This window comes from Rhopalosiphum padi, chromosome 3, assembly GCF_020882245.1.
Source record: "Rhopalosiphum padi isolate XX-2018 chromosome 3, ASM2088224v1, whole genome shotgun sequence".
NCBI lineage: Eukaryota > Metazoa > Arthropoda > Insecta > Hemiptera > Aphididae > Rhopalosiphum > Rhopalosiphum padi.
In genome coordinates this window covers 78,802,897-78,874,985 of record NC_083599.1, presented here as the reverse complement: position 1 = coordinate 78,874,985, position 72,089 = coordinate 78,802,897, and the positions used below count along the sequence as shown (strand labels likewise).

At 28.7% G+C, this 72,089-nt stretch overlaps 9 protein-coding genes across 9 annotated transcripts; 4 read left to right on the top strand and 5 right to left on the bottom strand.

The window, feature by feature from the left end:
* Positions 1-11,739: 11,739 nt before the first annotated feature.
* LOC132925922 (SCAN domain-containing protein 3-like) lies at positions 11,740-12,707 on the top strand. Its single transcript, XM_060990279.1, has 2 exons — positions 11,740-12,343; positions 12,421-12,707. The coding sequence occupies exons 1-2, from the start codon at positions 11,740-11,742 to the stop codon at positions 12,705-12,707; spliced, it is 891 nt and encodes a 296-aa protein (XP_060846262.1).
* Positions 12,708-22,654: 9,947 nt separating this feature from the next.
* Positions 22,655-24,385, top strand: LOC132925921 (uncharacterized). Its single transcript, XM_060990278.1, has one exon. The coding sequence runs from the start codon at positions 22,655-22,657 to the stop codon at positions 24,383-24,385; it is 1,731 nt and encodes a 576-aa protein (XP_060846261.1).
* Positions 24,386-31,659: 7,274 nt separating this feature from the next.
* Positions 31,660-36,096, bottom strand: LOC132925920 (52 kDa repressor of the inhibitor of the protein kinase-like). The gene is made up of 4 exons (XM_060990277.1): positions 36,071-36,096; positions 33,728-34,789; positions 32,448-33,665; positions 31,660-31,834 (listed from the first exon to the last, which is right to left on the bottom strand). Exons 1-4 carry the CDS (start codon positions 36,094-36,096, stop codon positions 31,660-31,662), a joined length of 2,481 nt encoding a protein of 826 aa, XP_060846260.1.
* Positions 36,097-37,978: 1,882 nt separating this feature from the next.
* On the top strand, positions 37,979-41,232 carry LOC132925919 (zinc finger MYM-type protein 1-like). The gene is made up of 2 exons (XM_060990276.1): positions 37,979-40,162; positions 41,086-41,232. The coding sequence occupies exons 1-2, from the start codon at positions 38,165-38,167 to the stop codon at positions 41,230-41,232; spliced, it is 2,145 nt and encodes a 714-aa protein (XP_060846259.1). The 5' UTR covers positions 37,979-38,164.
* A 1,173-nt stretch (positions 41,233-42,405) lies between these two features.
* LOC132925918 (uncharacterized) lies at positions 42,406-42,969 on the bottom strand. Its single transcript, XM_060990275.1, has one exon. The coding sequence runs from the start codon at positions 42,967-42,969 to the stop codon at positions 42,406-42,408; it is 564 nt and encodes a 187-aa protein (XP_060846258.1).
* Positions 42,970-46,168: 3,199 nt separating this feature from the next.
* On the bottom strand, positions 46,169-50,631 carry LOC132925917 (uncharacterized). Its single transcript, XM_060990274.1, has 5 exons — positions 50,525-50,631; positions 50,109-50,154; positions 46,780-47,037; positions 46,490-46,714; positions 46,169-46,408 (listed from the first exon to the last, which is right to left on the bottom strand). The coding sequence occupies exons 1-5, from the start codon at positions 50,629-50,631 to the stop codon at positions 46,169-46,171; spliced, it is 876 nt and encodes a 291-aa protein (XP_060846257.1).
* Positions 50,632-58,671: 8,040 nt separating this feature from the next.
* Positions 58,672-59,724, bottom strand: LOC132925916 (zinc finger MYM-type protein 1-like). The gene is made up of 3 exons (XM_060990272.1): positions 59,393-59,724; positions 59,086-59,268; positions 58,672-58,956 (listed from the first exon to the last, which is right to left on the bottom strand). Exons 1-3 carry the CDS (start codon positions 59,627-59,629, stop codon positions 58,672-58,674), a joined length of 705 nt encoding a protein of 234 aa, XP_060846255.1. The 5' UTR covers positions 59,630-59,724.
* Positions 59,725-60,815: 1,091 nt separating this feature from the next.
* Positions 60,816-62,105, top strand: LOC132925915 (uncharacterized). Its single transcript, XM_060990271.1, has one exon. It carries the CDS (start codon positions 60,816-60,818, stop codon positions 62,103-62,105), a length of 1,290 nt encoding a protein of 429 aa, XP_060846254.1.
* A 6,996-nt stretch (positions 62,106-69,101) lies between these two features.
* LOC132925914 (uncharacterized) lies at positions 69,102-70,583 on the bottom strand. Its single transcript, XM_060990270.1, is given in 6 exon segments — positions 69,102-69,232; positions 69,510-69,649; positions 69,733-70,074; positions 70,183-70,279; positions 70,282-70,359; positions 70,421-70,583. Coding segments are annotated over 6 exon segments (951 nt in total).
* Between the last annotated feature and the right edge of the window lie 1,506 nt (positions 70,584-72,089).

Sequence of the window (72,089 nt, the reverse complement as noted above, 5' to 3'; positions counted from 1 at the left end):
AATGACAAATACATATATTCTTATTAAAATGACTTATATTTTATACTTGACAAGTATATACATACAATAATTAAATAAAAATATTAGTACATTATTTTTAACAAATTTTTTTATTTTTGTGCTAAATTAAATTAGCTTACACTGTATAAGATAATGCACATAGATTATACATATAGTATTAATTACATAATAAAATGTTTAAACGAGATCATTTGTAAAAAACAAAATTATATAATTATTATTTCTATTATTATTGTATATATCATAATAAACAATAATTAATACATTAATAAGTTGTACATATTATATGTATAGTGATAATATTATTTAAAATGTTTAACTTAAAAAAGAGAATTGACTAACTGTGTAATATATTTTATACATAAAAATAGGTAAAACATACAATGTTTATTTAAGGAATATTACCAATTGAATGAATGAGTGGTATAGCAATTAATACATTATTTGAAGGTATAAGAAACATTTTATTTTTTATTTCATTTAAAGGGTATTGAAAATATAGTGGTGATAATTTATTGTTAAATGTATAAATATTTAAAATAGAAGAACTAATTGGTTTATTATACAATGGATTAACATTTAAAATTTTTTTACAAATTAATATTATACCATCATGATTTTCGTTATCAATTTTAAGTATATTAAAAACTTTAATAATATGATTGTCTTTAGTCAACAAATAAGAATCTGCATCAATATGGGTTTTAATGATGAATGTAGTTAATTTCAATGTTGTAAATTGATGCAACTTCACATTAATATTGTCTAAAAGTGGACCTTTACTATGAGACCCAGAACAAAAAATATTTTCTTTTTTTGAATGATTATTTAAATGTAATAAATGTACTTCATTTAATCTTTTAACAACCTGCTCTAGTGGCTTATGTGGTTTTCCAAGTGTTTTTTAAGGGTTGACATATAGTTTTCAAATGGATATGCAGAACATTTATCCAATGGACCAAATTACTTATAATCATCAGTTATATGTAACAAACCATGAATATTATGAGACATGAAATGACGTCCATACAATATTTCAAATTGTTTGACAAAATTGTCCAATAATTTTTGTGCAATGCCAATCAAATGAGAACAATTAGGACTCAATAATATTAAGAAAGATATACTTTAATTTAAAAAATGCTTCCATTGTTCATTGGATAAAATTGGTTTAAGAACTATAGGTCCAATATATAAAAGAAATGTCCGAAACTCTGTTGCCTTCCACCTACTAATCTGGTCAAATCCTCTAGGCTTTCTTGCAATTTCACTAGGAGTATTAACTTTAAACCTTTCCAATAAAACGGATATTTCCTTAACTTTCCATGAAGGATACTTACTCTAATAGGACCTTTAATCCATAATAATATTAATTTTTTTACAGTGCCTAAGCATACCAAATGCATGTAGTCTAAAGGAAATGATGTAATAATATTTAAATCAGGTATAGTACTAGCATTGAAATATTACCCACATGATGTTCCTCATTAATACGATTAACATAATTATCATGTGTTCGATTAGGTGGATGTTTTGAGGGAGTTATATATGGAAAACAAACACGATTTAACCTATATTCCCCATCTTGTTCAAACCTTGTACAAGAATAAAATCCTGAGTGACCCTTAATGTTAAGAACAAAGGACTTGGCCGGAGCATCACATACAATTGTATTAAAAGAAACTTTGTACAATTTATTGTCTACATTTAAACCATTTTCAGTCAATGTCTTAGCTTCTTCAATAAACTTATTTAAAAAAATGTTACTATTTGCAGGTTTTTCTAGGCCACATTAAATTCCAATAGGAAAAACATTGTCACTATTAGGGCGTAAATAAGCCATTATCGGCCAAAATTGTTTAGGACTACTTTTAAATAATGGCAACCTATCAACACCTATCACAATATTAATATGGCTACAGTCAATTAGAGATTTTGGAATATTTTGTAATATACCATTTGTAATCCCAAAGTGATAATATGTGCCTGGTTCAACAATATGTAAATAAGAATGATTTATAGCTGGTATAGTATGCATTAATGTTCTTGAATCTTTTGATAGTGAATTGAAGCATTTATGACTTTTAAGTATATATAATAAACCATTTAGTGCAATTAAAGGAATGTTAAACTCAACTGCCCATTTCCTAATTAATAATTTAAAATTTGATAATTCATCAAAATCAGTACATTCATTTGAGGAACTATCCCAGTTTGACTCCAAATTACTAGATGAACTTAAATTAAAATTTAAGTATAAATTATAATTACTATTACTATTTAGGGGTTCTACATTATTTACATTTAAATTATCAGCTAATAATTCAGGCGAAGGATCACCGTTTTGAGAAGTATTTAAATTGGAACTAAGTTCTGGAATTATATCAAACAATGAAGAAGTATCAGAACTAATAATAAAATTATTTTCAACTTCTTCATGAATTCGTCTTCTTGTAGTTCTACTACTCAAATTCGATGTTTTTTCAAATGACATTCTTCTGAAATTTAAAATTTAATAAGGAAATTAAGTAGATAGGGAGTTACTTGTTAAATAAATTAAATATTTATATTACAAGAGATGTTATCTTATATAGGTATATTGTAGAAAAAAAATGTATACCTCTAAATATTAAAATATACTTAATTTACTGTAATAATGATTATCAAATGTCCTTTAAATATAAATTATATTTAAGAAGAATGCCATTAGAATATTGGAATCACTTAACATTAAAATAATATATAAAATGTACGTCCAATATTAAATTATTTTGTCACTTACCAAATATGAGAGAATGTCACGAGTATAATATAAGATATATTATATTATATTGACAAAAAACAAAGTAAGGTAGTCGAATAGACAATTTCACAAGTAGAATAATACTACTATAGAACTGCGAAGAACGTTGTACGGTGTCTAGACCGTAGACGTCGTCGAAATAGAAATGACAAATGAAATGAATCTAAAATTCTGTAATACCAATTGTCAAAAGCTAAACAGTACACACGGATTTGCGGATAATTACCATTATTACCAATACACCAAAATTGAAAATAATAATATAATTTTCAATACCTGAAATAACCATAGACTTTGGAATAACCACACTTTAATAATAAGCGACAATAAACCACGAACTAATTAACTAAGATATATCTTAGTTCGTGCAATAAACCAATAACAACGATAAGAAGTGCGTGGCATTATAGCATTTGTTACATAATAATATAATATAAGTAATATCGTAATATCATAATAATAATATTATTATCTTAGCTATTTTAATCGAGCGCTGGCTGTCCGAACTCGTCCGTCGGTCCATCTACATACTAAACGTTGGTATTTATTATACGGCTATATCTAATAAAATATAATATAACAGTGACATTACCATGAAAAATTAAAAAAAACTCAGAAAAGTGTTGTACATTCAATTTTCTTATGTCGGGGCGGGGGGTTCAAATGCGAATAATAATACTTTTATAATAAAAGCACAGTTTTATTCAAAAATTGAAAACTAGTAACTACTAATAAATAGGTACATGCATAGAGGATTAGAAACTAAAAAAATGAACAAATTTAATATTTATGAAACTATGAATTTATACGACGTACCTATTATAACAATTCAAAACGCTGATTTTTATGTAAAAGTTCAATAAGAACTATATAACTAATTAGGTACCTCCATTTTGCACTTTCTGCAGTTCCTACTATATAAATGGAAACTTGTTTTATTTGTGAACTATAAGTTCAATATTACAAATATCTAATAGACTTAATAATAAGTATTCATTATTTACAATTAATCAACTTTTAAATAAATAAATTAATATTATAATATAATAGGAATAATTTTAAATAACTTTTTGACTGAAATTTTGAATCTTTCTATAATTATTTAGATTTTAATAATTATATTATGATCATATTTTCTGAATATTATTGTACTATTTCATTAATGATGTTATATGATTAGCATATTCAAAAAATAATTAAAACAATTCATCTTTAATTACATAATGATAATATATTAAGAATATTATTATATTATTTAATTAATGATTTCATATCTATAATATAAAAATTATAAAAATAATGTATTAAAATAAACATCAATAAATTATCAAATAATTATTTTGTGAAATAATATTATGAAAGAATTATTAATATGACATCAAAAACGAAATAATAAAATAATATTCGGAATATATTATCATTATGTTATTAAACATGAATTGTGTAAATTATATTTTGAATATATTAATAATATGACATCAAAAACGAAATAAGATAAGATATTAATAAAATATTATCATTACGAAAATGCTATCTGGGTGATGATTTGTTAAGCCATGCGAATAAATAAGGGGAGTTCTTACGGGATGTAATTGATTTAGCAGTTTCCTTAAGCTGCTTATGTTTTGATTCAAAACGCATAGACCAAAGTGATGACAATGGTCCACATTGTTCCATTATAAAAGGATAGTGTACCATATGATGGAATTTGGGTTTGAGATGGGTGTTAAATAATTTAATATATAACTCATGGTGCTCTTTTATCAAAACTTTACAAAGTTTAATGTCTTCGACTTTGAGGCATTTTCCTAAGAGAATATCTATGATTTGTTTTAAAGTAACATATAAACACCAATATTCTGAATGTAAGGGAACTAGTTCACCAATAATTAAAGCTAAATTTTTAGTGAAACATAACATTTCCGAAGCAGACATCTTTATTATACCGCGTTTTAATGATTCATTTGACAAAAGTGGAGGTTTGTTACGAATATTTATAGGTCCATAGTTAAATGATTCAATCCTATCATTAAGGGGCCGTTACAGTAAAAGTAAAACGTATACAACGCTCCAGAGATGGCGTTGTTTTCCATATCGCCGCCGTCTCGGCAGGTCGGAACCACGCCCATTGTCTACTCGACGGAGTCCACGCGCAGTAGTCGCGGAGAGGTCATTATTTCACGGACGGTCGTAATGAGTTTTTCTCGTCAATGCAGTTGACCGTAACGGCGTAGCGTATTTGATATTTTTATGTCGCTCAAATATTTCTAAATTGCTCGTAAACTAAATAATTGATTCAACATGATGTTTACCTAAATATGTGTATTAGCACATCGAGCATAACAATATTATGAAACAAAATAATGTGATTTATACTTATCAAGTTATTGAGAGGCTGTCAGCGCACTATTTGTTTTGTGTTTCTGGCCTACTCGCAACACAGACTAAACGCATTTACATAGGTATAATCATTTTTCCTATGTTTTTAAGTAATCTTAGAGTAAAATCACCCATTCCAAAAAATATAGAGAATAATATTTTCGAGGGAATTACATATTGATTTTATGTTTTATTGTTATTTACTTTGTATTCGACTTTCAAAATAAACAAAAATATGTTGTACATTTAAATTATGTTTAAATTGTATTGAGACAATACTTAGACAAATCGATATGTCAGTCCCTCAAAAATATTATAATATTTTTTATCTTTTTTGTAATGGTTGATTTTACTCTAAGATTACTTAAAACATAGAAAAAATTATTATGCGTAAATGCGTTTTGTCTATGTTGCGCGTGGGCCAGAGAGAAAACAAATATAGTGCGCTGACATCCTCTTAAAAAGTTAAAAATATTATTATAATACATAGGTAGTTAGGACAGTTTTTATAATAGGTTTAAATGTATTTATTTTACACGTTTTAATTAACATACGGATTAATATAATATATATGCATTATGCATAGGTACTCGTAATTATGTAGGTATCTATAAACACTTATAAGGAATAAACAAAAGTTAGGTATATTATATTATTTCAGTTAGTAGATACATCTTGTTCATAATTTATTTTGTTCTTAAAGTTTTCCTAAATAAACAAAGAAAATATTTTATTATTATTTTATTTGTTTGTTTCGGGGCTTGAAATCGATTTTAAATATCGATAAAAATCGTTAAATTTGTTTTGAAAAATCAAAAGTAATATCGAAATCGTTAATGCTTGTTAATGATTTTCAAAATTTATATTAAAATTGAAAAAAGTTTAAATCGATAATTTATATAAAAATCAAAATCATAATCACAATCAAATCGATTTTAAATTTTAAAATTCAAAAGTGTTCAGGCATACAGCAGCCATCTATATATTTTGTTTTTTTAGAAATTAGAATGATAAAATATTTACAATATAGTATTATACTAATATAGTAATATAGTCAATATACTATATAGTATACATAAACGTAAACTAAAATCGAAAAAAAGAAAATTGTATATAAAATCGAAATCATAATATAATTAAATCGATATTCTGCATAAATAAAAAAATCATAAAAACACAAAATCTATGTATTATTTTAAAATTGAAATCAGAAAAAACTAATATCGATAAGCAAAATTGAAATTGAAATCAAAAATTTGTATTTCGATTTCAAGCCCTGGTCTGTTTTATTGTTAAAAATATGAAAATTAATTTTACCTTTCTTTTCAATTTTTTTTCTTGTGCATCTATTATTTCTTTTGGATTCCTTATCGGCATTGACCTTAAAAATCGACTGTCGGCTAGTTCTGGCAGTATACAGTTGAGATAAAAATATTTTAATTTTTCTACCATCATACTTTTCCACAACACTTCATCACGTTCGATTTTTTCAATTTTAATGCCTTTAGGAGTCCAAACTGCAAACTGGCAAAAGCTTTTTTGACACACATTTAGTTGGCCTTGCACTTGAAAATACCAGTTATGTTTTTTATTAATTCCGCTAATTTCTCCAGATTTGTTTAACATCCAAAATGTTATTTTTTTTTGTATGATACCTTCTTCTGGCGTTAAATGTTCTGCCGATGAAGGACATTTTACCTCAACTATTCCGTCGTTACCAATTAGACCATCTGGAGTAGCTCCTAAGAATGGATTTTCACTGTCCACAAAAATACCACATTTAGTAATTTGTACATTTAAAATACGTTCTAGTACTCTCAGTGCTGTTTCTTCATTCGATTTTCCATACTCCATGGCAGTTGTAGTCACTCCACCAAACAAATGATTTTGAACAAAACTCTTGACAGGTTGTGGTTTGTCTCATTTTGATAATTTTACCAAAATTAGAGGCGGTGAGCATTTTCCTTCTTCGGTCTACCCACTTGTTTGATAGACTCTGATCTACAGTTTCACGTTCTAAAATTGTCCTTTCTTCTTCGTTCAGAAGTAACGAAGAAAGGATTTTTTCTTTTTCAGCTTTAAAGTCATTCTCTGCCATATCTGGTTTTTCAGAATTATCCCCATAAGAAGGATCTGAACGTCCTACTGTCTTATTTGCTGGAAATAACTGTCTACGTATTAAACCACGTCTTCTTGAAGACGTCGCCTGCGCTGCTAATATTATCCTTTCTTCTTTTCTTTTAGTGAAAATTCCAGGACTCTTATTGTGGATAAGTTTGTGGTAAGCATAAACTGGTTTTTTTGCATTGTATGTCACTGTGGCAACATTACACCGTCCCGTGTATGATTGCCTCAACGAGTAATTTAATCTTTTACCTATAAAAAGTAATGTTGACATATTATAATAAAATAGTGCTAAAATAGCAAATATGTATTATTTTATTACTGCTTTATTATAAATTAAAGCTGAAATATAGATATATACAGATTAAAAGTGTCATAACAATTACACACACAAAAAAATCATTTTAGTTCAAAAATATTATAAAATTATTAAAAAATCTAAAATACGATAAATACCCAAATTTTACTTAATCAACATTTATGAGATATGTATGATGCATCACACTATATAAAAAATAATTATTTTAATATACAAAGTGACAGGAAGACCTAACCAACCCGACATTTTATTTTTATTTTTATTCTGAGCGGTTTTACGCAAAATCGATTTTGGTTTTTGGTGTTACTCTACAAGAAATTACTGTAGGTATTAGAAAATTCAAAATACGAGGGCTTACCTGAAATACATTTAGCTACGATTGCATTATAACTTTCAACAATATTACTGTCCAAGTCCTGAATGAGTGATTTAGATTGTACTAATAAGTATCTTCTTATTGTTGTCATTATCTCTCCAAATATACCATTTTTTTCCATTTCTGGAGCCTTATTTATCTCATTTTCTTTTGGCCCTTGACAATAATATGAATCACATTTATTATGGTTTCCAAAAACATGATAAGAAGCATTTTCAATATCTCTTCTTAGACCAGCAATGTCATTAGATATTTTTCTAAATTTTACGGCTTTAGCAACAGCATTTCTAAGTCGAAATACATTTCCATTTAAGGCATTTCGAAATTCACCAAAGAATCTTCTGTTTTTTGCAATATCCCTTAATTTATTACAAAAATTTCTGTATAAATGGTTTCTACATTCTACCTTTTGTACCGTAAGATCTTTATAGGGTCTTTGCTCTAAAATTTTTTTATATACATTACTGTCCCCATCTCCTATAAATTTAGCATATCGAACACCGTACATGGCTTCACTAGTTTTAAAACCTTCAACAATAATAGAAGCTTCCATAGCTGAAGAACTTTGGCCATCGTCCCAGTTTTTAAAACAGACATGCTCTGATGGTTCTTTATTGGAATTTGATGCTCTGGCGCAAACAAGACAGTATTTGTTTCGAACGCCCATAAACAATACTTTCTTGGTTTGTTGACCAATTATAGCAGCCTAAAAACCATTAAATGTTTTTATTATTATTATTATTATTATTCGAGAATATTTATTAAAGTAGATGCCGCTTATAAGACTCACGGATATAAGGTTCAGTCGCTTATTAGACTCAAAATCAATTTTTTTGGTTATAATTTAGAAATAAATTGGTATTAAAAAATATTCGTGTTGATTATTTCTAGTTTCTGTTGGTACCTTATAACGTATAATAATTTTTATCGCAGGTATACAATACGAAAACGAACAGTATATTTTCGGAATATTAGAACAAAATAAAATAACAAATTTTTTTCAAAATAAATAATAAAGAACATTATATGTACATTGTACATTTGTACATATAAATATTTATTATTTATTAATGTATAATTTTTATAATATTTTTATATGTAATATTTACCTATTATAATTTTAGTTTTTTTTATGAGGATTATTAAATTTATTTCAATAATAAAGTATGTAATATGTAATATGTGTTAAAGTATTAAAACCAAAGTAAAATATGTAATAAAATAAAATTTACAAATTCGTAATTCATTTTTTTTTCCACTTCACCTATAAGATTCATTCGGTTATAACACTCACTTTGTGCTGGTCCCGAAGTGAGTCTTATAAGCGGCGTCTACTGTATTTATAATCTGTACATAAGTACATTGCATAATAAGTAATTTTGATCGTACACTATGTAGGTAATATAATAATCAGGGCTCAGAAGTTTTTACATTTGCACATTTTTTTTTTGGGCTATTAGATTTATTGCAAAGTAATCTTGAAATTAATTTCATGACACAATACTTATAATAACTATAAGTGTATGCATACTTTCTACATGCATTCAATTCTGAGGCCTAAACTAATAATATTTATAGGTATTTAATTATTTCAATTTAACTTACTGTTCCAGAAGATGAATTATACATAGTTCTATAAGATCTCTTTCCCCAACTGCCATCGCATATAACTGTTAATAAAGGAACACCATCTTTATCAACATCGCCATTTTGTATAGCTAAAGCTTTTTCCTCCATCGCTGCACTTAGCATGATCTCAGAAGCAACTTTTTCAAAATTGCCCGTCACTTTATTTTCATAGACTCTGTAGGTACTAAAATTCATAACTGGAATGTTTATAGCTGAAAATATTTGTGAAAGGTGACTATAACCTCCCCCAGCTGATAGAGTACCCACAATCGCACCCTCATTGACATTTAGTGCTCCTGAACTTTCATAATTATCTGTCTTAATAGACTTATGAAGTCCACACATCTTACATTTAAAGCTGATCGTACTTTGTAATCCAGTTCTTTTTTCAATATTATATCCATATCTTTGAATGAACATCCAAATAATGATCCATGATCACAAAGGTCATTTTGTATATCACGGATAAAAGTAAAAATGTCCACTACTCTCCGTCCTGACATTTCATGTAATTTCTTTGTCGACTTTGGCGTTAATATCAGTTCAGTATCCATCTCGACAAAAAGTTCAGAATTATTTACTGTTTCAAATGAATCTTCATTTGATGACATTGCGGATTGGATATTTTCATTCATTAAACGACTCGGAGGAGTTTCAGTAATTGATATAAAATTATTATTACTGTTATTTAAACTCGAACACGGTGAATTTACTATGGAGTCTTCCAGCATAGTTGTGGGTCTATCATTATCAGGTGGAGATAACGTTTCGACTACATTACTTTGACCGGAAATTGTGTATAATTGATCAGGAGTGTAATAGACGAATAAAAAAAAAATGCATAGAATACAACTAGATAGTTTTGAGTAGGGTCGCAATACTAATATTGTAGTATGTATATGTTACGGTCCAGGTGGATAAATCAGTCATTGTAATACAATGTCCGGACATTGTATACAATGTCTAAGACATTTGGGCAAAGTAAATAATACATATTTAATTCCTGTATAGACTAAGTCATTGTAATACAATGTCCAGTCATTGTATACAATGCTAAAACTGGTGTGGTCAATGTGAATATTAGAGTTATTTTAGAGTTTAATATTTTTGTTATTTCTTTCAGGCACTACGTCTTACGGGTTACGATAACTTTTATCGGTAGTGTCATTAGTAGATAATTAGGAATCGGTGGGCACTTTCAACATACGCCGCTTGGATATTCGTCGTCCATCAATAACAACAATTTATATCGCAATTTATTATTATTATCATGGAACTCTATGTAGGCATATAGCCATATCTATCATAGACGACAGTACGCGTACTGCTGTTTACCTGTGCCGTTTAGTGCTGTGTTATAATTGTGTAGTATTTGTGCGTGTTGTTTTTAAAATGGAAAATACATTTAATAATCGTTTAAATAATATTTTAGATCTTAAAAAACCTAACAGTACATATTTAAGTAAACTTAAATATGATGAACTTATAGTACATTTAAAAGAATTAAAATTGAAAAAAACCAAAATTCCAAATGATTATAAATTGATTAAGAAGTATGATACAATGCGAGTGTGTAATGTGGAAAAACTTGTTGTACCAATAAATGAAGGTAACCAAATTAAATATTACGTGCATAACGAAGAACTTTTTAATATCCTCCATGAAACTCATTTATCAATCGGGCACGGAGGGCGTAGTAGAATGGAACACGAGTTAAATATTAAATATAAAAATATAACAAGGGAGGCAATTATGTTATACTTGAACTTATGCGAATCATGCCAAAAAAAAGGAAGTACAATTAAAAAAGGCTTAGTAGTCAAACCTATTATATCAAAAGAAATGAATTCAAGGTGTCAAATAGATTTAATTGATATGCAGGCCCAGCCTGATGGTAATTATAAGTTTATTTTAGTCTATCAAGACCATTTAACTAAATTTGTAAACTTGCGTCCTTTATCTAATAAACGTGCTGAGGAAGTTGCTTATGTTTTACTGGATATATTTACAACTTTTGGTGCTCCAGCTATATTGCAAAGCGATAATGGTAGAGAATTTTCAAACAAGATAGTAGAAGAATTATGTAGTATGTGGAAAGATTTAAAAATAGTACATGGTAAGCCTCGCCATTCTCAAAGTCAAGGTTCAGTAGAACGTGCCAACCAAGACATAGAGAATATGTTGGGAACGTGGTTGGAAGACAATAAGACCAAAAAATGGAGCGAAGGCATAAAATTCGTACAATTCATGAAAAATCGATCTTTTCATCATGGCATTAAATCTTCACCGTACGAAGCTATGTTTGGCTCTAGGGCTAAAATTGGATTAAATAATTGTGTACTCCCAATGCATGTAGTAGAAAAATTAAAAACAGAAGAAGATTTAGAAAAAGCCTTAAACACTATTGAAGAGAAAGAAAGTAAAGAAAAAAACAAGGAAGGCAATGAAGTGATTGTAGAAGAAAATGAAGAAAATTACAATTCTGAGGATGCTTTAAGCTCTAGAAAACTTTCTATTCAGATAAAAAGAAATGAATCTGTGCAGAATTTAGAAAAGCAAGCAAATAAAATGAAATCTCTTTCTGAAAGAAGATTTTGTGAAGGAAACATTGGAGATTCAGTAAAAATAAAAATACCAGACGTAGATAGAGCTCGAAGCGACTTACGATCAATTTTGGCAGTAATTATATCAAGTATTATAAACAATAACATTTTAATTATTATTTGTTGTTTAATATGTTTATTTATAATTACAATTTTTTTTTTATAGTGGAAGACGGAAATTATAAATTGGGCACAACCAAAGGTAAACTGCAACATTATTATAGTAGAAATCAATTTACTATTTGCAAGGAGAAGTTTGTGAGTGTTGATGAAGTCCCCGATATTCAGTTGTCTCTAAGAGAAGCAGCTAGGCTATTTTCAAATCTAGGAGGCCAAGGCTATGACCGCTGCACTTGTGTTCAAAAATGCGAAACAAGGAGATGCAAATGTAAAGCTGCTGGAATTTTATGCAACTCTAAATGCCATAGTGGTAATACTTGTAAAAATAAATAATTTCAATATTCAATAAAAATTAATATAAATAAAATATTCTCAATTTTATTTGCTAATCAAATCTCTTAAAAAAATATTAAATAAAATTATATAAGTCATTAATTATTAATATATGTATTTTATTCACTTGGCACCTGCAGTTCTGGTCATTGTATACATTGTCTGGTTTATGTGAATAATTATCTACATGGCTTGAATAATTCGGACATTGTAAACTTTGTCCGGTCAGTGTTTACAATGACCATTTATCCACTTGGACCGTAACATATATAATATTTAAGTATAATCAGTCTCTTAATTAAATCAAAGTATCGTCAAATATTAAAACTGCAATAAAAAAAAAATCGGGAAATCGCTCTGCTGAACAGTAGTGGTGAAGTGGACCTCAGTCATAGAGTAGGTCACTATAATGGATGTATTCAATTTGAATGCAATGATATAGGTATCAATGTATCATTGTATAAAAAAAAACAATTCTGAACGGAGGTGATTTGTCAATCTAGGATATTTTATTAATTTATTTTGTATCTAAAACCGTTTGATAGTAAATCGTTATTTTATGCGTGATTTTTTAAATTTTTAAATTTTTATTATACTTAGTAAAAATATAAAATTTAGACGCTCGTAAAATTGTTTAATTTACTTACGCTCGATTTTTTTTTAAAATTATTGTAAGCAAAACTTATGGACATCCTTATATTAAATTTTCAATTATTAGCCATGAAAATTTTATCGACATTTAAATAAAAACAAAAAAAATCGAATATTTCAAACACCTATAAATAGCTGAAAATTTAACGAAATATTTTGAAAAATAAACCATGTGAAGAAAATGTCACTATAAACAACTGGTAGAAGTTTTGAGTTTCAACGACTTATAATTTTTTTATAAAAACCAATATCAAAAATCGTTTGACGCTAAGTCGTTATTTTACGTGATTTCGTAAAAGTATAAATTTCAAACGCCTATAAAATTTTTTTGTTTTAGTTAGTCAGAAGAGTTTTTTTACAGTTATTTGAAGAAAGACGCATGGGAAATATTGTATCAAATTTTAAAACCTTAGGTATAAATACTTAAAATTTTCAACTACAAAATAACTTCAAATTTTCGTCAAAATATGAACTTTCTATGCCTATAAAAAAAATAGTGACTAAAGATTTTTGATTATTTTTTAATGGCAATAAGAACAATGCTTATGATAACCACCCCTCAGCCGTATTTATATCAAAAATATAATGTTTATAATGTAGGAATTTGGTCGTTTGATAATGGTAAACTGTATATTGTTATTTCGTATTCACACACTACCACGGTTAGGATAAACTTAAATTGAGTGACTATTTTTTCTGATTTTCCGTAGTACATATTTTTAAATTTGAATTTATAATTCCTTATAGTTTTGGGGGAAATGGTGTATTTACAATTCATTTTCTCATAATACAGTATGATCACAATTTAAGGTAACACAAAATATCTAAGGTGGATGACTTTGTATTGAAATGGGTTTTTAGGAGGTGATAAGAAGTACTTTAATATACATTTTTAGATACATTTTAAATTTTGTACAAAAAGTTTTTTTCTATTTACAAAATTGACCAAGTTTGGGTAAGTCAAAATTTGGATTTATGCATAATGCGTGTTTAGTGAAATTTTCATTTATAAACACCGGAAACAATAAAATAAGCGCCAAATAAATATTTATTTTACTCTCTCTGTTTACAAATTATAATTTAGTAGTACTGTTGGTCATTAGAATGAATATCTAGAGTATGTGATAATTTTTGTTTAGTAAACTGCTATAATACGATTACAATTTTAACTATTTTTAAAGTGAAATTGTATTTTATTGAAATGGTCGGGACACACAGGTGCACATTTTTATTTTTCGTAGTGCACAAAGTTTGTCGTAAGATTGTCATAAGAAGTTATATGTGTTGAAATTCCTAAATTCATTATTTAAATATATATATTTTAGGCCCTGGTGTACACAAAAATTAAAAAAAAATAAAAATTAAAACACATCATTGTAAATTCAATACATTCGTCACTCTTCACTCCGTTCAGAATCTAAAAAAAACTACTATACTTTATTTACTTATTATAAACAAAAATAAAACAAAACATGTTAGTCATGTTACACACATCAATTTTTATAATTTGAAAATTGTGTACATAACATAAAATATGTACCTAACAATAATTCAGTAGACTTACGACTTACCTTTTGGTTTTATTATATCGTTTTAAAATCAGAGAACGAGTTAATTTTCTCCGACTCACATGTTTAATTTTTTTTGATTTGTTTGCCATATTTATAATTTAAGCAACTTGAATAAAAAAACAAAGGTATAACTGGTATACGAATTAAAGTTCGTAAGTCGTAACCGTACTTCATATGTTAGCAATGTCAAAAACAGGAGCTGAGACTAAATTAATTATAATTTGTTGAGCAACTCGCTATAATAATGTGTTCCATAATAAATTGATAATATTGAGGAAGTGGCAATAATAATTTCATGATTAAAAATAGTTCTCGTAATTATACAATATTATGCGGCTGCGATAAGAAAACCGGGTTTGTCACAGCAATCACGCAAGGACGTGAGGTGGGGTTATAAGCAATGTTCTTGAACACTGCCGCACAGAATAGAATAATCAGAAAGGACACTGATAAGAAATAACACAGTAACCATAGGCTGGTGTGAAAATCAGTCCACCATGTTTTTGGAGGAAAACTCAGTGTGACCAGAAGGAAAAAATAAATTATGCTACTTCATATATGTTCAATTTTAACTGTATTTCAAGTTAGATAATTAATAGTTTTTAAAAGTTCATAATACAAACACAGAATAGTCAATAGAATAATAGATACAAATTTCAAAGTGACATGATTAATAATAATCTTATATTTATAATAATACCACAGAATAGGATAATTCTAATATAAAATTAATACTATGATATAATACATAATAGATAATACTAATATCAAAATATAATAATAATTGTCAAATATAATTTTTACAAAATACTAATATCAAAATATAATAATAATTGTCAAATATAATTTTTACAAAATACTAATATCAAAATATAATAATAATTGTCAAATATAATTTTTACATAATACTAATATGAAAATATAATAATAATTGTCAAATATAATTTTTACAAAATACTAATATCAAAATATAATAATAATTGTCAAATATAATTTTTACATAATTCTAATATGAAAATATAATAATAATTGTCAAATATAATTTTTACATAATACTAATATGAAAATAAAATAATAATTACAATAACAAATGCCAATGTAACGTCCCCTTATATAAAGTTAATAGGTTTTTGATTATAAATGAGAAAGAATGTCCAATTTTCTGTATTTTCTAGGAGCTGATAGTAAATTTTTATTTAATTTTTTAATAGCATGATAGATTCTCAATCGTACAAAAAGGCTTTTAAGAAATTCTATATCAAAATTTGGACATGGATGTGTAAATGGTATATTATCTATTAAATTTTTTATTTTCCATCCTACTTTATCCTCTATAGCAAGTGTAGAAAAGTTTTCTGTAAAAATGTTATCTAATTCATTAATATAATTAAGAAAAGTGTGTGGCGGTACATTTAACTGTCCATAATCTGTTATTATTTCATTTTGATAAGCCTTGAAATGTGTAAATAAAAATGACTCATCAATGTTATTTTGACTTTTGGCAAAATTCAAGCAAGTATAACAAGAATGTTTATCTAGACATTTTTTTATAAAATAACCACTTACATACGAAAGAGCATTTCTATTAGTAAACTCTAGCTCTCTATAATCTGAAGTTCCAACTCTCAAATTATTACAAGAATCCTCATTATTCTCCGGAAATAATAAATTTGAATCGAGTGAAGGTGTTGTTGTATCTCCAATGCTGGCAAATATTTCATCCAAATCTTCCAAACAATTTGCTCCATCAGAGTGTTTAAAATAATTTAAGAAAAAAATTTTCTTAAATGCCCAGTAAAATTGAATTGGGGTTGGATTTACGTTGTTACCGTTTTGATTTCTAAAATTTCCAAAAAGATTTTCCAAGTCATCTTGATTTACTCTGTATGTGCATAATGTATATCCAGGTGTTTGAATATCATCCCATAGCTGCAGCAATGAGTTGATTGTAATTTTCCATCCACTTATAAACTTCATGCGTTTAGAAACATCAATATATGTAATATTTCCATCAACAATTTTTGTACCAAGAACACGCATATTATTAAAAATATCTAACATCATGATTAAATGGTCTCTCTGGTCAGTAGTATTTTTGAATGGTAGGTTTAATTTTTTACTTGCTGCTTTTGTTTTGGAGTTAAGTATATCAAATAGTTTGTCCATATACTCTATGAAATTTACAGTAGTCTCAGCAGCACGAGGTAACGTACCATACTCCACACAGCTACGCATACCTGCTGCAACTGTTGCACTGAAAACTTGAGATGCATAGGATACTTTCATCTTTTGAAAGGGACCTGGATTAATATGTGCATCAGTAAGCTTAGGTGCACAGCGATTAATACCTTGGTCAGCATGGTAAAAATCATTCAAGTATTTTTTATCTGTCAAATTATTTAAAACTTCAAGATTGTATTTAAAAAAATTGTTTCTTGTCGACTTCAATAAATGCGGTGGATCAAACACATAGTAAATTTTATAACCATTCACAAAGAAATATGGTCGTTCACTAGTAACATACACTTTATTAGCAAAACTATAAAAATTTGCTCCCTGGTCAGTAGTAAAAACTCTAATATTAACAGAAATACTTTGTAGACGTGAAATTACAGCAAAAATTGTATTCTGTAAAGGAAGTCCTGTACAACTGTTATTAATGAAATAATATGCCACTGGTTGTTTCCACTTATAATTTAAGCTTTTGACCATAAAACAAAGAACATGTTTTGCTGGTTCGTAAGTTTTTGTTTCATTTGATTGATTGAATCCAATAATAGTGTCCTTTGATAAATTATAAAAAAGATTGGTTTTGATGGACATTTCGTCTACACATAGAACGCAGTCTCTTGCATCTTCTTTTAAATTTTTGAATTTAAGTTCCATAGAATTAAATAAAACATCATTTAATCCTGTCCCAATTTCAATTTTCTGTGTGATTCTTCGCAATGTTCTAGGGGTAGGTAGTTGTAAAATGTTTTTTAAAAATCTGTATGCGATGGGTCCAAAAAAATAAATTGTAAGAGCTAACTGTTTTAGTTTGCTATTATAACGATAACCTTGAGGTTTTCTGTTGGCTAGTTTCACATAATTCTTCATCAACATTCCCAAGTTGGGTGGCAAATGTGTATCAACAACTTCATTGAAATGATCTACAGATGTAATCATTTCTGAAATACGTTTTGTATTTGCATTCAAATTTTCTTCTAACTGCTTGCATTTTATCTCCAATTCACGAACGTGGGTCCTTAAATTTTTCTTCCTTGGAGTATTCACTGATAGCAGCTGAGTTGTTTGGGTGCACATTGAAGTAGAAGAAGAAGTTTGACTACTTTCTGAAATTGTTCTGTTGGACGACGTAACGCCTGTAAAAAACAATTTATTTTACATTTAATGGGTTTCAATAAATACTTCATAATAATATAAACAAAAAATAATAAATAGAACATAGTATTGTATTAAAATATAATATCTAATAGTAATTAATAACCTAGATACTTACAAGTTTCTGATATTGTAGAGTTTGATTTCAATGGTGTGCTTGAACTAACAGGTTTTTCAAGAATAACATAATTTTGACTAGTATTAATTAATTCAGTACTTTGATCCAATTCATTGGCTTCATTATTTGTAGCTGGCTCAAAATGAACAACGGTTGATTCTAAATAAATATTATCAAAGTATGAATAATTGAAAAATAAACAATTCTGACAATAATTATTTGTTTACTAACCAAACTTGGTAGGAACAGCGGTTGGCAATAAAACAGTTTCTTGAGGATTAGCATACATTTTGGAAATAAAATGTTTGCTACAGACACGATAGTTACTAAAAGTTTTTTTCAGAAGATCTAATCGATTACAGTTTGCTAACCATTCTTTACAACTAAAAATATAAATATAACAACCATTTAATTATGATTGATCGACAAGTGAAAACGAAGCAAATTTACTTACAGATATATATCCTTAGGGAACCGGTGCATTTTGTTGCATTTTTCTTTGGTCTTACTTTTGCTATTCACACACGATTTAACGATACACACGAGTACCATGATTACGTACACTAACTATATTCTTATATTAGAAAATAAACGATTAAATTAAACTGAATCAACTGTGAATCAACAAAGCGAAAACACGTGAAAAGATGTGTAATCTGTTAGAAATGTTTGAATATTATTATCACTAAATTGTAAACAAATTTACAAATATGATAACAGTTTCCTCCAAAAACATGGCCGCCTTAATTCGACAATATTATCAAAGTGTCCGACCCCTGACTGCCGCTATAGCCATCGAAGCAGCACACGTCGGTACCTAAATTCGAACGTAAGACATTAAAACACGTCTACGGAAAATAGTAAAAATTTGTGTTTAAAGTGATTTTAGAGAAAAAACACCTTTTATAAAATCGAAAGAGGACAATATTTTAGAGACAATGACATATCCATTTTAAAATACATTAAATATTTAGCTAATACTCAAACGTTTAAAACATAACATTTTTCACATTTTTAATGTGTCATAACTTTTTTAAAAAACATTATTTTAAAAAACGGATATGTCATTGTCTCCAAAATATTGTCCTCTTTCGATTTTATAATAGGTGTTTTTTCTCTAAAATCACTTAAAACACAAATTATTACCATTTTGCGTGGTCATGTATTCGTGCTCGAAAATTGTGTGTGTAACGTCCCCTTAAGGATATCAATAGTAAAATAATTCAAGTCATATATCATAGTTTTTAATCATACCAATATCATACTTGCAAACCCCCTCTAAGATATCATGTATAATATAATATCAACAGCATAATTTTTTGTGACATGAAATGAGTTAATTTTGTTATAAATGCAAAGCTGTTTTATTCCAGTGAGGGTTAGGTCATTAACTGCAACATTATCAGAATAGTTAACTTCATTTCTTAATTATTATTGATTTGTTCTACCTCATGTTGGCATTCAGTTTTATTAGACTTACAAAATCTACATGGAAAGTTAGCTATAAAACTCTCTGAAAATCTTAGCATAGAATGCAAACCTAAATGGTCACCCAAAATCAAACCCACGGAGAAAAAACTTTGTTAATTTCACCATTATAAAGAATATCGATTCCAGTAGTCTCTAAAAATTTGAGCTCGGAAATAAGTTCTGAAAAAACAGCACGGTTCCCGTATTCTTGCCTATCCTGAGATTTAAATAACGATCCTAAAAATATATTTTCTAACGAGGAAGAATATTCAGGAGGTAGACACGCTAATGAGGCATAGACAGCGCCTAACTTATTATTACCTGCATGGGATCCCATGACGGCAAAATAAGTTTATGGGAATTGTCTTTTAGTTTACTTTGCCACAGTTTAGACTGAACAAAATTACTAATACACTTTTTTGAACTACATTCTAATTGTTTCATATATTTAATTACTATTTCAAACAAATTACAATCTTGTAAAATTATTTTTTAAACACATCTCAGAGGAATAAAAGACATTTGAACAACTCTTGGCTCAAATAAAACATGTCCTCCCATCATTCTATCGTTTAATCCACACCCAATATCTACCATTCTAGGTCTTGAAAGAACACCCATTTCATCTAAAGCTATAAAACGCAAATGTTCAGAATTTATATTAGAAAAAGGGTTTTCAAGGGAATCAAACATGAGTAACATATCTTGAAATAAATTAATATAAAAATTATTTAGACTTATGATTTCTAGAAGTTTTTTTTTTTAAAGGGATAAAAATGAATAATTAAATTGTTGTATATCGTCAAACAAAACTTGAATTATTTTCCTGGGAATAGTGCCGGATCAAGGGGGGGGGGGGCAAGTGGGTATTCTTGCCCCGGTCGCTGTTGGTATCTGGGTGCTCTTAAGATTATAAAAAATAAAAAAATAAGCTAAAAATATCTCATAAAATATGTATAAATTATAATACTGTATATTTAAACAGAATAAATAATATTAGATATTCGAATACGTTTATCTTTTGTTTATATTTTGGTCCGGTGTTGACATATTTTATATTTATAGTCGCCTAGTTATTAACAGTCAGTTTCGGAGAAAACCCAAACTGGCGATCGATGATAAATGCATAGGTTTTATAATAGGTATTTACAATGTTGGAATGTACGATAATATTTATTATTGCTCATTAATTCATGTCGAATAGTCGAAGGTTGTTGTCAGATTCATTTCAACTCTACAATTTTTTTTATTTTAACATTTCTTCACCAAAAAAAAAATATGATGAATTCAAAAAAAAAGCTCAGTGGGGCTGAAAATAGAAAAAGAAAACTGGAACTTGAAAAAAATGTACAAAAACTACCTAAGATCGTAAATTTTTTCAAAAACAGAAACCAACGGTAAGCAATTTTTATAGCTGTCAAAATAAATTATATATTTATAGTTAAATACTTAAATGTAATAAGTTTAATCAATGTTGAGAATGTTGAGATATTTAAAACATGTTTTAAATATCTAAATAAAATTAAAATAAACAAAATTAATTAACATAACGTTATTTCTATAGAGATTGTACATAATAAATTATTTGAAACAAAAACGTTATCAACTAATGATGTGGACCACGATTCAGATACGGATGGGAATATTACAGAAACAGAAACCAACGGTAAGCAATTTTTAAATCTGTTAAAATAAATTATATATTTACCTTTAGTTAATTTATATAATGAATTTAATCAAGGTTGAGATATTTAAAACATCTTAATAAAATTGAATTTTTATTTTGTTGCAACAATAAATAAATAAATTTATGTTGTTTAGTAAAGAAATTTATACAATTTAGTATAGAATATTAAATAATTATTTGTTTTATTTTTAAATTTCATATAAATCATTCATATTTTAGATTTAAGTAGGTATTTTTGATTTTACTAATTTTAATTATAAAATGTATAGTTAAGTTATATCAGCTAATATAAGCTTAAAGCGTAAAAACTAATCTAAGGCCATCACAAAATACCTTTCTTAATTTACCTTTAATTTATAGAAGTGGTTCCTTCAAATTCTGATACAAATTCATCAATATCACATACAATTATCATACCCGAAGAAAAAAATAAACATAAAGTTATTTCTACAGAGATTGCACATAATAAATTATTTGAAACAAAAACGGTATCGACTAGTGATGAGGACTATTATTCAGCTATGGAAGGGAACAGAACTAATTGCAATAAAGTAGACACCATAAACATACATTTTACTGATCTTGGTACATGGCCTTTAAATATTACAGATACACAAAGAACATATTTAGTGAAAATGAGGTACAATTATTCTGAAATTCATGATTTTAGAAATTCGGAAAGAGACGGTAGAAATGTTAAGTCTGACTGGTTTTTTAAGATACTTATGAATGGAAAAAAATTAAAGAGAACATGGCTCAGCTATTCTTTATATAAAAATGCACTTTTTTGTGTACCTTGTAAATTGTTTACTAAAATAGAAAACTCATCCAAAATATCAAAATTAGCATATACTGGCTTAACAAATTGGAAAAAAGCTACGGAAAAAATTCCATTACATGAAAATTCACCAATACATAAAAAAATGTGTGTTCTTGGACTTCATTGGAAATAGCATTGAATCACTGCGAGGGTATTGACACAGAATTGCAAAATTCTATAAGAAAAGAAGAAGGTCGCTGGAAATCCGTTTTATTGGCAATTATAGACATTATAATGCATCTAGCAATGGACGGAAGTGCGTTTCGAGGATCTAATGAAATTATTTCTAGTGTGGGAACATCAAACCGAAGTGGAAAGTTTTTAAATTTAGTTAATCTAGTGTCACATTATCATGAACCATTATCAAAACATATTGAAAGACATAAAAAAGGTGGTCTTTCTTATTTTTCTCATGGTATTCAAGATGAGTTTCTAGAGATAATGGCAAAAAGAGTTAAAGATGAAATTCTTTCAAAAATAATAGAGGCGAAATATTATTCTATACTATTCGATTGTACACCAGACATTGCACACCAAGAACAAATGACCCAAGTTATTCGCTATGTTATACAAAACAACCAGAATGAATGCGAAATCATAGAAAGTTTTTTAAAGTTTGTGCGTGTGTACAACAAAACTGGTGAATCATTAACAGAAGATATATTAGATTGTTTGACAAAAGATAATCTTAGAATATCTGATTGTAGAGGACAATCATTTGATATCGGGTCAAATATGAGTGGAAAAATTAAAGGAGTCCAAGCACGAATTATTGAAATGAATAATCTTGCAAGATTCATCCCATGCTCAGCTCACTCCTTAAATTTAATTGGTGTTAATTGTGCAAAAAGTATACCTAAAGTAGAAACATTTTTCGGCATCATACAGAAATTATTTAATTTCTTTTCAAGTTCAACGCAAAGATGGGATATTCTAATGAATAATTTAAAGTTGTCATTGAAAGGGTATAGTATAACAAGGTGGTCAGCTAAACATCGTGCAATAAAATCATTAAATACTCAACTGGATATGGTTTTTAAAAGCTTTGACGTTCTAAAACAAGAAAAATTATCAGAAGAAACAAAATTTGATGCAGATAATTTGATAAGATCACTTAAAAGTTTTTCTTTCATTTGTATGCTTACCGTTTGGGAAAAAATTCTCAGTGCAATTGACAGAATTAATATAATTTTACAAAAACCAAAATTAACAATTGATGTAGTTGTCAAACATCTGCAAAGTCTCCTTAAAATATTAGAAAACTTTCGAGAGCAAGGTATAAATGAGGCTTTATTTAATTCAAAGAATAAAGCTGAAGTATTAGGCATAGAAACGGAATTTCCAAAAGTCAGATTACGAAAAAAGAAACTTTTACCCGGAGAAATTGCAGAAGATGAGTTTTGTAACATAAGTGAAGAAAATAAATTTTTAATAATGATTAAAAATGTTATTGACAATATCTTAACAGGACTACGTCAAAGATTTAAATCAATGGAAAATATTGCTCAAGATTTTTCATTTTTAGATCCAACAATAATTTATTCTTGGCCTATGGAAAACTTGAAAAGAGCAGGAGTCGATTTATGCAATAAATATGAAAACGACCTCAACAAAATTGAATTCATTTCAGAACTAGAGAGCTTTAAAGACCATGTTTACAACATAGATGGCGATTTAAAAAGAGCAACATTTTTTGAAATGTTGAATTTTATTTATAAAAATAAACTTCAAAGTGCATATCCAAATATATCCGTTGCTTACCAAATATATCTTACAATGCCAGTTACTTCAGCTTCGTGTGAACGAACCTTTAGTAAATTTAAATTAATAAAAATATATTTAAGATCTACTACGGAGCAAGCTAGACTTAATCACTTATCTATTTTATCCATAGAAAATAAAATTGCAAGACAAATCAATTATGAAGACGTAATTAATGATTTCGCTGCAAAAAAAGCTAGAAAAGTTAATTTTTGAATTTTCAGAGTATAATTTTTTTACCTAATTTAAGTAATCAAGAGATTTTTATTTATGTTTTTGTTTTTATATTTTTTAATGGTTTTTAAATATAATATTGACTATGATCTATAATATAATATATGTTAAGACAACGATTTAAATAAAAAATATTTGTAATATAAAAATATACTTTTGATTTGTACCTACTTAAAAATTTTGTTTTGTGTTGACAACCCGCAAACCCTGACCCCCGTGGCTAATACTATGTAAGGGCGCTACATTTTTATTAGCCCCGGGCGTCAAATGTCTTAGATCCGGCACTGCCTGGGAATCACACTGTTGTTATACCACTCAGATGCCAACGATATTGAGTTAAAATGCAATGTATTATTAAATTGTTTGCCTGTAACTGGTTCTGTACAGTGCTGACTAGAAGGAATGTCATCATTTAAAATTGGGCGGTTGACAAGATATATAGAAGAATTTTTGTGTTCTCTTGTAAAATGCAAATTATCATTAGAAGTTGAAATATCTGGTAAATTTTGTATGTTGTGTCAAATGATTTTTATATGAGTGAAAAGTAGTAAAAACTCTATAACAATTAGGCTCCAAACATTAAAACTCCGTCAACAATTTTGGATCATGAAAAATATTTAAATGAGTAATTAAATTGGAATTTAAATTGAATATATGCATACATATAAAACACAGAGGCATTATTAAAAATAAATTTTAAAGTAATATTGTAATATATTTTAAACAAAATCAATCACAAATTATGAAAATCATTAACTAAAGTTTTTACAGACAAATGGTATTTGTCGGATTTTAGTTTTATATCAAAAAAATAGTGTTGTATAAATACCCATACCTGTTCACACTCAGCCGGATAGTGAACGTTTAATAAATAGAACGACTTAAAACATACGTCTACAGCTTTGTTTAGTGTTTCTAATTTGAAGTAAGTGTCATCAATTACAACAAAAAATGCAGTTGAATTAATAACGATCACATATGGTTGTAACTTTAGCCCAAATTGAACAGCTTTGTCAATTTTTGTTTTATGTGCTATTTTTAATTCACCTACATCCTAAAAAAGTCAAATAAATATTCATTTTTTACCCTTTTAAGTTAAATCACGTTTAGTAGTACTTACAGATATAAATGTGATGAATGCTGCAGCTTGCTCTGCTTTAGACGGTCTCCAAACTGAGGTCTTTCCATCAATCTTACGTTTCCTATCAAGTTTTATGGTAAGTGGTTGCAACAACAATGGAAGTAATTGAAAAACTTCTGTATATTCATTACCTTTAAAAAAAAAAAATAGTATAGAATAATTTTAAGTTATAATAAAAAATATTTAGAATTTATAATGTTTTATTGTTAATTAATTTAATATTTACCAGGCTTTGATGGAGTCTGCAGTTCTTTTATAAGACTAGGCCTTAGACTCCAAATTGACAATTGGCAGTTTTAATATAGTCAATAAGCTTGACTATAAAAACATCTATCTTATTTAATAGTAAGAAGTCTTTTCAGGAAACAAATAGTTGAAATCAAGTTCAATCTGAAATAAATGTAAATCAGTAACATAGATAATTCAGTATTCTATAATATAGGTCTATTTATGGAAAACATTTTATTAATATTTAAGATCATGTCTATAGGTAACTAGTTAAATTTAATTTAATTGAACGAGAAACTTAAAACATTAAAATACCACACATATAAGAGGATATACACACACATATGGGGAATGGGACTTTTCGGCGCTGCCGTATCGGCGATAGATATTTTCGATGCTGCCGTTTCGGCGATAATGACAAAATACATGTTTAATGAAAATAAAGTATAAGAATAAAAAAATTAAAAAATGCACTAAAAAATTGGAAAAAAAATTTTATATTTTGTAGGTCAGAGGGCACTTGATTTAAGAACTACAAAATAAAGTTATGTGAATTGACATTTATTTCGTATTATTGGACGATATCACACTTATATTAATAATATAAATATATAAATTAAAAAAAACAGCACCTTGCCAGTATCCCGCCACTATCGGGATCACCTGACATAAAAAAACACAATTAATAATTAAGGAAAAAATAACACAACAAGCGACGATCGCCACGGCCTCAACATCGCCGGGATGTCGCCAAAACGCTACTAACGAATAACGGCTAGGCGTCCGATAATAATAATAATAATAATAACAATAGTAATAATAATAATAGTTGGTGGCCGTTCGGGAGGATATCCCACTACAATTTTATATTTTATTTTTATAGTATTGTTACTTTTGTATTTATTAGTTGTTTAGTTCTGGACGTACTAATTGGCTACTATTACTACTAGCTATGATAAAATTGTTATCGAAGAACCACCAGTGTTGTGCATTATCTAGATAAAATATAATTATCGTTTTATCTTATCTAGATAAAAAATATTTTAAATATCTTTTTATCTTATCTAGATAAACAAATAGGTTATCTAAAAATAATTATCTTGATAATTATTCAGTAAATGATTTAGAAATTCGAATTTTAATAATTATTTTAAGAAGATTTCAAACACTAGATCAAAAATGTCAGTTATTTGTTTAAACTGCACTAAAAAGATAATCGCGTACTCAGGTTCTACTGGAACTTATTGAGTCACTATAAAGTAAGTGTATTTTCAAAATTTTTTGAATTTTATTATTTGATTAGTTATAACCAATATTACTAAGTTAGTATTTAATGGAGTTGAAGCTTTAATCAGAAAAGATCATCCAAGTGCATTGTATGTGCACTGTAGTGCCCATAATCTTAATCTTTCAGTCTCAAGTGCATGTAATATTCAAGGAATACGGAATACTATGAACACAATAGAAACATGTTATAATTTTTTTAACACTTCGAAGAGACAACAGTTTTTTTCAACACATTTAGACAAACTAAAACAAAACGAATATTCATCTCAAACACAAAAACTAAAAAGATTATGTCCAACTAGGTGGATTGAGCGTTACAACTCAATTGAAACATTTTATGATTTTTTCCCTGCAATTTTAAATTATTTAGAAGAAATAATTATGTGGAATGACAGTGATACATCAAGTAAAGCAAATCAACTTCTATTAGCACTACAAGTATCGGAATTTAATGTAGCCCTGACTATTCTTAATTATATTTTTCAGTATACTCATTCGCTATGTAAATATTTACAAACCACAAATATTGATTTAGTTGACGCAATTGAACATATAAGTTTAGTGAAAAAACAATTAATGTCCATAAGAGAAAACGTTAGTCTTGAATTTAACAAACTATATAATGATCTTAATAAAAGATTAAATGATTTTGAAATTAAAATTGAAATTCCTCGATTAGCTAAGCGCCAAAAACACCGCATAAATATTTCAGCAAATGATCCTGAAGAATATTTCAAAATAGCTTTATTTATTCCTTTTCTTGATTCGTTCATTCAACAACTAAAACAAATTTTACAGTAATGACATTGATAGTTTTGATTTTGTGAAATCAGAAATTTTAATATGGAATCGTTATCTAGATGATAGTAACATTAAAACAAAAAATGCCATAAACATATTGAATAATTGCAATTCAGATTTATTTCCAAATGTTTTTAAGCTCTTGGAAATACTGGTCACACTTCCTGTCACATCTTGCGAAGCTGAAAGATCATTTTCAACGCTCAAACGCATTAAAACTTACTTAAGAAACTCTACGTCCGAATCAAGATTGAATGGACTAGCTGCTCTCACTATGATATTGCATTAAGTCCGAAGAAGTAATACAGCGTTTATCGAATTTGAAGCCTCGTTTAGACTTTATTTTATCATTTTATTTCATATATTTTATTTATTTTTTTTATACATTTTATTAATAATATGGTAACACAAATAAAAAATAAATTTATTATTAACACAATTATTTATGTTTATATCTGTTGTAATATAATTTTGGACCCCCCCCCCCAAGGGGTTTCTGGTTGCGCTACTGTTACTAACTACTAACTACTAAGTGCTAATTTATTATTTTAAAGTATTTACATAATATGTATTTTGTAAAAAAAGTATTAGTTTGTACATTCAAAAATATCTATACTAGTTATAAGTTTATAACTGATAGTTACTATAATATTATTTAATAAAGTACATTGAATAAACTTAAATACCTAAAATAAAAGTAGGTACCCAAAATAAAAAACCTTATCGAGTAATATGTAGATTATACTATAATTTATATCCATTATGTAATATTTAGTCTATTTAAATTACTTTAGTATACCTAATAGTTTTTAAGGAAGACTGCATTTTGTATTCATTTATCTATGGGTACTACTGTAGGTTTCTGCTATAGTCTATAGTACCCACTAATATAACTGATTTTACTGAATGATTTGAATTTAAATAAAATAATACTCTTTGACATATCAAACATACGAAGTAAAATGCAAACATTGTGTAACTATTAAATCAAGAACTGCTGATACTAGATTCAAAACCAATTTACGAAATCATTTAAAGGTGAGTACTTTAATATTCATAATTTATACTAGTCAAAAAGTATTCAATACATATTTTGATAAACTTAACTAATATGTTGTAAAAATATTTTATATTGCAAAATAAACACTGTAATATCCACTCTGTAAAAAAAATGTTTGGCTTGAAAAGAAGTAATATTGGTTTTAATGATGAACTGCCAGATTCTACTGATTTAAATAGTTCTAAAATATCAAAAGCTAGAATGTGTGATCAATCTTCCCTGTTTGAATTTACAAGCGTTAAAAAAGCATTGTTTCTAAAAGTGAGTACAAAAATTAAAATGTTATGAGGTTTTGATGCTTATTCTAAGTGCATTTTTTTAGGTGAATTTGATCAATTAATCCTAAATTAAAACAAAATGATTTTAATTACTTTGCCAAAAAGGATTTCCTAGTCGTAAATTGCTTTCATGACCAACCCTGATGTGTAGATTAAATGCAGCATTTGATAATCTTATATGTAATTTAAATAAAGATATGTCTAATGTTAAATATCCTTAAACTACAACTGATTGTTGGAGCATTTTTAAAAGGTATAGGTATACATTTTTTATTATTAAGATTAATAAATTCTAAAATGTTCTTTTTTAGTTAGTATTATAAATTATAATATTATTTTATATAGATCATATATTGGTATTACATGTCACTGGATTGATGAAAAAAACTTAAGTAGAAAATCTGTACTTTTGACAAAGATTGGATGGTCGACATACATTTGATGTGCTAGCAGGTGCAATGGAATCGGTTTATTTAAAATTTGAGATTCTAAACAAAATATCTTGTGTGGGTCTAATTTTGTTAAAAGTTTCAAGTAATTTAATGCAGTACTGATGGTATCTCTAAAATTAAGTTTTAATATATTGTTTTAATTTATTTTCATGTACATTTTAGAATATATGGAAACCTATCCTTGAGGTTGAAAATGATGTTCAAGATCCATGCCTTAAAGAACCTGAGTGATATTGATGGTGAAGAAAATAAGGATGATGAGGATAACATTGATAAGATTTGTAGTTCAATAATTCCAATCACTGAAATTATTAAAAATAATGTTGATAATTAACTATAATTTACCGGCCCACCACCGTTGTGCTGCACATACTTTGAACTTAGTTGCGACAAAAGTAATCATTAAATTTTCTTATTTAATAAACTAAAATTATAAACTAAATATTTAATATTTTAGGATATTGAAAATGCACTAAACAAACCTGGTATTCATGGAGAACATCTATTATACAAAAAGCAAAGCCGTCTAACTATGACTAAATGTATGGCTGTATAGAATAAACAGTCGTTCAACATGTATGGCTGACATAATTCACAAATCTTTAGATGTATACTTGAAATGTCCAAATGATACAAGATGGAACTCAATGTTTGATTCTATCAAATTCATGTTACCTCAAATAAAAAAAGCCCAAGAAAGTTTTTAAGAATGTGTGATGAATTAAATGTTGTGCGATTAACTAAAAGTGATATTGAATGGTTGGAGGAGTATGTAATTGTGATGGAACCATTAGCTGTGTGCTTAGATATTTTGCAAGGAGAAAAGTTCATGTATTTTGGTTATTTAATCCCATCCATTTCTCAACTTATTTCACAGTATGAGAATATGAAAATAAATAAAAATTTCAAGTTTTGTAGATCATTAGTTGATATAATTTGTTTCAATATTGAAAAAAGATTTGAAACTCAACTAACTGACTCATTTCTTATAATTGCTGCCATATCTCACCCTTTTTTTAAAACAGATTGGATAAAAAATGATGTTAAAAGAGAAATAGCTATTAATCAGTTTAAAAAAGCAGTTAATGAATTTTCCCAATATTCTAATGTGGAAGATGACAGTACACCAGAAATTAATAGTAATAAAAATCAATCTGATGATGTATTAAATATTTTTTTTTCTAACTGGTCTAACAAAACAAATATCAATAATTCTGAAGAAAATGAAATATAAAATTATTTTTCCAAGAGCCCAACAAAGAATTTAACTTCATTAGATGATACTCCTATTAAAAAAAAGTTTTTTTAAAATACAATACCCCTTTACCAAGTAGTGCTCCAATAGAACGTATATTTAGTGTGGGAGTGCAGTTCTGACCAAGAAACGTGGAAAAATGACTGATGCAAATTTTGAAAAAGTAATGATGATTAAATGTAACAAAATGTAAATTTTTTTCTTAACAATTGATTAGTGTATAATTATTATGTAAAATATAATAAAGAAAAGTAATAATAAATTAATGTGTCTACTATCTATGACTTAAAAAGTTAAGAAAAGTGTATTTAAAAATTGTATTTTGAGCAAAATAAGTATTAATAAATAGTATTCTCAAAGTATTCGAATAATTTTTTGAGTATTCCAGAATGTATTCTAAATATATTTTTTGAAAATTATTCGAATACGTATTCCGAATACAAAATAAAAGTATTCTTTACAAGACTGTGTTAATCACACCTACTGTATAGCAGAGCGTTACTCACCTTTTTTTTTCACTTGTTAACTGTTAAAATACATGTATTATTTGGAATCGGATAAATAAAATATAAGTAGTTTTAAATTATTAACTTTATATATTTTATACAATTTATTTTGTATACAATAACATTTCAATGTTCACTTTATTTTATGTTGCTAACGATACTCCATCTTTGAGGTCATTATAAACTTCCCATTGATCATTGGATCTATAAGCAAACGCCTTATAGTAGCCTGCAGTCACTCTTAAGCCCTACCGGTCTTGACCACTAAACCCTACAGGGCTACAGCCCCTCTTAAATAATAAACTTCCTTGTAAATTTGTATTGTCTTTGCAATACTGTCTAAATGCAATTGAACTTCTCCTGCATAATTGTTTTGGATTGCTCCAATATCGCTTGTGTTGAAGCTCGTTGATGCTTCTAGATCTGGGGACATTAAACAATATACAAATTACAGTTGTTTTACAATATAAAATAATTGTTTCTCTTTATCATTATTTAAAATATATAAAATATCTTTAGGTAATGATTTTAGTTTTATCAACAAATGGCTTTTCATACTGATAGATATAATTCTATTACTTTTGCAGCTTTGACACTCAATATACTCTTTTTCTGTGAAATATTTATTAATTTTTTCTCGGCTGTTAATTCTTCCCTCATAAGCCGTCAATCAGTGGCGGCTCTAGAGTTTGATTCTGGGGGGGGGGGGGCCAAAAACATCACACTTCTTTTTTTAATAATTAATAATATATTTATTAAAATTACACATATTTAACACATATTACCCACATTAGTCATTATAAAATACACATTTCAATACATTGAAAATATTATACAAAATAAACATAAAAATTACATTACAATTTATAAAATAAAGTCTAATTTTCGGTTTTTATTTTTAGAAAATCTGTCAATAACTTGATCTATATCTATAGATATGTCTCGGTGAATGTGCATAAGAGCGAGACCATTGAGTCTGTCCTCAACCATTCGTGTACGTAACCAGGTTTTAAGCCGTCGCAATGTCGAGAAGGACCTTTCAGCCGTCGCTACACTGACTGGCAAAGTTGCTAAAATATGAATCAAAGTATGAATCGCGGGAAACATATCAACATCACACACATCGAGTACTTCTAAAGCTGTTTCTGGAATTTTGCCGTTATTCATTTTCACACGATTCCACTTTGCTAGCCACACATCATACTCGGCTTCTAAACAAATCGCATTATTCTTCAAAATACCACCGTAAATCTCTGACAATTTTATTATTTTTAGTTTGGTTTTATTTGCTTCTTCTGATTTTTTTAATGCTTCAAAATCTATTGTAGCTGGCATCAAAATTCGTAGGTCAAAAGAGTTTAAGACATCTTCCGAAAAGCGGTTTTGTAGATCATTTATAACTGAATCTAAGATTGGTATATAGATAGAAATTCTATAAAATACTTCTGGAATAGAATCTGAATTAAGTTGATTTGCTCTATAAACTGACCTTTTTGCTATTCGTGGTTTTATAATTTCCACATCTAATTTGGATGCCATATTTTGTGCCTTTTTAAAGATTTGTTGAAAAACTGGATCTGCATTTTCTCGTTTTGTTTGTAAAACTGATAAAACATCATTATAAGCATCGATAGCGGAAACAGCGTCTAGTTTAGTAGATTGTAGTAATCGACTAAGAGGAAGTGTCGTTCCTAAAACATCGGAAAGGGCAAATGTTGTAACTATAAATTCACTGGAAGTTACTGTATTTAGAAGTGAGTGTGCTTTTGTTGAAGTATCTGGAGAACGAATCCAATAGGTGATTTTTTCTAAGCCTTCACATATTTCAGGCAAATAAGTACAAAACTGAATTGTTCCGTCATGTTTTTCTTGCCACCGTGTCTCACAGAGCCCCGAAAATGACCGACCAAGAAGAGTACGAAAAACATTAGTTATTTTGGCGGATGAATTTGAGAAAGCTATTATTTCTTTCATTTTATTTATAGTATTCTGGCAAGCCAATATATTATTAGACCTTTTAAGAGAGTTGTTTAACGAATGGTTCATACAGGGACAACGTTTTGCATAACTTGCTACTTTACGTATCTCTTGAACAGCACCATTAATCTCCGATGACATTACTGCACAGTTGTCTGTACCAATCCCAACGCATTTTTTTTCCAACTCAAATGTATATTTTTTACAAAAATCAATAACAATGTGTCCTAGAACTTTTCCAGACAAACGCCGTTCTTCTCCTTCAATATCTTCAGATCTTATGGACTCATAACAATCAACAAATGAAATAAAATCTTCTCGAATTGTCTTATTATGTACATATCAAGAGAAATACTCATCTGTTCTCTATGTGCGGCATCTGTAGTCTCATCAAAAATAATTGAAAACCATCGAGACTGATGTACTTTTTCAATTAAATTTTGTAATACTTCTTCACCACATGCATTTATTAGTTCATTCTGAGTGTTCTTTCCAATGTATGTTGCATTGGCTGATGCATTTTTAAGATGATTCTCAAGTTTGGTATCTCCAGCGGCCACTCGAAAGCGCAAAAGTTCCCTAAAGTTCCCATCGTTCTTTGCACTGCTAACAGATTCTGATGATTCTATTGTCTTAATATTTTGATCTAAAACATAGCCATCATCTCTGTGTCCTCGTAAAGGAATATTTTGCCGTCCACATAAAATAATTGTCTCAATTATTGGACGAAGACGAGACCGATTTTCTTGTGCCTGAGCTAACCGTTGAGAATTCACTTGGTTGATGACTTCCAATTGAGGGGCATGATATGTTATTAAAAAGTCTTTACCTGCACTAACTGCATCTTTATGATACTTTGAGTTCTCATGAGTTGTAAGGTAGCCATCTTTACCATAAAGCTTTGCAAATGACGTAAGTGGTTTTTTTACTAACTTTCCTAGTTGACTACCACTCTGGTGAGATCCATATTCACCAGAAAAAAGTACACAATACTTACAATAAAGACCACGATGAAGATCTGAGAGGACAAGCCAGTGATGAGCTTTAAGATGATGGAGTCCAACAAAACGTTTAACGTCTCTACCACCTTTTGAATGTAGTGAGAAAGGAAAATTATATGTATTGGATGGAAACCATGGATTTTCTAACAATTGAAATTTAGTGAAATCATTCAATTTAATATTTTTACCAAAATAACGGCCTATATCATAATCAAATGCACTATCTATATTTATAGTTTGGTTTTCAATTTTCTCAATTTCAGTAGGATTGGTTGTAGATATCGTTGATAGCTCACCAGCATTAGCGTTAATCTCAGTAGGTTGAATTATATCATTATCAGTACTTTCCTTTGGTTTTTTTGTAAAAAAAAAATCTATTGGCTTAGATAATTGTCTCTTCCTACTACCACCAAAAGTTACATTTTTTTCTTTATCCTATAAAACATTAAAAACATACATTGGAAGTTGGAAAACATTTTAGTAACTTTATTATAATTTTAGATTATAATAATTAATAATGTTTTTTTTAATTTTTTTCGTTTTATAAAAAGTACTATCCGTAGATATCGTATACAATGATTTATTTTATAAAACATATATGGTTTGTAATCATTGAAAACATTAATCATAAAAACATTTTTTTTATCTAATTAATAATCTAAAAAATTCTAATGTTATAATACAGTAAATACTTATTGAAATCAAATAAAGAGTTTAGAGTAAAGAATTAATCAAATAATTGAATATGCTATAATAATACGTACCATTACAATGCAAATTGCGAGCCGGAGATTAAATTTTATACTATGGTAACTATTATATATATTGGTCGTCTGGTCGCGTAAAATCGCTGTAGTAAAATGAAGCTACAATCATTAAAAGGATATTACTCTGAACTACGAAAAACGTCTGAACACATAGATACATAGAGAATTCTTGGAACTATTCATATCTACACGCCGCTGACGATAAAACACACACAATAGAAAAAAGGTCAGTTCCAGTGCCGCAACTACCGCAGGTGCAGGCGGTGCAAGGCACCGCCTGAAGGGCCTCACATGTATGTATGGGGGGCCTCGGATTTTACCATTACCATACATAATATTATAAAAAAAATTGTAAAATCAAATATAATAATTCAATCATTTTGAATTTTGTATTTTCGTGTTTATAAATATAGATCCTATTCCATTGACTCAAAAATAGTCAATACCCATGTATTTATATCTATAAATAGCACGGACGTATATACGTCCGTGATATGTAGGCATATTGCTTATTAATAGTCCGCCTAGTCCGGTATAAATCTATTTTTATATGATTTAATAACATCACGGCAGAATTATCAATGTTGTTATTGTAATTTGTATAATTGTATGATACATTAATATTGCACTCCGTGTCCCGCGCATTATTTATCGATTTATTTAGAATTTAGCTTACTATACAGCAGTACAATAGTTGTCAATAGTGTCGTATAGTATATTATAGCGTTGAGACGTTTGTCATTTATCTTGGTTTTTTTTTTAAAACAATTAAAACAAATGTCATCAAGAATATTTGAAAGTGGTGCGTCAAAAAGACGTAGAAAAAGGCAACAAACAAATGAAATTAAAAAATATCACGGATCATTGAATAGATATTTATTTAATTCAAGTAAGTGCAGTTATAAAATATCTACCTATTCACAAAATCATCTTTTTTCATAGCTTGTCAGTGGGCACTAACTAGTTAATTTTCGTTCATATTAACTTTGTAACTTAACTACCTAGTTGAATTAATTATTGAATATTTAAATGTGTAAAATAATCTAATCTAACTCATTAAAATCTTACATAGTTAAAAGTTATTTTTTGTATTAAAGTAACTTAACTTTAACTAGTAGAAAAAAATGACTAACTTTGTCTTTTTTATTAATCAAAATAATGTCTCTTCTATATTCGACATAATATTACTATTTAGGTATAAGGATTAAGTACCTACCTATTTCAAAAATATTCAGATTTGTTATTATTGTTGATTTCAAAAATATGTTGAAATAAAATAGGTTCAAGTATCAAGTATATTAAAATATTCCTAATATTATTATCCTGTTGAAATGTTGAATTTCCCTATTTTATTCTAAAATGTATGATTTATTATTATAATGGCATTATTAATATAAATATTATTCCCAGTTTCCTAAAAAATTGACATTAGTGATATTACATTTATGGGAGTTTTAAGCTTTTGATGTTAATAAGTTCATAAGTTCATATTCATTTATAATTATTATATGTATATAAATTAGTTATATAGCTTAACTTACTATATGTATGCTTACATAGATATGAACGGTGTTGCTAATTCAAACAAAAGTGGCATACAAAGGGTTGATGATGATGAAGTCAAAAATGATGGCAATGACATTAGTAATATTAGCCAAGCTCATGACAAAGGTTAATATTAAATTATTGTTTTAATATATTTTTATAAAATGCAGACAAATAGTAAAATTGACACACAATTTGTGGGAGCTTTATAAAGTTTTTATGTTTATAAATTAATTACCATTTATAATTATTATTAATTATTATTTGTTTATAAATTAGTTATGTAGCTTAACTTACTATATGTATGCTTACATAGATATGAACGGTGTTGCTAATCCAAACAAAAGTGGCATACAAAGGGTTGTTGTTGATGAAGTCAAAAATGATGGCAATGACAATAGTAATATTAGCCAAGCTCATGACAAAGGTTAATATTAAATTATTGTTTTAATATATTTTTATAAAATGCAGACAAATAGTAAAATTGACACACAATTTGTGGAAGCTTTATAAAGTTTTTATGTTTATAAATTAATTACCATTTATAATTATTATTAATTATTATTTGTTTATAAATTAGTTATATAGCTTAACTTACTATATGTATGCTTACATAGATATGAACGGTGTTGCTAATCCAAACAAAAGTGGCATACAAAGGGTTGATGTTGATGAATTCAAAAATGATGGCAATGACATTAGTAATATTAGCCAAGCTCATGACAAAGGTTAATACTTAATTATTGTTTTAATATATTTTTATAAAATGCAGACAACTAGTAAAATTGGCCACAAAATTTGTGGGGCTTTAAAGGTTTTGATGTTTATAAATTAGTTATATAGCTTAACTTAGTATATTATGTAAATGTATGCTTACATAGATTTGGACAAATTTGTTAATACTAACGAAAGTGGCATACAAAAGGTTAATATTGATGAAGTTAAATTGAATAATGATGGCGATGAAAATAATTTTGTATTGAGTTACAATGATATTAGTGATGTTGAAACCAATAGCCCAGGTAGATATTTACTATTTTAGTACCTATAAAGTATATATACAATATTTAATGTGGGTTCAATTTAATGGTTTATCCAATAATCCATGTATTTAATATTATCTATTAACTAGTCTTATAATATTAATGTGTAATGTGTAGTAAACTAGTAAATCATTGTGTAGTCACTAGTCATTAATTTGACTTGATCAAGAAATTTACTTTGTAGAGTTTGGTGTTTATATTAGCATATAATTTTTTTCAGACATGGAACTAGATTTAAATGCTGCATTTCCAACAGACCGTGGTAAGTTTCCTGAAACAATTAATAATGCAAATTTAAAAAGAAAAATTATATTGTTTGGACCTTGCAAACCGAACATAAAATTTCCAGAAAATGCAGTTACTAATTTTGATGACATTAATATCAAACAACGCACATTTTCTACTCAATATTATTTTGTAATGAACCCAACTGGTATTAAAATACCTAGATCATGGTTATGCTATTCAGTGGATCTGAACAGAGTTTATTGTGAAACTTGTTGGCTATTTGCAGACAGAAATAATCCTAAATTTAATGTAAATTGGATAAATGGTTTGAATGATTGGCAGCATTTATCACAGAAAATTAAGGTACACGAAATATCTATTCAACACATTAATGCTGTCAAAGTTCGAATTCTTTGGGTAAAACATCAGACCATTGATAAACAACTTGAAGAACACATTTCAATAGAAGCAAAATATTGGAGAGATGTTCTTACCCGAATTATTAAGATAATTTTATTTTTGACATCGGGAAATACAGCTCTTCGTGGTAACGAGGGAAAATCAAGAAATAGTAGAGAGGATGAAGGGAATTTTTTGCGTGCAGTAAGATTAGTGGCTGATTTTGATCCAGTTTTAAACAAACTTTTGAGTGACGAAGAAACCCGAGTTAAATACTTGAGCTGGAAGGTTCAAAATGAAATCATTGATTTATTAGCAACAAGAATGAGAAATATTATATGTGACGAAATTCGATCTAGTCAATGTTATACAATTATTATGGATTCCACCCAGGATATTTCAAAAACAGATCAGGTTAGTTTCATACTGCGTTATGCAGTAGTGAACTATGCTGACTGTACGTTTGAAATAAAAGAATCATTTTTAGGATTTTTTACATTGAACCATCATGGAGCAGAAGATCATGTAAATTTAATTAAAGATGTACTAAATATGTTTAATTTAGACTTGAGCAAATGTCGAGGACAAGGCTACGATGGCGCAGCCGTCATGAGTGGTAGCCATTCAGGTGTACAAAAAAGAATCAGTGATATAATTCCTAGTGCATCTTATGTTCACTGCAATGCACATAACTTAAATTTAGTTTTATGTGATTTGGCTAAAAGTACACCAAAAGTATCACAATTTTTTGATACTCTGCAAGATGTGTTCTTATTTTATAGTAAATCAGCACCTAGATGGGCATCATTAGCTTTAGGGGATTCTGTTGCTAAAATTGTTTTGAAGAAAGTATGCACTACCAGATGGGAGGCTAAGCACAAAGCTGTGTATGCTCTGAAAACTAGGTTCATAGATGTATTAAAGTCATTATCCAATTTATCTTTAACAAGTCTCAAAACTGATGAAAAATTAAAGGCAAGCTCACTGAAGAAAAAAATTGAATCTTATGAATTTGTTTTATTATTAACAATTTGGGAAAATATATTGAGAAGTTTTAATCTAGTATCTAAAAAATTACAATCCTCTAATATTCATCTTCATAGTGCTTGTAATTATTTAAAAGAGGCTACATCTAGTATTACAAATTTAAGAGACAAATATGAAGAATTTGTTAATTCATCAAATATTTTATGTAACCAATGGGGCATACCGATTCAATCTATTGTTCGACGCCGTATTTATTCAAAACGATTTTTTGACGATGTTGATGGTGATAGAAGACTTGACATTACTAGTGAAAACTTCAAAGTATTGGTTTTTTTACCTATTATTGATACAGCAATTGTTCAACTTAGAGAAAGATTCAACAGTTTGTATGAAGTAACCAATAGGTTTGATTTCTTGCTACCTCAAAACATTTTAATGTTTTGTGAAAAGGATATTATGAAAGCTGCATATGATTTTCAATTGTTTTACAAAGATGACATAAGTACAGACATAATAAGACAGATATTATGCTTAAAAAGTATGTTTAATGATACTCTAAAAACAAAATGTGATATTAAAGATTTATTGCAGTGTATTTTAGACAATGATGTAGCTTCTACTTATAATGATATACTATCTGCATGTATAATTTTCATAACATTACCAGTTACTGTTGCCGCTGCTGAGCGTTCATTTTCCAAATTAAAAATCATTAAGAACTATTTGAGAAATTCAATATCACAGGATCGTCTAACAAACATTAGTATTTTAAATATTGAAAGAAATCGTACAAATGAAATAGATGTTAGTAAATTAATTAATGATTTTGCCAATAAAAAAGCAAGAAAACATAATTTCTTGATTTAATTTTATATATATACCTGACATTTGTGTTAATAAAAAGTTTTGATAATATAAAGATTATAAGTGTGTTTTTATTTTTTCTAATTGTACAGTGGTTTTTCCTATTTGAATGTACTTTAAGGATTCATTAATTTGTATAATTGTATCTATCTTCAATTTTACCAACTTTATCTGTCATGGAATTTACTGACTAATTTAAATATTTATCTCTTTAGATAAAAAGATGTATGCCAATATGCCATTTATAAATGTAATAAATGTACCTATAATAAGTAGATTTATTTTACTATTAGTATTTACTATTTTTTAATCAACTATTTAAGATATAATATTATAATGATATATTATTTGAATATTTTAATCAAGTGCAGTTAGACATTTTTTTTTTTTATATAAGTTTCAATTACCAATGAAAAATGATAAGTGGGTAGGACACTTGTTGGATACATGAATTCTCAAAATGCCTGTATCCTGTCTGCCACTGTTTATGTCTACAGTACATAAGTGTAAATCAATTAAAATTTTAGGAGGGGCTAACATTTTATACGTTAATGTAAGCAAAGGGCTTGGTTCCCAGTACCCACACACAAACAAAATAAATTAAAATTTTTTTTTTGATGGTGGGAGGGGGTGGGCTAATGGACAATTTTGTGGTTAAGCCCCTCCCTATTTCCGCAAATGCAATAGTAAAAAGTAAAAGGGCCTCTAAAATATTTTTGAACCGGGGCCTCAAATTTGTAGTTGCGGCACTGGTCAGTTCAGATAGATACTATCGCGGTCGGCCACGGGATGCGGGAAAACCCGAAATAATTTAATAATATCATAAAAGCATATCATATCATATTAAACTTAATACTTCATAGTCGTGGTCCAAAGAAAATTCTGAACAGCGGTTAAGTTTAATGTATGATGGTATACCTTTTAATAATTTGTTGGCTGTTGATGAAATAATATCCATTGCATCCATTAATTTAATGTCGCCGACAACCGACAATATGGTTATTATTTAATTCATAGTGTGGAGCTAATAATCTAATACATTCATTAAATATTTTTTTCCACTTTTAATCATTTTAGCACAAATTGCGAGGTTTTGTTTTTTTTTGATTTTTCTAAAAGAAACTTGTGGATAATCTCACTATCTGCAGCAGCACATGTTAAGATAGTCAACAAGGAATCCGGAGAACAACTATTAGTCAAAATTTACCTTGCCTATTCCTTTAAAAATAAGAGGTTTATTTTGAAAAGTATTGCTATTTTCAGAAACGCTACAATATTTTCTTTATTTTTTAAATTTAAATTTAAATGATTAAATCCTGGCTGAGCAACAATAGTATGATTTGGTGGATCGAAAATTCGTCACTGGTTTTTTTTTCATCCACATCTCATTTGCCATTGACTTTATTTTTATTATCACATACTAGACAAATCCGCGATTCACCAAAACCTTCTTCACTAAATGGATTTTTTACTGAGCAACCAAACAAATGAACTGCTTTATTACAGTAAATACGCCGGTGTATACCACTTGGAAAATCACCATTTCTACATGGTAAGCAAGTAGGAGCATCATCGTCGTTTGTTTTTTCACCGTTATCACTTTCATAGTTGTTATCATCACTACTAACAGCATTACCAAGGTGGATAAATAGAGGTGTAAACACTTCCTACTCTATTCGCCGTAAGTTGACCCACTTGCGCGCATGCATACTGAGCCGCCGGAACGTTCAGACCCCCCACGTCGGAGACAGGTGGTCTGTGATTGGTCAGTGGTGTTCGGCTGTCGACGGTGCTCGTCGTAGTAGTCAGCTGCCGCCGTGCATACAGAATGTACAAAATAATTGTTACGAATTATATCGATAATATTATATTTTAATACGGTATACACGGCATCTGTAATAAATTCAATACGATCGCAACAGTCTATTACTGAACCAAAATACTTACTGTATACATTTTATTATTATTAAGTCGTATCATATATAAATAATGTTAGGTATGTTGTAAAGATATTTAATTAAAAATAACACGTAATAAAACACTTACGGTTATAATATACGTAATATAAAATGTTTTATTTTTACTTTATTAAATATACAAATAATTACAATAAATTTAAATAAATGGTCATATTAAAAAAACAGTAATTAAAAACAAATATATTTACAAATTATAAGAATAGTTCAATCCATATCAGACTCTGAATCAGATGACGTATCTCCAGTAATAGTTAAAGTTAAATTTTGTCTCTCCGCTTCAAACACCTCGTCCATAATGTCATCTATTTCCCAAAACCTATTTTCTTCCAGTATCGTGTGTCTTATAAAGTTCTTCCACATATCTGCATCTACTCTTTCTATGCCTTCTATTAAAAGTTTTTTGACATCAGGTAGTTTAAATGTAGTGTTGTTCATTCTTACGTGATTCTTGATCGATGACCAAGCAAGTTCGATCGGATTAAGCTCGCAATGATAAGGCGGCAGACGTAAAATTGTTTTATTTTGTGCATTGGCGATTTCATCAATAACAAATTTCTCATGTTGAGGCTTAATTTTTTTTACGATGTCTAAAAGTTCTCGTATTATCATAGTCCTATCCACCACTTCCCCTTTATTCTCCAACCACTGTATAATATCGGCCTTCTTCGTTGACGCAGTCGGTGCTTTGTCCAACTTAACTGAATGATACGACGCATTGTCCATAACAATAACGCAGTTGTCCTTTAGACGAGGTAGAATATTTTCCATCCACTCGCAAAATATATTGTACCATTATGATAGCGGGCCGAAAAAAGTACATCACTTGTAACTGCCACCGGGAGCGCTGACTACCCGATGAGGGCTCAAAAATCCTACAGTTTGTATGGTGCGTAATGCATTTTAGCATTTATTTTTACTTAATATTTAGTATATTTCGGAATTACAAAGGCTATGGACTTTATGCCATAAAATAAATCATGATAAAATATATATATAATATATAATACCATGATATAATTTATATTTTTCATTTTAAATAGTGTAACTTAAAACTTATTATAATATGTGCATATGGTACTAGTAATTCATATACTATTTTAATAGTAATTTAATGTTTTGAAAAACATATAGTATATACATTATACAATTACTAATAGGTAAGTCATAGTTTTTATTTATATTAATTTTGATATTTATACTTTTATACTTTTAATTGTGTTCTTCTTGTATGATATTTGATCATTATGCCTTTTGCAAGCAAATATCATTCTGGTGTTCAAATAGAAATTAATAACATATTTCGTTAATTCATTCTGATGTTCCAGACAACCAACTTTGGAAGGAACTCCAGTAATGTTTACTTCATCCATAACTAGAATAATGAACACACATTTTAAATAAGGAACATGAATTAAATTAATATTGGTACACTAAAATATGCTAACCATGTTCCAAAATATGTCTACTAATACTTTTATTATTTATGACATTTATAATAGCACTCTCCAATGAGTATATTATATTCATTAGACATTCTGATGGACTAAGTAAATGTCCTCGAATTCTCATGTTTATAAATTCTTGAACTTCTTCTTCAAGATGAGTTTGATCATCTGATGTTGAAATCAGAGAATTAAAACAATCATTGCAAGATTTGCCAATGAATGTTTTTTGGAATTTCGAGCAACATAACCAACAAAGTAGGTTAGAGCAGGTTTGTCTATATTTGTAATTTGATCTTCACAATATAAATGATCATTAAATATTTCAAAATCACCATTGTCTAATATTTCATCCAATTTTTTTTCCAGGTGTAATTTATGTTGTCTATCTTCTTTTGATAAAATTTGAATGTTGACAAGAGAATTTAACATTTCTCCACCACTCACATTACTTCCTCGTGGTGGTTTTATTAGTGAATAACATGACAATAACCGATAAACTTGGATTAATTGTTTTGGATCTGGATTCTGATTGGTGGAGCCACATGCTTGACGTAAACAGCCAAATAAATGCTAATGAAAAAGTAATTTTGCATATTTATTAATATTCATTTAAACAAAATAAATGTTAAAACTATTCATACCTCTAATGCATCTTGATTAATTCGTTTAGTCATGAGGTAAGAATAATCGTTTACATTTGTACATAAATATTCAACCAATTGAATTGTACTATTTAATGACACTATCAATCCTTTTTCTGTTTGACTAGTAAATCGTAAATTTTGGTCTGGAATATCTGATTTCCACTTATTTAAATAGTCAATAAAATCCACAATAATCTATGAAAAACTGAGTATAACAAAATTCTAAGTAGGTAATTACTATAATTATTTTAAGAAAACATTTACTGTGTCATAATAATTATAATAAAAAAATACCAAGTATTAAATAAACATAAATAAAAATAATGCGATTTTTACTTTATTGCTGTGCGAGTTTATATCTGCTTGCAAGCCATATTTTTTAGTGTTTGAATTCATTATATCTACTAAATCATTTATTTTTCGAATAAAAGTAATTGTTGGACCACAATCTTTAAATTTATCATATCCTCGGTTCATAAGTTCTTGCATAGAATCCGCTACTGATTTACTAAAAAACTATAAAATACTATATAATTATGCAATATGTCATAAATATAAGTACTTTAGTATTATTTCATCTTACAACCATAGCCATTTTGACATTCATTTTTTGAAAATGCTGTGGATACAAATGATCTTTAGTTAAATTGTAACATAATTTTATGTGATTTGAATCATCATATTCTACTAAGTATTTCCAATGTTCAAATTTAACAATTCCGTCAGGACACTGTATCATAATATAAGTGATAGATTAACAAAATAATTTTATTTAATCTTTTATGTAAATATCTGATACATTTATATTATATAAATATATTTAATACCTCAAACATTCTGTTTTTATCACTGATCCACATAGTTTTTATTAAGTGAGGGAAGTCCGACATAATACATAAACCAAAGTTTTCTTGATGGTTCTATAGGATGCTGACAGCTGAAATTTGTATTGGTTACACCAAATGCATTCCACATACCTCTGTTCCATGGGCCACCATCAGTTACTATATTATGTACTTGGAACTCAGAATTTTCAAGTAACAATGTAGCTTTAATAATAAGTTTTTGTAAAACATTATTTGGAGCTGCACCTTTACTCAAGAAAGCACCAATGGCCTGTATCCATGGTCCTCTAAATGGTTGATACATGAAGACTAGAGCATGATCAGCCATTTCATTTACTTGATGCTCTGGAGTAAATTGACCCAAATCAACTAAGCCATCTACATTTAAAGTTGATTTATTAAATATTACTAATGATGATAATGACATTTCATCCAAAAGTAAGCATCCTAAAATTCAATATTTAATATAAAATATTTATACTTATTATTCTATGTTTTTAGATATTTTGATACTACCATGACATTCTGCATCATCCATGTGTTTGGATTTTTCTTTTAGCATTTCAAATGTACTTTTTTGAAATCCATAAGCTGGCTCTAATATTTTAATATAACGCTGTAGAGTTACAATGATGGTAATGGCAAAATCTGTTCCCTACGCATCTTTTGGTACAGAGCAGGACTTTTAATTTTCATCAGTATACATTCAAAAACCCAGTTGTTTGTGTAACGTATCCCCTTCTTGACTTAACTAAACTAGCTTTAAAACACATTTTGATTGCCTCATTTTGTGTTTGAGGTAAATCTTTAATGATTTCATCTATTTTCTCCTCTTTAATCATATTAAATTTTTGTTTTAAATTATTGATCTTTGTTTTCATCAAATAAATCTGTTTATGAAATATTTTAAAATATGTATTATACATACTAATTTTGAAATAAAACTAAAATAAAATTGCTTTAATAATTAAAAAACAAACCTTTTTAGATAGTCTTCTTGTTTGCTGAACTCTTTTATACTTAAATTGTGTTCTTAATGTAGTTTTCTGTTGGTTTTTTTTCTATTTAAGTTTTTACTAAGATTTTTACAGTAATTACATCTAACGCATTTACTTTCCACGTATAACATACATTTTGAAGACCATTGATTTTTATTAGTCAAATTAATACCAGAACAAATATTTAACAAATTAAATTTACTCAATAAGTTTTCAATATAATCACGTTTCTCAATATATTCTTCAATTTGAGTTTCTTTCTCTCTTATAAATACCTATAATGTGCATTTATATTTTATAACCGTTAATAAATATTTTATATGATGAATTTACTCTTTTAATTGTAAAATGCTTACCTTAGCTACGTTGGGAGTAATAAACATAATACATTTGTCATTGTAAAGGCCACTAATATGAGTAAAAACTGTTTTTTCTGAATAATCAGTGTGCAAACCCCACATTGTACCTGGTAGCTTGATATTATTTGCACCGATATGAACATTATACCTTAATTGTTCAGTTATATTATTTTCTATTATTTCGTTGGTTAATTCAGGGTTAACAATTGTTTCATTTACAGGCTGTTAACATTTAATATTATTTAAATTAATGAAGGAATGTGTTATTATTTCATACTATACCTTACATTTATATCACTGGGTTTATTCTTTTTTAGATTGTTTGGTAGTATTGACCTTCCTGTAGGAGGTCTTCGTTTTTTGATACTTTTGTTGAAATAAGAAGGCAAATTAGGGTAAATACAAGGTACAGCATTGGGGTTTAAAATAACTTTCTTCAGTTCATCTTTTATTTCATTTCCTGCTATATTCTCAAAACTTCTATACGTAATAATATCTTCAGTAATAAAATGCAATTCACATACTCCATCTTTTTTCGTTAACACATTCGAGACGAATCACGCGCGAGGCGCGTGATACAACTATGTACAATGGAGACGGAACATTTTCGCTCCTTTTTTCCCCTGGAGACGAACAGTTTTTACCAATTTTTGTACAATTATTATGCTTTCGTATTTTAATAAACTTTTATGGTTTTTTCACTATAATATAGTAGAAATGTTGTAGTTTTAAAAAAAAAAAAATAATTTTCATAACTTAAATACTTCATATTTTTCTTACCGGTCAAAACACGATCAAAAATGACAAAAAAAAAAGTCGACCGATTTTTTTTTTAATATAAAACTTCAAAAATAACATTTTTCTTTATTCATAAATTCAAAATAAATAACATAATTTAGTTATTACCAAAAAACTTAAATATAAAAACAAATTTATAAAAAATAATCTTAATATTCATACTACTTCAGAATTCATGGGTAGTATAAAACAAGTTAAAAAATAATAATAAAATTACTGAAAATTCCTATATAAAATGTGTTAATACTAATAATGATTTTTAATTTACAACCAATAATTATTTATAGTGTGATATTTTTCAAAACAATCCTCAATACATAACGGTGTATCACACTGTTTGCAATAAAACGAAGTTTCTTTTCTTCCTCTTTTGCCACTTATATATTTTATTTTATCTGCACAAACTTTACAGACTCTTCTTGGATTTTGCTTTGATGCTGTTGATGGTATACGTGCAATAAAATGTCGTCCTGACAGCCGATTTGTAACCGTATCATTATAGTTGTCTTGATTATAGCCACTTTTTTCTGCCAGTTGTAAGCCCAAATTAATTATAAATGTCCTTAATGTTATTTTTTTGTGTTGGTTTACTCTGTTCTTCAATATGTAACTATTTACAACTGTTACCATAAATAAATGAAAGAACATTTTTTTCCACCATTTTAAACTTTTTCTCTGAAATGGATAATATGAAACCATTTGATCTCCGTGATCAACACCTGTTTTGTTTATATTGTAGTCAATAATAGAATTAGGTTTAAACTTAAGAAGTTCACCAGTTTTAGATCTAACTGAGACTTGTTTCATATCTGCTGAATGAGCTGTTGATAACATCAACACGTCTCTTGTATCTCTCCATTTGATACATACCAAAGGACCTTGTTTCGAATATGTCATTTCACCTTTTTGTAATTTTTCCTTTACTACTTCTTTAGGTAGTCCTTTACGGTTAAACATAACCGTACCTACACCATTTGTATTTTTTTTCCAAAGAGCATTTAGAAGTGCTGGGCTTGTATAAAATCTATCCATGTACACAGTGTGACCTTTATAATAATACTCTTCTAAATGTCTATCAAACAAAGCAATTATCGAATTATCTTTTTGATTTTTACCAGAATAAATTTCAAATTTTAAAGTATATCCTGTAAGAGGATCTGATAGAATATATAATTTCATACCGTATTTATGTGGTTTATTTTTCATATAAACTCTGAAATGTATACGACCTCTAAATGGACACATACCTTCGTCAATAGTTAAATTTTGACCAGGTTGATATAACTCAACTGTTTTTTTATTGATTAAATCAATATAAGGACGGATTTTAAATAAACTGTCATGATTTTCTTTACCTCTTGAAATATAATTTGCATTATTATTCAAATGCAACATTGAAAAAATCGATGAGAAACGATCTCTAGTCATTAGCTTTGACGCAAATGTGCTATGAATAAATGCATTCTTCGACCAAAAGTCTTTGATATGTGGTTTTGGTATTATAGACATATGAAGAATGATTGAAAAAAAAACTATATATTTCAGAAATATTAACTGGTTTCCATTTATGCCAAATAGAATTTTGTTTCAGCATATTTTTTCGTCGAAGATATCGAATAATCGAGTATGCATACCTATTAGTTTCTTTTTTTATTAATTTAATTAAATTATCTGGGAAAAAAATACTAAAAAACTCTATTTCAGTTGATTTACGAAGTACTTCATCTGAGACACCTGACATTGACGTAAATACGTGAGGTTGAGGTTCAGGATTTACTCTTTCCCATTCACATATAATAGGTTCTGTACTTTCAATTGAACGTCTTTCTACATCTCTATTTGTTAAAAAAGGTTCATTATTATCATGATTTTGTATAAAATTTTCATGTTGAATTTCGTCTATGGTGTCATCAAAACCCCATTCCTCAGCTATATTGTCATAATTACTCTCAATATTTTCTATTGGTACTTCATTCATATTTTGCCTTCTATTATCAGTAATTGGAACAGTTAAATCATTATCAATATTGTCAACCATTTCAACAAGATTTTCAAAAAGATTTGCACATTCATTTTCAAATGCAACCGGTAACAAATTCGTATAAACAGCTTCACACGTGTCCTCGTCAGAACTATTATTATCAACATTATCATCTTCTCTATCAGATCCACTATCATCCATAAATTCATCTAACATACGACTTATGTCTTGGTCGTTAATTTTTTTAGACATTTTTCAGTGTAAAAATAATAAAATATTAAACGTAAATTGTTTACTAATCACGCTCTGAATAAAAATCAAATGTATACAGCGTCTATTTTATTTTAGAAATAATTCGATAACAAGACAATATTATGACGTATAATACGTAATATGCGTGTCTATACACATAAAATTATATAAATAAAATAGTATTACCATTTAGGAACAAACTCCGTCAACAAACTCCGTCAAGCCGACACACGACAGCCCAAGAAAATGAAAAATATTATTTTGATAAAATTATTAATTGAAAACAACTATTATTAACAGCCAATAGGCGATTCGAATCAAATTCCAGAGACGCTCCACGTGGAGCAAATAATTTATTCTTTTTATATAAAAAATCTTTACGATATTACTTATCGATTGATTGTCGTATGAAAACAATGGTGTGAGTATATGATTTTATATCGATTTTTAAAATTCGATAGTAGACACAACGCGCGAGACGTGTGATTCGTCTTTTATAAGTAAAATATTGTAACGCGCCAGATACGTTACGCGTCTCAAACGTAACTTTTAGATTATGACGGACCGTCTCGAATGAGTTAATAATCTATCGGCTCGTGGAATTTTTAAATTCCAAGTATCAATCATGTTCCATATTCTTTACACTAAAAAATCACTCAACATTTAATCCAAATTTAAACATAAATAGCTAATTTATATTTTTGTAATTATTACAATATACCCAGTATATTGTATTTTTGTTATCTTTGTAATTTTTAAATAGTGTGTGATCTAAAAAAAATAACTTACTACCTCCAACTCAAGATTTGCTTAAAGAAGGTAGTTAAACCAAATTGTTTTCAGTATACTTGTACTTTAATTTGTATTATTTAATTTTAATATATTGTTTTTTTAGTAAAAAAAAAAAAAATTATGAATTGTTCATTGAACATACATAATAATAGGTAATAATAATATAATAATTAATAGGTAATTATTAATTAGTTTAAGAAATATCTACCTCGGGTAGATTAAATACTGAAGGTAGTTTTATTCCCTGCTCTTTATAAATTTTATTCTGTTTGGGTAACCCAGAGTTACAGCCTGGCACAAAACACTTTAGAGGCATAATTGATATATTAAAAAAAAAATTTAATTTCAAACAACAATTGTACAGAAATTAAATGCAATATGTTTTTAGGTATTTAAATGAATTACTTCAGAAAGAGTACACTTGTATAATAATATGTGAATACTGTTATTATACACATCAATTTAATAGATATTTCTATTGAGTAATAATATTTTAAATATAAATAGTAATACTTAGTATTTAAAATATATATTTTAGTAATACCTAGTATTTTCAATATTATGCCATACATAGAATTATTTTATTTATTTTTAGTTATTATAAGTACAATATATTTTTACAAAAATAAACATATCATGACAAAGAGACTAAGGATAGGTAGCAAATCAAGAAAATAATAAATTAGCCATTACTTTAATTTATATTTAATATGAAAATGGTTACAATAAATAGTAATTTTTAATTATAACACAAGTAGGCAGCATGTCAATATCTGCTCCACAAAACTCTATTACCCTCAAAAAATGCGGTTTATTAACCCGTCACTGGTCGCGTAATTTTATTTTTATTTTTGGTCGCGCGGGGTAAAAATTTTCCATAATATGAAATATACTTAAAATATTACTTTTAGTTGGTACTTTGTAACTAACAATACTTATAATTAATATACATAAATAATTATACAATTTTAATTGCGTATGGGCCTATAGTTTTATGAATAAAAATTTAAAAAATAATAAAAATGGTATGGTAATACAATACTATTATAATGTAAAACAATCTGGGAAAATTTCTATCAAGTGATCCCTACATATAGGCTTTATGCAATTGGTGCACACTTCAGTGGTTTTTTTGTCTTTTGCTCTTTCACAAAAAGCACATCGGTTCGAACTTCTCAACTTTTGAGGGAGCACTTCTCTTTCAACCTATAATAGTACGAAAACATTTTTAAAATATTATTAAACTAAAAAAAAAATGTTTTACTACCGTAACATAATTTTGAAGTCTTGTTTTTAGTGGTCTGGGCAGACTGCTAATTGTCATTCTGTACTTTAATTGATCCTCCATAAGTTGTCTACCCAATGATTTCAAAAATTCTAAACGTGTCTTCTTTACTTGCGTATTTTCTTGGTACACAATCATTGAATTTAGTCCTCCGATATTGAGTAGAGAATAAAATACTGTAATAGGCCAATGAGCACTATGTCTTGCCACACTGTAGTTTTCGGTCATCCAATCGATATCTACACCACTTTTTGTCGAATTGTAAAATGTAATCATTTCCGGCTTCAATTTTTCTCCAGTATTTATATCTCTTATCATTGTGAATTGTCGAAGCTATCAAGACTATTTTATTTGATTTAGCTTTATACGATACGATTCATTTATTTTTGGAAAAACCAAAATATGATGAATATAAGTTACGACCTTTTGATATGAGAAATTCGGGAGGGATTTCTCTTTTATTTTTTCGAACTGTGCCTACCATAGTTGTTTTATTTTGGAGTAAATAGTCTGCTAATGGAAAACTAGTAAACCAATTGTCAAATGTAATATTTCTACTATAGTACGCGAGGCGAAAAGTGAGCCGCGATCGTCGCGCGCCAAGCGGTCATTTTTTCTGGTTTCAGGGGTTCTACGTTTGTGTGCAATGGAAACAGCTGCCGCGCATTTTAAAAACGGCAGGTGGTAATTTATTGTATAATTCATTGTATTTTGGAGACCAATTTATTTTCCTTTAGCAGTAGGCGCCAGTAGCTGCTGTTGCATACAATATTTTGTTAACGTTTGGTTAGTCATTCGACATTCGAGATACGAGTTTACACGTGTTTTTATTCGCTTATTATCTACGTTTGTAATCATATTTCCCGCGTTCTTACGTGGTTGGTTTTTAAAGTGCGCGCTTTTAAAGTTTGAATGTTTGTAATATTTTAATTATTTCTTTAATAATTACTCGTATACAAAAATAGTTTTAAAATGGCATATCAAGACACACATTCTCAAACGAAGAAAGTTATTTTTCATGTTTATAATTATTTCAAAACATTGGCTGGTGACAAAGGTAAGCCAGAAATTAGTAATTTTTTTCGTCAAACTCGTGAAATGACTGCTGAAGCGTGTGGCGTAAGTCTTGCTTGTGTTAAACGAGTTTGTGCTGAAGGGAAAAAATTATCTGTGGGTGAAAATCAACTAGCTGCCGAACCTTCTTCATTTAAGTCTCCAAGGAAAACTTATAAACGTGCCAAACCTATGACCAACTTGGACGATTTTGACAATGAAGTTGTCAGAAGAACAGTTCATAGTTTTTATGATAATGGTCAGTATCCAACTAGTGCAAAAATATTGGGAGCGTTGCATGAAAAAATTAATTATTCGGGTTCACAATGGTCCGTGCGACATATTTTGCGTAGTTTGAATTTCAAATACAAAAAATGTAATGATGGGCGTAAATTTCTAATGGAAAGAAATGATATTGTTTGTTCTCGGGTTAAGTTTTTGAGAAAAATGAACGAGTTTAGACGTAATAACGATACAAGGCCAATAGTTTACTTAGACGAAACATGGGTAAACCAAAATCATACGCGAGGACACATATGGCAAAACTCCGACAACACCGAAGGATTAAAAGTACCTATTGGTAAGGGCGGTCGGCTTATTGTGTGTCATGCTGGGTCACCTTCATTTGGTTTTGTCAAAAATTCAAAACTGGTTTTTCGTTGCAAGTCGGGATCGCAGGCTGACTATCATTCTCAAATGAACGCCACCGTTTTTCAAAAATGGTTTATAGATATGTTGGGCAATTTAGAAGAACCTTGTATAATTGTAATGGACAATGCCACATACCATTCTACCTTAACAGAAGAATATCCTAAGGCAAATACTCGAAAGGCAGATGTACAAAAATGGTTACAAGACAAATCTGTAGACTTTTCTCCAGTAGAGACATTAAGCGAACTACGGGAAAAAGTCAAATTGACGATGCCAAAAGAAAAATATATAAATTGGACGAAATTGCACTACAAATGGGCCATGAAGTGGTAAGACTTCCTCCTTACCACTGCCAATATAACCCAATCGAATTAATCTGGGCGCAAGTTAAGGGTAAAGTCGCGGAAAAAAATAACACCTTCAAAATGGCAGATATAGAAGTGTTAGTAAATAGTGCTTTAGATGCAGTCACAACAGAAGATTGGGCAAAATGTGGCGATCACTGCGATAAAATTCAAGAAGACGATTTGGTAAAAGAAGGATTAAGAGATGAAATTTTGGAGCCTATTATAATGACAATTAATCCCGACGACAGTTCTACTGACGAAGACGATGATGAAGACGATATGATTAATTAAAAAAAATGTATTATATGTATTACTTGTGTTATTTGTATTTTATTATGTTTTTTTTATTATAATTTATTAAAAACATCTACATTACGTCGTTTGAAATTACTTTATAGGCGGGAAAACAGTAGGAATAGGCGGAGTAACCCTGACGAAAAACAGCCGCTTGGCGCGCGACGATCGCGGCTCACTTTTCGCCTCGCGTACTATAGTATTCAAAATTGGGTTTGCTAATCGTTTTACAACGCAAGATGCAGTATTATCAACTAAAAATGGACCTTCTGGTTGTTTACCAGCATAAAGTTCGATATTGAGTGTGTAATAATTAATACTATCCACTAAAGCAAACATTTTTAGTCCATATTTTGCGGGCTTATTTGGCATATATACTCTAAAAGAACAATGACCTCTGAATGGTTGTAATTTTTCGTCAATCGTGCAGTATTCGGAAACAGTATATGTATTTTTACAATTATTTACAAATAAATCAAATATATGTCGAATATGAGTCATATTATCAATTTTTTTTCTTACGTCTCTTCCTCGGATATCATCAAATCGTATACAACGAAGTAAAAAACGGAATTTATGCTCCGACATAACACAAGCTAAAATATCTACTCCACACCCATCTATTTTCCAAAGATCCTCAGTGGATCTGTGATTACATTTTATTGCTCCTAAAATAAAATAATAATTTATGAACAATTTTTAAATTTTTTTGAAAAAAATTAAATTACCATAACTATTCCCAAAAGTGCTTTGATTTCGCGAACACATGTTTCCGAAGCATCTCTTTCTCGATTGTAATTAGGTCGAACTTTTTCAATATATATATTCGTCCTTTTTACTATATGCTCCAACATTTAATTTGAAAAAAATAACATCCAACACTCCAAAATTGTTTTTGCACTTTTAGCTATACTCTTTAATCCTGATTTTTCTGTAACTTTATTAGAATTCGCGATTTTTACACGAACATTTGGTTTTCTATTCCATTTTGTTCCGTCTTTTCCAATAAAAAATTTGCGTCTCATAGATTCATGGTACGAATATTCAGAATCTGATTCATTAGAAATATTTCCGATAGAACATGTACTAGACATTGACTGTTCTGTATCCGTATTTTGGTCATGAGGTTCATATGTTGGTGTATTATTATCATTATCATCACTTGAAAAGCCTCCTAATAAATCATCATCTTCGGTGCTTTCTAATAAACACTCAATCCGCCGTCTCTCAATTTCGTCCATGTTTTTTATAATAAGAATCAAGAGAAAATGAAATTGAAAAAAAAAATTAAAATAATAAATTACTCTTCAGTCGCGCGGGGTAAATATTGTCTAAACAAAAAAAACTGTTCTCGACCCGCATGTACCGAACAAAAACTAAATTAGTATTCGATGAAGTAAATGTCATTATCGAATTATGATGTGATTTTGATAAGCTAATCGGAATTATGAAACCATATTATAGATAATTACGAGAAAACACGTATTTATAAATAAACTGGGAGATTATTTACCCCGCGCGACCGGCGACGGGTTAACAATAATTGTATTATTGAAGAAAGATTTATATTAATTAAAATCCATCTAAGTTACTCATTATTTAAATTTAATTCATAAGTCATATTTATATGGCTTTGAAAGCATCGTGCATCGTATTTTCGTATACAGTCCATTCCACGAGAGAATAATCAGTCAGCCGACCAGTTTTCGTCGGTATTCGCGCATGTCACCCCACTCTAGAGACCGCGTCCAAACGGCGACGTGGGCGCTCGGAGTGTTTCGTTTCACGTCAGCGCTCCGCGTGTTCGATTCACGCTTGGGGCGCCAGGCGCCACAACTCAATTCATGATCTCTATACTAATATTAGGACGAATGAATTTAGCGGATACATTTTTTAAAAATGTTGACTATGCAGAGTCAAAATTTAAAAGAGTATTTTTAATACGTTCGTTATTTAAAAAGAACGAAAACGTTTAATACATTAAACAATGTATGATGAAATATAAATCATAAGTATGCGTTTGTCTCATCTATCGATCGAAAGTTATTATTAACTAACGTCAATGTCAAAATATATAAATTATGATTCGTTAAAAATTTAAATAAATAAATAACGTAATTAGTAAAAAGAACACGTGCGGTATTTTTTGTTGTATCTACCATATGTATTTTCAAACATAATTGTTCAGTTATTACGATTTTTGATCTCAGACTTTTCGAACTGATATACGTACAGACTTAGTGACTGAAAATAAATAGAAGTATATACTGAGACACAATTCACATTTTACAAAATTCTCGGGCCGCAATATATACAGTGTTATATTGTGTGAATGTGACCTTTTTTGGTGGGATACAAATTATCGACAACAGTTAGATGTATCTATAACATTTACCTTATAACAATACTTATAATTCAGCATTCTAGAAATGCCAACTGGTTTATTTGTCAGTCTCTTTGGTGTCTATTGTGTAATGTATATTAAGGTCCACTGGCTAGTCTGGCTGGCAGATGTTTTATTTCTCCTTCTATAATATGGAATGTATTACGCACCTTATACATATCGTGTATGGCCATGTCGTCATTTTTGATTTAGACGTATGCCACGATACTTTGTTTGTCCTTTGCCGTGCCCATAATCCACGTTTTCATTCATTTTAATATTGTCAGTTGTTATTTGTTGTAATTTGTTTCAATTTTTTTAAAATTATGGATCAATTACCTAGCAATACACAATCTCCTGCAAAACACAATCCGAGAGGAAAGGTAAGTCATTATTTAAATATTAATTAAAATGTTATTGAAAATAATTGTCATGTAACGTAGGCGCTATAACAACAAAAATTTTTTTGAAAATTTCAAGTATGAATGGTTATTCGTTTTTGAATTAAAACACAAGATATAAAAATACCGTGTTATTTTTTATTGTATAATATGTGTATTTTACTATGATGTGTTTTTTTTAAAAATAATTTCCCAGTAATTTTTAAAAAAATCAGGAAAACAAAAAAAAAGTGACGGAAAAACAGCAATTTATTTAAGCAAAACCAGTTTTAGACAAAGTGATTTTGTTATGTGGTTGTAACCAAGGCTTAAATTCTAAAAAAAAGTATCGTTTTTCCGTTTTTGGCTATTTAAACGTTATACGATTTTAATGTTTAACGTTATTGTACGTTGAAACGTTATTTGATTTTTTCCTTTAAACGTTTTTGCATTATTAAACGTTATTTTAATTTTTCATTTTTTGTTAAATGTTATAATTTAAAGATAAATAGGGGATTAAATGGTTATTTTCAATAAATTCTACCGTTATTTGTGGCATAATTATCCATTTTGTTATGTAAAAATTATGAAATTAGACAAATTTCCTAGTTTTTGACAAAGGCCAAAGAGCTAACTGATAAGTTAATGTTAATTTAGGTATTAGTAACTTCAGCAAGCTATGAAGTAATATTTATTACTGACAACAAATTTTAATTTTAAGTATCATAAATTTATAAATTATCACATTATCTAATACTCTGGTCTCTGTGCACTAGAAACAAAAATAAAATGGCATCATATGAAATAGAAAATGTGTTTAATAAATTCTAATTATATTAGTCCACTGACTGCTTGAAGTATATAAATTACAAAATAGTAATTAGTTAATCTAAATAGCAGCTTAAACATTTTAAATGTTCAATCTTCAATGTAACTCTATAAGTTATTAATATAATAACTTACCAGTATTATGTGTTGCAATTTGTAATAGGTAGGTATTAGACTTTTTAGCTCAAAATTGTAATCATAAAAAATACTAAATAGTTGTAATTTACAAGTTTATGACTAATATTTTATAGATGGTAATATGTAATGAAGTTGTTATTTGTATCTAGAATTAATATTTATAAATAATATGATATTTAGTGTATTTTAAAATTTAAATTTTATAATTTTTTGTTGAGCAGTTATTCCACAATATAATACAATTTGTTTGACAGAAATTATTCAAACAAACTTATATTTAAATAATAAATAATATACATTTATAAATTAATAAATCATAGGCATTGGATTAGTTGAATATTACAGAAATAAACGTATTTACGTCTTATAAAGTAATAAATAAATCTGAAAATAATTCGGAAAATATTAATTATTGTCAACAATAGTTAGCCAACTTTGAATTGTTCATAACGTTAAGATTTAAAAAAAAAATCATATTGAGTTCAATGTAAAAAAAGCTCTAATGTTTCTTCGATTAACGTTACCTATTTGCAATTTTTTTACGTTACAAATACGTTTATTGTTAATTTTTAAACATTAGTTGTGATTAATGATGTATTATGTTTAATGTTATTCGATTTTTTTCGTTTTTCGTTTATTTATTTTGTTTATTTTTTGTTAATTTTTTTCCGTTATAACGTTTAAATTATAACGTTATTTTTAACGTTTTGAAGCCATAGGCGCAATTTCAACTTTTGACTTGGGGGGGCTGAATATATTAAGGGCAAGCAGACCCGTGGGGGGCTAGCCCCCCACTCTCCCCACCGTCACCATTCATATTATCTTCCTTATAATATTGCTTCATAATCCAATTAAATTTTTTTTTCTTCATTATTATGGTCGACCTACCTCAATTTTCAAGTGGGGGTGTGAGTAATAATAACATGATTTTAACAACATAGTAATACATTTCCTAAAATATGTTGTATAATTTTAAAATAAGAATATTTAAACATATTTAGAAATAAAAACCTCTGTTTATAGAAAGCTCATTTTCTCTATGGCCTCTAAAAGCAATTCCTTGTTTACTTAAAAACAATGTTATTTCAATTAACTGCATCATGTAGGTTCTGTTTTCTTTTATTTGTTGCATACTTGCAGAAACAATTTTGTTGTGAACGGATCCATTTTTTTTCATTGAATTGTGACCTGACCATTTAGACATTGCAGTTAAATGATGTATACATCTATTATGCAATTCAAGTTTTGTACAATTAACCTTTGAATCTCTATAACCACTTAACTAAAACAATAAAATAAAAACTCATTAACGGTTAAGAAATTATAAGTAGTAAATAGTAATGTAGAACATACAGACATAGAGTTAATTGTATAGAATTCTAAAATATAAAATTTATTATGAAAAACTTACTTTTTTCCAATTATTAAATCCAATACTAATAAATGTTTGTTCAACATTGTTATTTGAAAATAAGCGACAAGCGTAACAAAAAATGGCATCATTTTTAATGCTGTACTCAATCCATGAAAATTTTTTATAGTGGGTACTCGAAAATGATCTGTTTTGTTGTCCAAATTTAGTTTTTGGATATACCTAGAAACATATTAAAGTAATTAACTACCTACACAATTAGTAATTACAACTTAAAATTAAAAATTGCATAAATATAAATTATGACCAATACAATAAGAAAAGGAAATTTGAAAAAAACACTTACTTTTAAAATTGGCCTCATAGGTCCGGAATTTAAATCGCCAAGATCTAAATATCCACTTGGGGTATTATTGGTATTAGATTCATCATCGCTGTTGACAATATTGGTGTTGGTAGCAGTAATGATAGAAACCGATATATTTTGAGCAACATCTATTTTTGTAGAAACTGTAGAACTTGTAGAAGTAGTTGTGGATTTATTTTTGTTATTGAAAATGTTGAATAACTTTTTACTTTCCATTGTTAAGTTTTTAAAAACGATGAAATAAGTTTGAATGCACTGATCATGTAAAATGAACGATAGACTAACGTAAACGCGGATTGTTAACTGTTGTAATGAAAACGACAAGCGGATAATATGACGTAACCATAATATGTAACCAAAATATAAATGCATTCAAAATTCAGATAAGCGCACTAAATGGTCGCAGGGAAAGACCTATATATAGTTTGCCGAATGTAAAACAATAAAAATAAACATTTAATATAATATAGAATAAACTATATATAAACACGTCATGTCAAATATTATGCGGGCTTATCGCCTGTTAGTAAAGAGTATCTTATATAATTATTTATTATGAAGTATGTACCTATAAATAGTGTATAAATATTACATTTAGTATAATATACAATCGCGGTCATGACGTGATAGCAATAATAAAACAATGTAATAATAATTCCTAATAATATAGGATATAAATAAAATTATACATTTATTTCTACAAGATCGGTGATAATTTTTATTTTATAATTAACATAAATAATATATAATATTATTTAAATATGTAAGAGATTAACTAATGGCCTTTTCTGCCAAGTTATATATAAAGATCAATAAAAAAAAAAAATTATTTAAATATAAAAAAAAAAACTGTACACATTTATTATATTATAGCATTATAAACATGTAGATTTTTTTTTTTTTTTTTTGGGTGGGGGGGGGGGGGGTTACGGCTAAGTTTTGGGGGTCTAAGCCCCCCCAAGCCCCCCCAATTTGCGCCTATGTTTGAAGCCCTGGTTGTAACTACATAAAAAAATAGATTTTGTCAAAACAGATTTTTCATAAAAGTTCTCGTTTTTCGTGATTGTGAAACGTAGCTTTGTAAGTACATAATTTGAGTTATGTAATAACGAATCGGTTTATGAAACTTAAATTTTGAATTATTTTGGCCATTTTTTGCCTTTAAAGTGCATATTTTTAATGCATTTTTAAAGTTTTATAGTTTAAAAAAAATTATTACGTTTAACCTTATTAGATCACATATAGTACATAAAACGTTTAAATATGTATTTGTATTAGGTATTAACTATTACTTATATTTCAAAATCTGATGTGGATAATATTGTAATCTAAATATATTTATTTTTCTCAGTTTGTTTGTTCCCGTCAAAAAACGATGATTATTAATGCATATAAAGCCAAAATGATCGAAAACCCTGAACATAAAATGGTTCACCTGAAAAAAACTTTATCTTACGAACTTGGAATTGGTCAATCGACAATTTATAACACCATATTGGAGTATCAACGGACAAAAACTGTTTCTTCGCCAAACAAAACGAAAGTCCGAAAACAACTGACCGAAAAAGTAGATGAGTTTGACAAGTATGGTATCAGAAGAAAAGTGCATCAATTTTGGCACGATCGTGATACGCCTACGTTAGACAAGATTCTTGTGTCCGTCAATGAAGATAATGGTCTACCAAATTTTTCTCGAACATCATTATTCAGATTGTTGAAATCTATGGATTTCGTATATATGAAGCGAGGTCGTAATAGTGGTTTGATTGAAAAATCTGAAATCATACTTTGGCGGAGAAGATATTTAAAAGATATTAAAAGATACAGAGAAGAAGGAAGGCCAATTTACTTTTTAGATGAAACGTGGGTAAACGCCGGAGATGTTAATAGCAAAGTATGGGTCGACAAAACTGTAACGTCAGCTCGAGTGGCATCTTCCGAGGGACTTTCGACTGGAGCAATAAACCCTACTGGCAAGGGGAAACGTTTAATTGTTAGCCACATCGGTTCCGAAGATGGATTTGTTCCCGGAGGTCTTTTGTGCTTTGAGTCAAAGAAAAACACCCAAGACTATCACGATGAGATGAACGGAGACTCTTTTCGTGATTGGTTGGAAGGTGTTTTGCCGAAACTCAAAGACAACGCTGTCATCGTAATGGACAACGCTCCTTATCATTCGGTGAAAATTGAAAAATGCCCAACTACGAATTGGAGAAAAGCTGACATAATTGCATGGCTCCAGAGCAAAGGAAAGCAAGTCGACAACACAATGCTTGTCATAGAATTGTTAGACGAAGTTAAAAAATTGAAACCATTATATAACAATTATGTCATCGATGAAATGGTTAAAGCTAACAATAAAATTGTCCTTAGACTTCCTCCGTATCACTGTGAGCTTAATGCAATTGAACTCGCATGGGCTATAGTTAAGAAACATGTCAAAGATAACAACAAAACTTTTAAATTACAAGATATAAAACACTTGTTAGTTGAAGGAGTGAATAAAGTTAGCCCTGATATGTGGAAAAATTTTGTCGGTCATGTGATAAAGGAGGAAGAAAAAGCATGGAGTTTGGATAATGTGGTCGAAGATTTCATGTCAGCAGAAAATCAGCCTTGTGTTCTTACTATTGGCCAAAGCGACTCGGACGACGATGATGAAGACTTCAGATACCTATCAGATACAGACTAAATTTTATTAATTAATTATTATACATTATTTTTACTTGAATTGTTGTATAATAGATTGTGTTGTGTATATATGTATATAAAATTTGTACATATTATGTTGTTCTACTTTGTGCCATTTTGTATTTATTATGTACTATGTACTGTGTGTAATAATTGTTGTGTATAATACATTATGTTGTGTTGTGTATATATGTATTTTGTACGTATTATGTTGTTCCACTTTGTGCCATTTTGTACATGTTATGTTGTTCTGTGTGTAATAATTGTTGTATATAATACATTATGTTGTGTATATATGTATCTAACAAATGTTTTAACCCAAGTTCTATTTTTTAAGATATAATTGAGTAGTTTGGTAAGGATTACGAAAGAATGTATACAAAATAAAGTTCAACAATACGACTGTACAGTACTTGCGCCGTCGGGCGACTGCTGACAATGTAGTGGTGTATGCGCGCTGCGCGCGTAAACTTTGAAAGAAGGGGTATCGGTTTGTCACGAGGCCGGCCTCGGCCGTCGTCGTCAACGCTTGGAAGGGGTAATTGGGGTCCGGCGTCGCTGAAGCCGTCATTCGTGATGCGCGAAAAGTGATTATTCTCTCGTGGAATGGACTGTAGGAATATGAACATTTTGAGCCTTCATCGGGTAGGCAGCGCTCCCGGTGGAAATCACAAGTGGTGTACATTTTTCAATCAATTTATTATCGAAGTGTTTACACCTCTATATGTATGCTATACTATGTATAGCTATAAATGTAAGAAATAGATATACTTATCTTTTTTATGTGAAATATGTCATCTTCATCGCTCAATCAATTCTATGCTATGGTGATATAATACATATACAGAGATATCAAAAATTGTCAATTTGGAAAATCCAATTCTTTATAGTTTATACATATTATGTATATTATAATCATATAATAATATTATAATATATATTTATATTATGCTTTTGTTTTATATGTATTTAAGAAGATATGTCGTGTAATTTGTTAATTAATTTAAGCGTTTATTAGTTATTAATCATACAAATACATATGTATTTATTTAATATAATTTATATTTCTATATTAGATTGATGAGTTATAACTAGTAAATTACAAAATAAATATTTTTTAAAAAACAATATGGTGTATCTTAATTACTATAGTAAATGATTATATTAAACAGATAACATTTTTTCATTTTAAAACAAAGTAAATCAACAATTTCTATGTATTTAGAAAAATAATTCATAAATGTGCAGATATAAATGTATCTAATGATATAATGATATAAGCGTAAAATTCCAATGTGTGTAAAAATAGTCGCCGATAACGATTAACGAGACGATTCCGACGCGCGACGGTTCACGATATTGATAGTTTTTATTGATAGTTATTCCGCATATTGTTATTTTGTTTTTCACTGTGACTGTGACGACGTCTGCAATAACAAGTGATTACTGGCAAGTACCTTAATAACTCAATAGCATCTCGTGGTGTTCAAAGTGGGTGATGTACTGGTGTGCAATTCTTGTAAGTTATTAAAAAAAAAAAATTAAGCCAATCTAAAATATTATTATAGTACTATTTACGAGTATATAAGCGAACAAAGATTTTTTTTTTAAATTAATACAATATTATACAATAAATTATTATAACTAAGCTTAAATTGAATAAAAATCGTGTAAAAATTTGAAAAATCATTTTTACTATTTTATCTATAGTAATTTATGTGGTGTGCGAACACTTGCACACCTAGGCACGAGTAGTCACTGTTAAATGATTAGTAGACACTAGGCAGCTATGACTTATGAGTTATGAGAATTGCACAACAGCTATCTACCTATATTATATTTTGCTGTATATTTTTCTAAATTGTCTTTCTTGTTTAACTTATTCTATAATATTAATTTAATATTTATATCAACTGTAATTACCAAACCTTTATTGTTTGCATTAAATGGTAATATGAATAATAATAATTATTATAAAATAAATTTGATTTCATAATTTTAAGATGATTTATATGATATATATTTAATAATATAAAATCCTAATTAAATGAATTAAAATCATTCTTAAAAGAGTGTGATATACAACATACATTTTATAAGCAGTTGTCAATTTTTAATTCTTTAATTATTACATTTTAGCTTAATTCAAATTCAAATCACTATGGCTAAAAGCATTACAGATTTTTTTGGAGTATCCTCAAAAAAACAAAAATCTTCTAATTCAGAATCTTATATTTTATCTCAAAATATCAATTTACCTGCTAAAGCTTCGAATTCTAATACTTCTTTTACAAATCAAGTAGATGATAGTGTTGATTATTCTTCACCGACTTTATCGTCTTCATTTACTGAAATTCCACTTAATGTTTCAAATTCGACCAGTGTTAATTCTGAATGGTACAAGGGGTCCAAGTTAGATGCGAATTGGTTAATTCAAACATTTGATTTTTTGAAGAAAGTAAAATTAGGAAAACGATCAGGTAGTCAATGTATTTTATGTTTTAATCAAATTTCGGAAGCCAAAAAGTTGTCTCGCAATGGACAAGTTCCAATAGCTGATGGGGTAATATGTGATGGAAAAAAAAGAACTCATGAGAATTATAGACCATTTAAATAGTGACGCTCATAATGCTGCATGTTGTGCAGAACAAACTCGGATACTTTGGATGTCACAATCAAGTAAACATCCTTGGGTAAAGCTTTTAAAATCTCACGAGTCGGAAGTTGGTACCAATTTGATTGAGTTAGCTATTGATGTTCATAATGACAGTAGAATAATGACCTTATCTGCGAATTCCTGGCCATCTAGGCCACTCTCTAAAATACATTCTAACGCTCAAATTGCAACCTATCGTGAACATGGTTTGGACTCAACTTTTGTTAGTTTTAATCCTTCTAAAGCTGTTTTACATTATAAAGATCCAAATATCTATCGTGAAATGTTAGATATAATTGCGGAAATTGTTATGGAATCTGTATCAGAAGAGTTTAAAAAGTCCATTTGTTTCTCTATTCAAATCGATGGATCAGTTGATAAATATTCAGTTGACAATAAGTTTATCACCGCTCGCTATTTAGATGAAACAAATGCTATCAAAAACGTTTTCTTAAGTGAAAGCCATTCAAGTAAACGTGGTGCAGAAGAGTTACTTGATTGTATTTTAAGCACTTTAAAAAAACTTGGTTTAGAAAATATATCCAAAGAAAAGTTACTTGGCTTAATAACTGACGGAGAAAGTGCCAATACAGGAAAAAAGAGTGGCCTTTGGGTTAGGTTGAGAGAATATTTAAAAAGGGATATACTATGTATTTGGTGTGTAACACATAGGTGTGATTTGGCATTTTCTGATATAGAATCAATGGTAAAGGAAGTTAAGCATTGGAAAATAAATATAAAATCTATTGCTACATTCTATAGAGGTTCTGCAATTCGCACCGATGAACTGAAGACGATTTCGGAAAAGGAAGGAGTAAAGTTTTACAGATTTCCACAACATTTTGTAGTTCGTTTTGTTGAACATCTAATTTTATTGTGCGAATCTGTTTGGAAAAATATGCCATCTATGAGAAAACATTGGAATAATATAGTTAGAGCTGATGCAGAGACTAGTAATAAAAAAGAAAAAGCAATAGTCAGAGGATTTTTAAAATTATGGAAAGAAGACGGAGATCAATTATTTTATACAGCGTTAATGATGGATGTACTTCGCCTTTTTGAAAGATTTCAAAAGGATGGTCAAAAGTCAATGGTTACTTTATGTGACATTGAGACGTCTAAAAACATGGCCATTTCATCTTTAGAACTGATGGAGACTGGCTATTATCATGGTGGTAAAGAGGAAGAACTAAAGAAATTGTTAGATGATCAAATATCTAACAACAGCGATGAAAGTAATTATGATGATAAGACTACTAAGAACCAAAGAAAAGTTCCGAATGCATATGTTTCTATGAAGCGCTGTGTAACAAGCGTAAGAACTGAAATAGTAAAAAGCGCAAAAGAATTTTTAAGTAATCGACTTGCCGATGATCAATCAAATATTATACAACGATTTAAAACTTTTTTAAATGCACGAAATCCTCAAGATACAATCAACGCGATAAGATGTGATATTGAAGGCATTTTCGGAAATGAAAATGTATCAACGTTTTGCGATGAAGTTATTGGTTTATATGCAACAGATAAACTTCCGTGTCCTATAAACATTACAGATCAAACGGGGAAATTATATTATTATTTAAAAATAAGTAGCTCTACGACATTTTTTTCAAAACTAATACAAGCATATGCCACTATAACACCACATAGTTGTGGACCAGAACGTGCTGTATCACACTATATTAAAAATCAATAAACAGTCTTGCTATTCAAGGGACGCAATTAATAGTAGAATGTATATTGCTCTTAACAGCACTGGGACAGCGAATTTCGATCCAAGGCCAGCAGTGGCCAAATTTTTAAGAACAAAGGAAAGACGTTACAATCTTCCTGACCAAGAATGTTATACAAATCGGACATTCATAAAAAGTTTTTTGAAAAATAGTAATATTGTTAAGTCTAAACATAATTTTGTAATATTTTTTTTCAATTTATAAAATAAACAAGTATCATTATACAAATATTAATAATTAGATTATATAATTTAATATGTATTATATTTCTTAAAATTACATTATTTCTTTTAAATAAATTATTACTTCTTTATAAATTTTACCTATCATTTACATCTAACATTAAGATTTATTTATAATAATTATGAGGGGTGAACATAAAATAATTACCTTTTATAGTTGATTATTTAATATGAGAAAATTTTATTTGTCGCCCAGACAAAATTTCTTAAAAATGCACTGCGGGGACGTGTTGGTCGACGGGACGAGAGCGTGCTGAAACCAGGCTCGGTTTGAAAGTGCTCGTTCGTCGCGGGATCGTGAGATGTAACGAGACCGCGCGCGTCGTAGCGCGTACCAGACATGTCGTGTCGGTGGTCATTACATCTCGTAAGTCGATCGTCGATGCGCGAGGTCGTGGTAACATACCCACGTGTATAGAAGCGCGGAACGTCGGGTTCGGGTCGGCGATTAAAAGTTCGGTCGGACTGTCGCGGATGTGGCTCGGTCAAACGTCGTGAGCAAAGAGAAAGAGCTTTACGTCGCGATCGGCGTCGTAGCCTTCGCGGGACGGTTCGGCGCGGAGTAGGGGCGCGATCGCTGCGTCGAGTAGATAGAAACATATATAAAATTCACAATGGTCGCTTACGTGTAAAAGTATAAAAACGAATATAATTCAAATATAATTGTGAACGAATATAACATAAAAAAAGGTTTAATTCACGTATCAAAAGTGGTAACGTCGGTCGGGCGAGTCGACCAGTAAAGTGGTGACAATCGGTGTCGCCACAGTATTACAAATTTTTACATGTTACTCATATTAGGCACTCTGTATCTTTATTCTTTGCATTCCTTATCTTATATCAAACGCTGTGTGTTCTAAAATGTCTTTAAAACCATATAGTTTTGAGGAAAATGTTGGTGACATTGATATATTTGAACGAAATTATTCTATATTCTTATGTTTACCAGATATTCAAAGAAGAACTCAAGTAAAAGTAAATGAGTGGTGCAGTTCTGAAAATTGTGCAAAAATGTCGAATGATTTTGAATGCAAGTGTTGTTTAGAATTTTATAACACAAAACAATTATTGGATTCAAAAAAATGTGTTACTGCTACTACTTCATTTGAAAAAATCATTTTAGATGATGAAATATTGAATATTACTCGCCAACAGATGATTATTAAAACTAAAAAGAAAATTGAAGAAAAAGCAGTTGAGCGCATTAGAACTACTAAAAGAAAACATGGAGATACATTTGTTATGTACAGTTCACTCATTGGGTTAATTATTGGACTTCATTGAGAAAAGGTAAAAAGGTACTATTTAAATATTAAAATGTATTTGTGCAAAAATATAATTACTCCCCCATAATCTATAAGAGAAAATAATTGCTTTAGTTGTGTTTAAAATGTCATATTATAGCCTATAGTTAGGTAGGTAGTTACATTTTAGTAACCAAGTTTAATTATTTTTAGGTGTAAGAATTGTCATTCCTGCATGTGTTATAAACAAAATAAGAAATAAGTACCCAGAAAAAGATGGATTGTATATTTGTTTCAAAAAATAAAATACAGATACCCTCGTAATAATTGTAAATGATTATGATTATTATTTTTATTATGTTCAATAAATAATCATATTACAATAAATTGTATTACCTATTAAGGGGATTGGAAGCGGCGATTTATTAAGGGGTTGTGTATAGGCAATTTCATTATTTATACGCGTTACGCAGTGTGTATGTGTTAGTAGTAAATTATCATTAGTGTGTGTGAATTCGTTCGGGATTGCTCGTACAACGTCGGTATTTGTCGTGGTTATGGTAAACGATCGCTGCACACCGTGTTCTTATCTACACACGCTGTATGGATGTTATTCTTATAATTTATTGTTATAAATATATAGAGAATTACTCGTCACATTATTTATTTTTGTATACTCACGTAATGTTATTCAACAGTCGCGGGCCGTGGATGTGTACTATTGACAAACGATATGCCTAAAGCAGCGAGAAACCGTAAATACGCCGCGTTACGAAAAATATTTTATTTAGAAAAATACAAGATAAGTACATTGAACTGTTTATTGGAGATTGTCCACAGCATTTTCTTTATGATAGTAATAAAAACATTATAAAATAAAATAAATGATAACTATTAGGTACTAAAAAAGTATAAGAATACAATTTGACATGATTAATATGGCAAAATATGACTTGAAATTTACATAATACTATAAATATACCTATACAGAATATAAATGGTCAAAAACTAAATAGTATAATACCTACTGCAAGTGCAATGTATTAAAATTGTTTGTCATTTTCGTCAATAAGTTGTACATTTTAATAATTATATTATATTAATAATATTATATTATAATTATATTATATTAAGTTGCGGAAAAATTATTTCTGGTACCATATTATGACCAAGGTAAAATTCTGACAAAGGTATTTCCATATTGTTCAACCAAAATAAATCATCCCGTTCAATTTTATCAACACACATACCTGTGTAACACATATAGGTATATTTCTTATAAATGTCAAAAATATTTATAAAATTAAAATTATGTGATAAATTTACCTTTTGGAGTCCAAACCACAAAATAACAATATTTTTTTTGGGTTATATGGAGTTGACCCTGTATTTGATAAAAATAATCGTGATTTTTTTTGAATACCAACTTTTCATTTTTTTGTTCCAAATATTTTATTTTTTTTTCCTCATAAGCATTTTCGGGTGTGTAGTCTCTAATCGAAAAAGGACATTTAATTTCAATTATACAATCGTCTCCAACAAGTCCGTCAGGAGATGCAACCAAGTAAGGGAGTGCTGGATCAACAAATAATCCGGCAGAATGAACCTTGAAGTTGTGTAAAGCTTCGAATGCTTTTTTAGCTACGGGTTCGAATTGTATACCATAACTGTTGCAGAATGTATATTGTATATAGATTATAGATTATTAAATAAATTGTATTTGTTACAGTACAAAATAGTCAAATTTTACCTGGTAGCAGTAGTTCCATGGAAATAATTAGACTTATACAAAATAGAAATAATTGTATTTTTTCTATTTGTGCTTTTACGTAGCTTACACACTTTGCCAAAATTAGAAGCAGTCAGTCTGTACGATCGTTCTTTTTTCCATTCTTCACATTGTGATTGTTCAATAGTTCGGCGTTCCAATTGAATAATATCATCCTGACTAAGCCTAAGTCGTGATAAGAATAATAACTTTTGCTCCTCCATTTCTTCACGAGCAATCAGTAGTGGCTTACATCCTAAATCTTCATTTACAGCACCATAGTCTTCGTCTGGTCCAGCTATTAATTTTCTCTGGATTCGAGGTCTGTATAAAACATAATTAATATGGTATACACTACACTTGTATGCCATGCGTAGTACTAAATCTATGACTATAATATACGAATGTGTTAAAAATATTCAATATAGGTACTTTGATTGAAGCGATTTCCTTAATTGTTTCTGTCGTTGACTTTTTATGTGTTTTGATATAAAGTCTTTCGTAAATATTCCTGGACTTCTGTCTGTGACTTTTTTATGAAGTGACGTAAATATTGTGGTCCAAAATTATAGGAGGACACTGCAGTATTACGTCGAGTACTATAAGAACCTAAACATACATTTATAAAAATTAAATAAATAAAAATTAGTCCTAACCTAACCACTTATACCTTTGAATGAAAAATTTATCCTTTTACCACCTACATATTTTGCAACGATACTATTGTAAGACTCTACTACATTATTATTGACATGGTATATTAAACTATCTGAATGATACGCTACTAAATTTACGGCTGCCATAATATCATTCCAAATTCCGCATTTTTGCATTTCTGGAACTAGGTTAAACTCAGATTCCTTTTTCCTTTTACAAAAATACCTAATCAATCAATAAATCATTTATTATTATAAAAATGTTACTTATGATAAATAAATGATTAGTATGTTATTCTTACTCATCACATTCATCATGAAACCCAAATATATGATAAGGTCCATTAGTAATATCATTTTTTAAACATTTTGCTTTTGCGTCATTAGAAGTTGTCATATTTTTTCTGAACTCTATAGCCTTGGTTACAGAGTATCTATTTTTATTTCAAATAGTTATTAAATGTCACTTTTTATCCAATGTAAATTAATTGTAGTAATAAATTAATATAAAATACACAATAATTCTCACCGTAATCTTAGCAAGTTTTCTTTTAATTTTGTTCTTATGAATCCTGGAACAACAGTACCTGAAGAACTTTTTCTTTTTGTAGACATATCTTTTAAACGATTCGAGTAATTGCGTAATATGTGATTGGTACACTCAATTTTTTTTACAATCACGTCATTACCATACGGTTTTGCTAAATTAATTTTTTTCATAACAATACTATCCCCATCCCCTATTAAATGACTATAAATTAAATTATTTGATTGTAAACTCTGTTTAAACCCTTGAACAATTATGTCAGCTTCCATGGCCGTAGACGTTCCACTCCAATTTTTATAACAAATATGTTCTCCTGGTACCTTTTGGATAACATCTGCTTTATGACATACTGAACAATATTTATTTCTTACTCCTATATATAACACTTTTTTAGTCCTATAACTAGGGCTGGGATTTCGATGCACTTAGCATTGTTTTTCAAAGCTTACTGTGCAATGCTCGTCTTGTCACAAATTTGTTTTATGTACATTTGAATAAGAATAAGAAAGTTTATTTTGCATTTTTTTTCATTTTTTGGCATTTTTTAGTTTTTAGGTCATTTTCTTAATTTTTTAGGGCATTTTAGAGTTTTTGGAGCATTTTTTGAGTTTTTGGAAACCAAGTGCATGAATTTGAAATTTTATTTTAAGATTTTTACACCAACATGGTTTTTAAATAAATATAACAGATTATAAGTAGGTACTCGTAATTCGTATTATATTATCGGTTTGTCACCATTATCGGAGTATTATCGAGTAACCTCTACCCGCATTTCCTGTTAAATAATCTTAAATCGGTAAAATCGACGTCCGATGATATCGTTCGACGTTCAGTACGAGTTTTGTCGTGGTTAACACCGTTTTATTACTCAGGTTAATTTTTTTTGGTAATTTAATATAAAAATGCCAAAAGTAAAATGTTCGACAGCGAGTCGACTGCGTGCGTTTGTACAAGAATTTGGACATAATATTTTTTCTACCGACGGATTGGTGTTATTCTGTAAAATATGCAACGTCAAAGTTACTGCTGAAAAACGATTTGCCGTACAACAACATTTGTCAAGAGATAAACACATTAATGGAGTAGAACGGAGTAAATTACAAAACGAAAAAAATAATACACAAAGTTTTATTACA

What these genes read in the sequence shown, in the direction of transcription:
- LOC132925916 (XM_060990272.1), bottom strand. Translation starts at nt 59,629, where the DNA reads ATGGAAAGTAAAAAGTTATTCAACATTTTCAATAACAAAAATAAATCC. An exon ending in CTATGAGGCCAATTTTAAAA is followed by an intron (nt 59,269 to 59,392) that starts GTAAGTGTTTTT and finishes ATATGTTTCTAG; the next exon opens with GTATATCCAAAAACTAAATT. An exon ending in GATTTAATAATTGGAAAAAA is followed by an intron (nt 58,957 to 59,085) that starts GTAAGTTTTTCA and finishes TTATTGTTTTAG; the next exon opens with TTAAGTGGTTATAGAGATTC.
- LOC132925915 (XM_060990271.1), top strand. Translation starts at nt 60,816, where the DNA reads ATGATCGAAAACCCTGAACATAAAATGGTTCACCTGAAAAAAACTTTA.
- LOC132925919 (XM_060990276.1), top strand. Translation starts at nt 38,165, where the DNA reads ATGAACCCAACTGGTATTAAAATACCTAGATCATGGTTATGCTATTCA. An exon ending in ATCGTACAAATGAAATAGAT is followed by an intron (nt 40,163 to 41,085) that starts GTTAGTAAATTA and finishes AATACTTCATAG; the next exon opens with TCGTGGTCCAAAGAAAATTC.
- LOC132925918 (XM_060990275.1), bottom strand. Translation starts at nt 42,969, where the DNA reads ATGGAAAATATTCTACCTCGTCTAAAGGACAACTGCGTTATTGTTATG.
- LOC132925921 (XM_060990278.1), top strand. Translation starts at nt 22,655, where the DNA reads ATGGACGGAAGTGCGTTTCGAGGATCTAATGAAATTATTTCTAGTGTG.
- LOC132925920 (XM_060990277.1), bottom strand. Translation starts at nt 36,096, where the DNA reads ATGAAAAAAGATGATTTTGTGAATAG. An exon ending in AAAGATGATTTTGTGAATAG is followed by an intron (nt 34,790 to 36,070) that starts GTAGATATTTTA and finishes TGGTGGTAGTAG; the next exon opens with GAAGAGACAATTATCTAAGC. An exon ending in ATGAGTATTTCTCTTGATAT is followed by an intron (nt 33,666 to 33,727) that starts GTACATAATAAG and finishes TGAGTCCATAAG; the next exon opens with ATCTGAAGATATTGAAGGAG.
- LOC132925917 (XM_060990274.1), bottom strand. Translation starts at nt 50,631, where the DNA reads ATGCCTCTAAAGTGTTTTGTGCCAGGCTGTAACTCTGGGTTACCCAAA. An exon ending in TCAGTATTTAATCTACCCGA is followed by an intron (nt 50,155 to 50,524) that starts GGTAGATATTTC and finishes GTAAAGAATATG; the next exon opens with GAACATGATTGATACTTGGA. An exon ending in ATAAACCCAGTGATATAAAT is followed by an intron (nt 46,715 to 46,779) that starts GTAAGGTATAGT and finishes AAATGTTAACAG; the next exon opens with CCTGTAAATGAAACAATTGT.
- LOC132925922 (XM_060990279.1), top strand. Translation starts at nt 11,740, where the DNA reads ATGTGGAAAGATTTAAAAATAGTACATGGTAAGCCTCGCCATTCTCAA. An exon ending in TTTGGCAGTAATTATATCAA is followed by an intron (nt 12,344 to 12,420) that starts GTATTATAAACA and finishes TTTTTTTTATAG; the next exon opens with TGGAAGACGGAAATTATAAA.